The sequence below is a fragment of the Strongylocentrotus purpuratus genome, unplaced genomic scaffold (genome assembly GCF_000002235.5).
Source record: "Strongylocentrotus purpuratus isolate Spur 01 unplaced genomic scaffold, Spur_5.0 spur5_scaffold_20, whole genome shotgun sequence".
NCBI lineage: Eukaryota > Metazoa > Echinodermata > Echinoidea > Camarodonta > Strongylocentrotidae > Strongylocentrotus > Strongylocentrotus purpuratus.
Genome location: NW_022145606.1, coordinates 4463293 through 4528884, shown reverse-complemented (window position 1 = coordinate 4528884; position 65592 = coordinate 4463293). Strand labels below are relative to the sequence as shown.

The following is a 65592-nucleotide window of genomic DNA, read 5'->3' as shown; positions in this document are numbered from 1 at the left end:
TTTAAGACTTGGCAGTTAAGTTGAAAACCAAAATTCATTTGGCACATGGCTTTACTGACAAGACCAAAGTGTTGCCTATTATGATTATTTAACTGAAAATGAGATTTCATATCAATATTCAAGTGAAATAAATATGGGCATTTATGATTTGATTTGAAAGAAAGAATAAGAATGTTAGCCTACAGAATTTTTAAAAATGATCAAGCACAAGGAAACCCAGAATTTATAAATGTATTATGTATAATTATTTGTTTAGATGCCTCAGTTTAATTGCAAGAGTAGTCTACGATATCTTTTTACAATAAAATATCAATCAATTTGTAGATAACATAGACTTGGTGAATACCTGATGAATTAATTTTGCAAGATTTCTTTCTTTTCAATTTTTATTTTGTTTTAGAGAATACCGTAATGCCTTTTTTTAATACATTTATGTATTGTGTGTATGTGATATAACAAATAATCTGCACGTACTGTTAAAAAACACTAACAAAGCCCATGATGTTTTGCTTACAATATATTTTTCGATACTATCTTAAAAGATAGATAAATATAAAACGAAATAAATATATTTTTAAAAAATACAAAAATGAGAGATATAACGCGTGCCGTAAAGTATTTTGGTGACAATAGTCAAATTACTGACTAATCGCCATTAAACCAAAACACAACAACAACATTTGTCGTCGCGAGAGCATCGTCACTTTGTGGTTTGTCTCTTGACAAAATCTTGCCTTGTGAAGCCGAATCTTGACCTTAGTTGTACACGTCGTTTAGGTAAGTTGATTATTCGAGATTTCCTTCTCATTATGCTGCATGGAAAGTCATGTTTGCAGCCACACGTTAGTCAAAACACACCCCTGTACCGCTTACCGTACAGAGCAGACTCAGAGGTTTATAATTGTTGCTGCGGCGTTGTGTATAGGGGCCGGCGCTAGTGTAGTTCCGTGTCCATTTTTTTTAGCAGTTTCATATCCATTCTTAGCAAAGGAAATTTAGCCCAATTTTTTACTAATTTTAATTCATAGCCATAGGTCTAAAAGTTTGATCTAGACCTAGACATAGACTAGTTTGGATCACATCCGACATCAGGAAACCTCCGTTTAAACTTTAAGGCTTCGATGTCGATGTTGTCGCTCAGTACCGTCTCTACGCTAGATCTATAGCTTTGCAACTCAAACTGAAGCTATCAGTCCAAAATTATGCAAACTTCTCGTATGGTTTATGGTATCGTGCATGCGAGAAATGTGCATAATTTTGGACTGATAGATAGCTTCAGTTTGAGGTGCAGAGCTATAGCGTAGAGATGGTACTGAGCAACGACGTCGACATCGAAGCCCTAAACTAAACGGAGGTTTCCCGATGTCGGATGTGATCCAAATTCAGGTGGAAAATGCAATAGGCCCTAGACCTCTATATCATGATTATGATTCAAATTAGTAACAAATTGGGCTAAAATTCCTTTGCTAAGCCTAAGAATGGATTATTAAACTGCTAAAAAAATGGATACGGAACTACTCTAGCGCCGGGAGGCCAATGCCCAAATCTAACTTTTTAATTACTACTTTGTTTATAATAAAACTAAGATTAAAAGAAAGCATTTACTTTCACTAAGACAACTCACCCATCTGCCGACTCCAGAATGTCCATAAAATAGGAGATATCCAGCTCATAATTATACATTTCCTTCTACGCGCGCGCCTGGCCGTCCGTAAGACGAGCCTTGAAACAATCAATTTCAATTACGTTGAGAATTAGACAGGCCCGAGGGAATGGGCGTGTCATCATGGTCATTGCCCGGACAACAAGTTCAAAACTTCGCGCGAAAGTACATTCATTCAGGTACGGTAATTGCATGCAAACCGCAATCGAGCCATGCTAGCCATGGCATGGAGGGTCAAAACATGATAGAGAGAAAGCTCGAAAGCCACTCATTGTAAATTAAGAAAGTAATTGAAATAAATAAATAGATCTAGGCCTAGAGGTCTACCTTAGTTTTGCGATGTATTCCAATTACTATTTCCTCATGAGTAAAGATCTGACACTGCATTATCATCGATCGATAAATCCAACTTGCACTTGTAGCGATCACAATACGGAATCAAACATGACTGCACGCATTGATAGACGTGTACTACTTACGGAGATATTTTCTCTCTCTCTCTCTCTCTCACTAACCATATGATGATATCATACACTAAAACACACACGTTCAAATCATGGCATTCATTACACTTCTCAATTGGAGTATAGACTGCTCACATAGACTTTTTTTTTTTTACTGAAATGTCTTTTGTTACACTTCTCATACATTACTGCACGACACTGGTGTCTAGTGCTGAGAATAAGGTACTATGTGTGAGACTACGTCAAATTTGTTTTGCGCGCGATGAGACCGGAGCTCATACATATTCATATAATGATGTCGCAAGACTTCTATTTGGGGCTGGAACAATGAGGTCTCTGTTCACAGTTTTTCTTCTCAATTTGAGATGGCTCTAGCTATGGGGCTCAAACCGACGCAAGATTGACAAAAACATCGTACTCTATCTACCTTCGAATGTGCAGTTTGTAAAAATCTGCAATTAAAAAGATATAATCTTTTTTCTTTATATTTTCTAGTTGTTAAAAGTGACATTTGTGCACATCTGATATGTTAATCTCTATCAAAAGTTCTTTGATATTAAATTGATTCCATATTTTTAGGCTTTACCTTCAGTCATTGAGAAGGATTTTAGTGAGCTAACCTCATCGCCCTCTAGGACCCTTCTAGTTTCTCTTGTGCGTCCGTTATTTTCGTCTGCTAGCCCAATTAATGGATTAAAATATGTCAAAATCTGGAAGATCGTCAATAAATGGTGAAAGACCGTTACAGATCCGAGATTATAGGTATGTTGTGGAGTGTGTAATTGTGTATTTGTTATACATTTTATTCCATAGATATTTTTTTTCTTTTTTTCCCCTTTTTTTTCTTCTGGTAATTTTCTGACTTGGACGACGAGCGCACAAATCGTAGGCGTAGAAGCCTTACGCCCGGGCATTGGCCTCCCTACTAAGACCTTGCAGGCTTACCAAAAAGTCAATGGGATTCATTGCCTTGATTAAAAATAAAATCCATACAGTGGGTCTAGAGACGAGTCCACATCAGACAGCTGAAATTCCTGGCTTCATTATAAAATCCAAAAGTCAAAACAGGCCTAAATCCAAGGCAAAAGTAAAATAAAAGGGGGGGGGGGGAAATTGCGCCCTAATTTTTTTTTTTTTATATTTTTTTAAAATTCTGTGTGTGTGCCATTACTAATGGCAAAATGCCCATTCTGACCTCTAAAGTATCCTACAAGCATCTCACATCGGCCATTTGGGATGTTCATTGGTTCATTGAACACACCAGTCGTGACAAAATCATGCATATTCAGCCAATGATCCATAACAAATTTTCTTCCTGTTTGTAGGAACTGTAAGAGGCATTGATCCATCATGTCACAGTCCGTGTTTATTTTTAAGAATATAACTTTTGTCAGTAAAATACAACTTTTGGGATTAAAGAATACAGTTTTTGAACTCTTGAGGTTGGCAGTCTGAGTACGTACAGTACATATGTACTACGTACACAGTACATGCAGTCTAGTCATTACGTCACGATCACATCACCATGGTACCAGCACGCACACAGCTAGCTGTGCGCGTTAATTTATTTATCCGGTGCGCGCATGCATGCGCATTGGGTCTATCGTCAGAATTAACGCCTATTGGCCATGCGCAGAAGTCATGACTAAAAGTTAAACACGACTTGCGCAGAACTTAAACAGTTTAGTTAAACACGACTTAGACAGGACTTAAACAGTTGTTTAGTTAGACAAGACTTAGACACTACTTCAGAATACAAAATTTAGTTAAACAGGACTTAGACATGACCTCGCGTTAAAGTCGTGTCTAACTAAACAGTCGTTTAACTTAAGACATGACTAAGGGCGCGTTTATCTAGGCTTGCCATTAGATATGTACATATCGTACCCCACTATCGAACCCCACTATCGAACCCCACTATACGATCGTGATTTGCGGGATGTCGCGTTTTATCTACACTTCACGATTCACAATAAGGCCTTGTCTCTTCGCAGCTGCTCAGCTCCGTTTGACCCGGGAAGCAGACAGTTTCCTCGGAGGTCAACTTCACACGTATGCTTGTACACACACCTGTGTGGTCCTATTTGTATGTGAGGTACAAACAGCTTTGCGTTTATCGATCTCTCAGAAACGTGATTCTGGCTGTATGTCACATACAAAACGCACCTTTTTGCGTCTTTTGATATGCCCATATCTAAAGACGTTTGAAAAAGGCTTTGCGTTTATCTACTTCTAAATTTGCCTGAAAGACGTTTGAGAAACCTGATTCTAGCCAAAAATTTGCTAGATAAACGCAACCTATGTTAGACACAACTTCAGAATACGGGCCGTTGTATTTATGTAATTCAGCATTATGAATGAGGCCTCATTATTTCCATTTGTATTTATTTTTGTGATATGTTCATTTCTGGAATTTTATGCAATGTAATTGTTTTTTTTGTTTTTTTTTCTATTTGTATTTCAGTTTTGACTGTTCTTTAGAGACTTGGTTAGTACCGGTAGTTGATATTAGTTGTTAATAGAGAGTAAGTTGATCTGCTTAAGAAGGCTGAAGTCAAGTAGTTTTTAAATTAAAGCTACGATGGAATGAAACAGATCTGCATAATTGGGAACATAATTGAACGCGGAATAGGAAAGCTATGGCTTAATGAAATTTTCTATATAACATTTTTGACACTTTCGTAAGTATGTAACATCATTTTGTGGACAATTCTCAATACTCTTTCATTGGGTGTTGCCAAAATTTGAAGAGAATCCATGAATTATGTAAGGAGTTGATAAGAAGAACAAGTTTGTTTGTTTTTAAACACCTAGTGCAAATGATAGATGTATTTTGATTTTAGTCCAATGCAATACATATAGTACAGCTGACCTTGCCTTAGTCAAACTTGGATAAGTCAAAATTGCTATGGTTGAAAGTCTACACGTAGCCCAACCTGTTTTGTCCTATTATTTTATGATCGTCCTAAATCAAAATTTGTCTAAGTTAAAGCTATTTTATGGGTCCCAAAAGATTTGAGTTAGGCCATTAATTTTTTTTACATGTTTAGCGTCCCCGCCCGCTTCATTTTGGGGGGGGGGGGGGCCTCCTTTCTTTTCTTTTTTTTCTTCTTTTTTTTAATACAATTTTGATGATGGCTAGGTGGCTTCCAAAAGAATGAATGGAATCTTGATACATATTTGTACTGCCCTCATGCTATCTGAAAGAAACCTATCAGGATGGATAATTAATGTAGGTGACCTTTGGGGAAAAATCAATTGTAGCATGTTAATTTAGCATCAAAAGTACATACGGTAGGTAGTGTTTTGTCAAGTCCAGGACCCTGTGGTATAAAACTATTGTATCTTTACAATTAATGGTATCTCTGCAAACACTGCTTAGCTAATAAAAATCAAGAAATCAATGGTATTTACCATAGTTTGTAGAGATATCATTAATTGTAAAGATACGATAGTTTTATGCAATGGGGCCTTGATGGTTGATATGTATGACATACTGAATTGTTATAATGAGGTTGGACTGTATTATGAAATGTTTGAGTGACATCAAAGTATGCAAATTAGTTGTTACCAAAGTTGAATTTGTGATGCAATCTAACTTGGTTTATTTAATTGTTTGTTTTTATATTTTTGTCATGTTTTACTTGTACTTTTTATTTTTTGTTTTGATGACAGGTGCTTTGGACTTTGACAGGGCTTTGGACTTTGACGGAAGAAAGTTTTTGGAGTGTAGTATACCGAGTGTCTAAAAAATCAAAGTTGAAACTTTTAAATATTCTGCCAAATAAATAAAAAATGTGAAACATTCTCGGGAAATTGTCATATGTATGGATGGGTGAAGCTCTTGTCTATCATATGATGCCAACACATGTGATAATAATTCATACTTGGATGAGCACTGGCCACTTTTGTACAGGGTATGAAAATTAGATTGTGCAAGATTTGGCTGTTCAATTTGGCTGAGCGAGAAGTCCCCAAGCATAACAATTGTTAATGATCTGATGAATTTATGATTAATTACGATGGATATGGGTTTGTGCTGTGTGTGATGTGTCCCACCTCTTGCCCCACCCCACCCAACTTCATTTAAAGGAGAATGAAACCCTGATTGTTATGCCTCCGTTACGAAGTAGCCGGAGGCATTATGTTTTCGGGTTGTCCGTCCGTCTGTATGTACGTACGTACGTCCCGTTTTCGTGATCGCGTTATCTGAAGAACCGATTGATGGATTTGTGCCAAACTTTGGTCATGTATGTATCTTGCAGAGCCGATGAACTGATTAGATTTTGGGATTACGAGGTCAAAGGTCACAGGGCTCATTATGTATGCAAAAACAGCTCGTGATCGCGTTATCTGAAGAACCGATTGATGGATTGCTGCCAAACTTAGGTCATGTATGTTACTTGCAGAGTCGATGAATTGATTAAATTTTGGGGTCACGAGGTCAAAGGTCAAAGGCCACAGCGCACATTATGTATGCAAAAACAGCTTGTGATCGCGTTATCTCAAGAACCAACCGATGGATTCCTGACAAAATTAGGTCATGTATGTTACTTGCAGAGCCAATGAACTGAGTAAATTCTTGGTTCATAAGGTCAAAGGTCATGGGCTCATTATGTATGCAAAAATAGCTTGTAATCACGATATTCTGAGAACCTGTTAATGGATTACAATTGAATTTGAATTCGAAAAATTTCTTCTGTCTTGGTTTGTAAAATTGCTTTATGACGGAGGCATCATTTTCGACTGCACGCAGTCGAATTCCATCTAGTTAAAATATAGATTCGGCCTGGATAGATATCACATAGTCCCATATACATCTTTCTGTGTACAGTGCTTTTAATTTACCAAAACTGGGCAAAATTTTGTATCATTTTGATGATTCCAGAACCTTGCAGTACACACCAATACTTATAGATGATCAAACTTTTCTGATCGATTCCACAACGTTTCTTTTCACAATGCAATTGAATTGCATGACCAGAACTGGTCTATACCTTTAATAATATAATTTTAATTATTATACAAATACGATACAGTGGATTCTAACTAGACATACAATGTTTGTTACAGGTGGATTTGGTGGATGAGGAGGAGGACGCTGTTTCGGTGGACGAGGCGGCGGTGGACGCGGAAGGGGAGAATTCGGCGGAGGAAGGGGACGAGGAGGTATGTCTTGTTTATTTTCACCATCTTTGGAACGGTAGTTACTAAGGACTTTGATGGATGAAAATTATCATCACAATATGATTGATTTCAATCCAAACAGATAAGATCATTCTCGATTTTCATGCCTCCACTACAAAGTAGCCAGAGGCATTACTCTCAAACTGAAATAGCTTGTAATCAAAATATTCTGAGAACCTGATAATGGATTACAATCAAACTTGATAATGGATTACAATCAAACTTGAATATTAAAAATTGCTTCCGATTTGGTTTGTAAAATCGCTCTATAGCGGAGGCATCATTTTCGACTGCACGCAGTCTAAGTTCCATCTAGTTAGTCTTATTGTGTTAATCAAAAGTTAAATAATTATTATTCTGTGTGTGTCGCGTAGTCCCACATACATCTTTCTGTGTACAGTGCTTGTAACTTTACCAAGACTGGGTCAAATCTCATCATTTTGATGATCCAGATCACACCAATACTTATATGCTAGCTGAGCAACCTTTTCTGATCGATTCCACAACGTTTTTTTCACAATGCAATCGCATGACCAAAACTGGTCTTTGCCTTCAAAGGTACTATGTCCCATTTGCAGGCCAACAAAATGAAAAGGTTAAATTTCAACAGCATTTGAAAGATAATACTAATTTAGAACTTCCCTAAAAAAAGGGGGCTTGAAAATGTCTTTAAGTTGGAAAATAACGACTATTAGTTGTCAAATCGACTTAAGAGCTATAGAGCCAGTAAGTAATGGTCTGATTTTCAGACCATTGTACCGAATGGTCGTACATTTTATGCTGCGCAAAGATTCAATCAGTTTAATTTTGGCCATTACAAGCAGAAGTGGGATATTGATGTTGACAAATGCTCATATACCCTTTACAGCTCATTTTATGTACATGTATGTTATTTCCAAAGAAGAAAAAAGCTAGTGAGTCACTCAATAGTGTCTGACAGTGAAGCTAATGTAGCAAGTAAACGGGTTTCTTTGCATAATTTGAATATTAGGACACTGCTAACGTTTAAACTTCACAGATAGGACATACATGACATATTCATAATTTCTATAAAGTTCTACAGAATTTGATTGTGGCTGCAAAAGGGACATAGTATCTTTAAGCATTGAATGAGGGCTCACTATTTGTATTTATTTTTGTAATATAATCATATTGGTATTTTATGAAATGCAATTGTTTTTTTCTTTTCTTTTTTTCTTTCAGGTTATTGACTGTTTTCAAGATTGCTGAGAGTTGCAGAGAGTAAGTTGATCTGCTTAAGAAGGCTAAAGTCAAGTAGTTTTTAAAATAAAGCTACAATGGAATGAAACAGATCTCCATAATTGGGAACATAATTGAACGCGGAATAGGAAAGCTATGGCTTAATGAAATTTTCTATGACACTTCCGTAGGTATGTAACATAATTTTGTGGACAATTCTCAATACTCTTCCATTGGGTGTTGCCAAAATTTGAAGAGAATCCTTGAATTATGTAAGGAGTTGATAAAGAAGAACAAGTTTGTTTGTTTTTAAACACCTAGTGCAAATGATAGATTGTTGGAGAAGTCGAGCAGGCTGTAGAGCCCCAGCGATGCCTGGGCGGTGACCTGTCGATTTCCCGTCGGTGGCCGGTCGATTTTAGGTAAAAACTGGGCGAATTCGCGGAGCTTTTTCGCGCGGTGTCCCGGCAGTGACCGACCGATGACCCTCCGATTGCCGGGCGGTCTCCCACCAGCCACCGGCTGATTTTAAAGAAATTGCCTGGCGGCCGGCCAGTGATCGGCGGGGCTCCAAAATACGCTCGGTGCCTGGCCGTTCGCCGCCCGGGCACCGAAATAATCGAGCGTTCGCCGCCGAGCAATTTAGGTCAAAAATCGAAGGCGCTAGGTCAAAGGCTGCCGACCTATTTTGGACTCGCCGCCAGGTGACCGACTGATCTCCCAGCGGCGACCGGGCGGCGACTGCTCGACAGCCTTTGACCTAGGGGCTTCGATTTTTGACCTAAATCGCTCGACGGTGAACGCTCGATTAGGCCGGCGTCCGGGCGGCGACCGGTCGCCGAGCGATTTTAGGTAAAAACTGGGCGAAATCGCGGAGCTTTTTCGCGCGATGTCCCGGCAGTGACCGACCGGTGACCCTCCGATTGCCGGGCGGTCTCCCACCAGCCACCGGCTGATTTTAAAGAAATTGCCCGGCGGCCGGCCAGTGATCGGCGGAGCTCCAAAATACGCTGGGTGCCTGGCCGTTCGCCGCCCGGGCACCGAACTAATCGAGCGTTCGCCGCCGAGCAATTTAGGTCAAAAATCGAAGGCGCTAGGTCAAAGGCTGCCGACCTATTTGGACTCGCCGCCCAGTGACCGACTCATCTTCCAGCGGCGACCGGGCGGCGACTGCTCGACAGCCTTTGACCTAGGGGCTTCGATTGTTGACCTAAATCGCTCGACGGTGCACGCTCGATTAGGCCGGCGTCCGGGCGGCGACCACCCGGTCGCCGAGCGTAGTCTGGGCGGCGAGTGAAAGTGAGCAGGCGCCGCCCGAATTTTAACTCCGCGCTAAAACTTCAGCAGCGACCGAGCGATGCCTTAAAAACGAGCGGTGACCGGGCAAAATTGGCTAAAAACTCGCCGCTCGGCCGCCGAGCAGGCTAATTTTTGGGTAATGTGACTACCGTATTTGCCGGCGTAAAGGCCGCAGTATTATTGGAAGAGAAAATATCAAAAAGTCGGGGTGCGGCCTATGCGGCGAAAGAGTAATTTTTTTTTTTTTTTTTTTTTTTTTAGTTTCGATTTATGGCGCTATGCCTGGCAATGTCTCCCAGCTCAGTAATCAGTGTGTTGACTCACCACTCGGAAACTACAACAACAACACTAAAATTTGTCTGTCATTTTGGTTTGAAAGTAATCTTTCTAATAGATCTCAATATGTAGTTTATAATAATAATTCCTCAATTTTTTTGTCTATAACAAATGGTGTACCACAAGGTTCTATCCTACGAGCTCCTTGATGATTTCTCAAGAATTGCCCAGACGTGTCTATTGAATTTAATTAATTTTTTTTTCTATTCCTTTCTGTCTTTTGCAGGACCGAGGGTGGTACACTCCAAAGAACTCTCCAAAAAACTCTCCAAAGAACTCTCCAAAGAACTCTCCAAAGAACTCTCCAAAGAACTCTCCAAAGAACTCTCCAAAGAACTGTCCAAAGAACTCTCCAAAGAACTCTCCAAAGAACTCTCCAAAGAACTTGCACTTAAACTTGCACTTGAACTTACACTTGCACTTGAACTTACACTTGCACTTGAACTTACACTTGAACTAGCACTTGCACTTGAACTAGCACTTGAACTTGAACTTGCACTTGAACTATCTTGAACTATCTTGAACTATTTTGAACTATCTTGAACTATTTTGAACTATCTTGAACTCTCCAAAGAACTTGCACTTGAACTTGCTCTTGAACTTACACTTGAACTAGCACTTGAACTTGAACTATCTTGAACCTTGAATCTGAAACATACTGAATGAAACTTGAATCTGGAAATCTTGAATCGAATCAAAACTGGAACAGAATATTTCTAAAGATTGTATTGCCATTTTTAGAAGACATAATTATTGTCAATTATAAAGAAATTATTGGCAGTTTCTAGAAGGAATTAAAAGTAAACTGAAATAAAAAGAAGAACAGTAGAGGGAAAGGAATCTAACTCTAATTCCTGGAACTTGATAAGACCATACTTACAGTTGAAAGCAGTAATATTGTAAATCTTGGGAAAGAAAAAAAGAGGTATACATTTTAAAGAGTAAAGTAGATTGGAAAAGTAGTCGTTCAAGATAAATATTGGAAGTTCGAAGGACTGTATTGCCATTTTAGAAGACATAATTATTGTCAATTACAAAGAAATTATTAGCAGTTTCTAGAAGGAATTAAAAGTAAACTGAAATAATAAAAGAATAATAATAGAGGAACAGGAATTTAATTCTAATTCCTGGAACTTGATAAGACCATAATTACAGTTGAAAGCAGTAATATTGTAAATCTTGGGAAAGAAAAAAAGAGGTATACATTTTAAAGAGTAAAGTAGATTGGAAAGTAGTCGTTGAAGATAATATTGGAAGTTTTAAGGACTGTATTACGATTTTAGAAGACAAAATTGCTGTCAATTAGAAACAAAATCTTGGCAGTTTCTAGAAGGAATTAAAAGCAAAGTGAAATAAAAAGAAGAACAATAGAGAAAAAGCAATCTAATTCTAATTCCTAGAACTTGATAAGACCTCTATTAGAATTCAAAACAGTAGTATTAGTAATCTTGGGAAAGTAAAAAGAGCGTATACACAGCAAAGAATAAAGAAGATTGAACAAAATAGTGTGAAGAAGGCAATATTGCAAGTTTGAAAGACTGTATTGCCATTTTAGAAGACATAATTACTGTAAATTAGAAAGAAATTATTGGCAGTTTCTAAAAGGAATTAAAAGCAAACTGAAATAAAAAGAAGAACAACAGCGAGAAAGCAATTTAATTCTAATTCCTAGAACTTGATAAGACCATAATCACAAAAAATTTGTGTCAATATATAGAGTCCTAGAAAAGTGAGCGTGGTTGATTGTAAAGAGAAAAGGAAAGAAATCCTTCGATATATAGTGTTCAGAATTTTAAAAATAAAAGTAAGCTTGATTGCAGAGAGAGTAAGAAAGAAGATTGGGTCAGGATATATATATAGTTTTAAAAATATAAGTGAGGTTGATTGATTTGAGAGAGAATAAGAAAGATATTTTGGTCAGGATATAAAGTGAACCTGTTTGCAGAGAGAGAGTAACAAAGAAATTAGCAATTTGGGAACTTATATAGGCCTACAATACATTTAGGCTATTAATGACCTACTCATAATTTTAATAAAAAACGCCATCTTGAGACAAAAACATTATAGCTCCTTAACACAGTACAAGCTAGTGTATATAAAGCTAGGCTATTGAAATACCATAGAGTTTAATATCAGTAAGGATTAGTTTTTCATAATTCACAATAGGAATATTTAAATAAAAGACTATTGGAGTAAGGAATATATACAGAACATTATATATCAAAGTTACAGAACCGTTAATTGTAGACTTGTAATTATTAACCAGAACTGTTGCAAGTATATAAGCAAAATTTACCATGATGGATACAATTGAATTTAAGAAAACACTTGATGAAATCATGAATATACTGACTAGTTGTGCATTGGTGACCAACCCAAAGCTTAATGAATGCTGTATCTGTAACAATGAAATCAAAGAAAATGAAAGTGATGCAAGATGTGACTGTTGTAGTAAGCATTTTCATGTGACATGTATGGGATTCCCTTGTGAAGACAGACTGAGTGACCTGACATTGATCTGGATTTGTTCATTTGTGGAAATAACAACATGGCTCATCGCATGTTTGATCAAGTATGCATCCCTTCTCATTTCAATAGATACGAACTTCTTGGTGATCATGATGAACACTGTTACTTGGATTTGAACCAATCAAGGACCCTATCAAGTACGACCAACAAAAGAAAATGTGGCAGATCAAAGAAGAGGTATGGTAAAAAGGGAAAGAAAACCAATCGATTGAGAGGAACACAACATCATATAACTGACAGGAAAACAAATGAGTCTGATAGACATAATCCTTTGGCTATGGAAAATTCATCCCAAATAGAACACGAAGAGATGCAAAATGAAAAATTTGAGGATGACTGGGTAATTGTGAAATCAAGGAAGACGAAATGGGTGGAGAAACTAAAATCAAGAAAATTGTATCCCAAATCAATAGATGATCATCAAACAGACAGGAAAATCAGAAGAAAATCGGTGAATGGCAAAGTCTTAGAACCTGGTGTAACTTACATCGGCAAAGCAATGAAGACATTCTATGAAAGCCATAGCAGAAAAAAAAAGGAAGACCGAAAGAAAGTTGATTGTAAAGAAAAGAAGGTGAAATCCGAGAAAAAAGATATCAGTGTTCAATCTTACACAGAAACTCTTTTAGGTTTATATGCCTACAGTGTGCAGTCCCCACATGCAATGAAGTTGTATAATGACATGTGTGTGCAAAGTGAAACAGCACAAACACGATCCTGGGCAGACATAGCAAGCAATTTGCCAACTCAATCTAGAACAGATACATGTGTTGATATCGATGTATGTACTTGTAATCTTTTTGAACAGATCAAGGATTTGCGAAAGTACAGAGTTCATGCTGGTGGCAAGAAAAAAGAAGCAAAGAACAAGAAAGGTCGAGCAAGGAACAAGAAAGGTCAGTCTTCCAAAGGGAAAAAAGGTACTGATGGAAATCACTCTTCTGATAAATCGGAGATTAGATTTGACAAAGATGAAGGAATAGAATTAGCAGTAAAGAATGAGAAGCAGGATACAAAGATATCGATGAATGCAGGTGACCAAGGACTTGATACAAATACATGTAAAAATGATACACACTCAGACCAGCATATTTGCAATATGAAAGACAACAAAGGTTCAGATGGAGTTGTGCAGGACGATTCAAAGAATAATCTGTTGAAATCAAATTTTGATGAAAATGGGGAAATTGAAACGGACGATGATAGTGGCAGTGATGTTCATATACCAGTGAAACGTTCGTGTGCAAGAAATTGTATAGAATCTGATAGTGATACAGACACAAGTCCTGGATGTGATTTATGCGATAGAAGTGTTTTACCACAACGCAATATGCCTTTGAATGTTTGTGATAGACCAAAAGATATGCCCATAAATGAACCAGTAGACAATGTCTGTGAATCGGTATTGGAAAATGATGATATGATGAAAAATGATTTTTCAGATGTTTCAGATGGTGTACAAGAAGATGCAGTGTATGACAATGACCTGAAGAATAGAAGCTTTGATACAGTAAAAGATGGTACAGACAATGATACTGATATGTCATTTAATGATCATGCTCATTCAAGGAATCCTTTAGAATCTTCTTCAGATTCAAATATCAAAGATGAAGACATTGAAAAGGCAATAGATGCTAATATGTACACATGTACTGATGAAACAGAAACAGAAGTTGAATTTGTAGCAGATCTTGGATTACGTGATAGACCAGATAAAGATTTCAAATTTGTACCCCTCCAGAATAATGACAAACGGAACATTTGTTCAAAACTGAATATCAGATATATAGGCAAAGGCTGTGATTCAAGGTTAGATAGAAATAGCTCTATTGGAGTTCCTTTACAGAGTAAACAAATTACTGGTGATGGCAATTGTTTCTTTCGTGCAATTTCCTATGTAATTTCTGGAACTGAGCGTAATCATGCAATTTTAAGAAATGCCACTGTGAAACATTTATTGCAAACCAAGGACATGTTTAGTAATACATTGAGGCAAGAATATAGAACAGTCAGAGAATATGTTTTGAAATGTAGAATAAAGGAAGACGGAACGTGGGCTACAGACACTGAAATTAGCGCTTTAGCAAATTTAATCGATACTGATATTTATTCATACAATGACCAAGTACCATGTTGGCAATTGTACTCTGCAAAGAAACCTGGAAGAATCAATATTGTTACATCTGATAAGGGAATTTATATACTGTACACAGGAAATGTTCATTTTAATGTTGTTGAATCTGTAGATTTTGTCAATTTCAATTCATTAGAACAGACAAGAACAACTAAAGAAGATAGAACGTCAAAGAGAACTTTGCCATGTCCATCAATTCAGGCTGATGTTAAAGTAAAGCATGTGTTGAAGAAGTGTAGATCCAAGTCGCAGATAGAGGAAGAAATTTATGAAGTAGTGGATAAGTCTCCTGAAACATTTCAAAACCATGTTGATCCAAAGGGAAAAAAACGTAGGCTCACGTTGGAGACTGGTATGATAAATCACGATGAGAGGAAAGGTACTGCAAATCTTTTGGACATGACATATGAACAGTGTGCAAGTAATCAGTCTGAATCAGTCGTTCACAACGAACGTAACACCAAGGACGAAACCCTTGAAAGTGATCACAAAGACAAATGCACGAGAGTCGATACACAAATAACGCTTGTTGCCCAAGGGACATTCAATCAAGGTGATACAAGATTTGGTGACTTAAGTGGAAAGCAGTGTGTTACCAATTCACTTTCTGCACTGTTGTATAGCAAGGTAAAAAATGCCAATGATTGGAAAAGTACAGATCTAGACAGGATTTTGAATAACGGTAATGAATTATATTGTTACATACGGCGATCCACTTCACTCGACAACCAATACTTATTGATATCTGATCTATTTGAATATTTGGATGCGTACAATGAATTGTTTAACATAGTATGCCGTGAACCAGTCACTGGATTGTTAGATGGAGATGAATTGATATTGGCCCAGTCTCTTTCGATGACATTGAAGCAAGCACTCGAAAAAGAACTCTGTACTGATTCTGATGCATGTTTTGTGACATTTGCTAGAAGTACTTTCATTGTATTATCTGGTCAAGATGGTTTCTTTATATTTGATTCACATTCCAGAAGCAGTCGAGGTTTCCTGAGTTGTAACGGACACAGTGTTGTACTTCGTACTCAAAGCTGGCAAGGTGTGTACAAGCATTGCATGAGGTTAGCAAAATCAATGGGATGCCCCCTGCACACCGAATATGAAGTAACTAGTGTATGTGCTAAAGCAACTTCCGGTAAGAATGAAACCTTGAAAGGCTATCCACAGTTACAGGATTTTGTTTGTAATCCAATTCCTTCGTCAAATACGCACAGTGAAAGTCAGTCTGGAAGCTCTGGATGTTCCATACATTGTGAAAGCTTTGATGAAGTTCAAATATTGGATGAGAGTGTTTCCCCACAAAAGATGATTGATAACCCAAATGTATTTCTCTTCCCTGAAGGAGCAAATGAAACAATCATTCATGATGTACATTATAACGGTCAGGAATTGAAACTGAAGAGTGTGACAATTACCTTAACGAAACTAAAAGAACCGCAGCTAAATAATAGTTGTCTTCTGAAAGGAAATGATTTTATAAAAGCAGAATATGAAAATGAACAAAAAGGAGATTCAAAAAATTGTACTAAATGCGGGAATGACTCTGATAGATTGAATTTAGTGAACAAAGTTCAGAATTTCAACTCTATCTTAAGCAGAAAACGAAAATGGAGTAACCTCGAAAGCGATGCAAAAGTTGATGTCGACCTTGGCAAGGAATTTCGAAAAACCAAATCGGTAAAAATGAATGAGAACGACAGCTTAAGAATTGATACAAGCGAATGTGCTGATAGTCATGATGAATTATTAATAATTGGAGAAGTTCATGTTAAAAATGTAGACCATGGACAGAAAAAACGTAGAAACAGACAAAGTTCTAATCAAATTAGGAAGCGCAGTAGACAGCGAATGAGAGAAAAACGAGCCTTGACCAAAGATGAAATCATTAAGAAAAAGGAAAAGTGTATTCACAATGCGCAAATGAATAAAATGAAAAAAGCGATTAAAAAGAAAGATAAATATCAAAATGATTTATCCTACAAAATAGAAAAAATAAATGAAGTAAAACAAAGGCAAAAAGAAATGTATAAAGAGGACTCAAATTTCAGGAACATACAGCTAAATATTATGAAAACCAAATATCATTCTGATTTACGTTATAATAAGAAAATTTTGTATGGAAATAAACAAAAATATTTGAGAAATGAAAGATTCAAAGAAAATGTTAAAACAGCTATGAGGATTAAAATGAAAAATAAATATTGGAAAGATGAACAATTCAAACGAATGCACACAAATAAAATAAGAAGTAAATATTTGAACAAACATTTCAAGGAAAAACACCAAGATACCATGAAAAAACGAATGAAGGAATTATATCGCAAAAATGAACATTTTAAGGAAAAACAAAAAGATATCATGAAAAAACGAATGAAGGAATTATATCGCAACGATGAACAATTTAAACGAACGCACAGAAGCAAAATAAGAAGTAAATACCAGCACGATGAACAATTTAAACGAATGCACAAAAGTAAAATAAGAAGTAAATATTCGAACAATGAACATTTCAATGAAAAACAACGAGATACCATGAAAAAACGAATGAAGGAATTATATCGCAATGATGAACAATTTAAACGAATGCACAAGAGTAGAATTAGAAGTAAATATTCGAACGATCAACAATTCAAACATACAAAAATGGCAAATATGAAAATATTGTCCAAAATTAGATATAAAGGCAAAGAATTTAAGGAGAAGAAATTGATAAGCTTAAAAATAAAATATAAAAGAATTGAAAAATATAGGCAAAATGTAATAAAACAAAATCGAAAAAGGTCTGTACTTCGAACAGTAAAATTGTCCGAGTTTGATATTGTACTTGAAGAGTTTAGAAAAATAATTTCTCATGGCCCAGAATATGTGTGCTGTGTATGCTTAAAACTTCTCTTTGACAACCAAGTATTGAAATGTAAAAAGAGTAATTATAATATTCAGACGTGCATAAGTGAAGAATATTTGCATGTTTGCAATTCAGAATGCCGGTCAAAATGTTTAATAGGCCAGTCAGCCAGATCGACACTTTGGATATGCTTTACCTGTCATAGAAAATTGCAAGCTGGAAAAGTACCTGCAGAAGCAAATATGAACAATTTACAACTACATGAAGTTCCAGAAGAACTTGCCAATCTAAACAATTTAGAACAGCATTTGATTGCATTGAATATCCCTTTCATGAAGTTAATGGCCTTGCCTAAAGGTGGTCAAAATGGAGTCCATGGCCCAGTCGTGTGTGTGCCTTCAAACACTTATGAAACAGTAGATATGTTGCCAAGACCACAGACTGAAGATCAATTGATCCGTGTTAAACTCAAACGAAAATTGTCGTACAAAAGCTATTATGAGTACAAATTTGTAGATAAATCTAACTTGCTTAATGCTCTGCAGTATTTAAAAGCAAATAATAAGTGGTATTTTGATGTTACAGTAAATGATAAATGGGAAAACTCACTTGAACGAAATGAAAAAGATAATGAAACGGAAGAAGCAGTGGAAATTGGTGGTAAAGCTCGTTTAGCAAAATATTGGAAGGAAATGGAAGAACAAATTGATTACATTTTGTCCAAAGACAAAAATGCTAATGAAAACATGCAAGACAACAGTAAACTACAACAAAAAATAGATGACAACACTGAAGACGATATGGAAGAACGCTTACGCGGTATTCAGTTAGACTCGTGTCTCCAGCCAGTAGATATTGGACAGGAAATATTAGATCAGTATTTTGAAGACATAATATGTTGTGCTCCTTGTGAAGGAAGAAGCCCTGTATCAATTCTACAAGATGAAAGCAATGAGGCCAAATGTTTCCCAGTATTATTTCCTAAAGGTCAACCAACATTCCATGATAGAAGAGATGAAAAAATAACATTAGGACGTTATCTGCATAACCGACTGATGCACGTGGACAATAGATTTGCTCAGAATACAGATTACATCTTTTATGCACAATATATTTATGAAATTCAACAGGTTATATCACAAGTTTCTATCGCTTTAAGGCAAAGTCCAAACAAAAAAGATGATTCGTCTTCAATAACTGCCTCAGATTTGAAAGATGCAGAGAAAGTTAAACAAATACTAAAATCAGACAAGGGCTATAAATTTTTAAAGCAAATTCGTGGAACACCTCCATTCTGGCAAAAGACACAAAAAGATGTTCTCGCAATGGTACGACAGCTTGGAAAGCCGACATGGTTTGCTTCTTTCTCATCTGCCGATATGAGATGGCCAGAATTAATGAATACATTGCTTAGACAAAAAGGAGACACCAGGGAATCGAGTGAATTAGACTATACAGAAAAATGTAATCTTTTAAGATCAAATCCAGTAACAGTTGCCAGAATGTTTGACAAAAGATTTCACACTTTTATGAAGAGAGTTATTTTATCTCCCGCTGCACCGATTGGTAAAGTAGTTGATTCATTTTGGAGAGTAGAGTATCAAGCTCGTGGTTCCCCTCACATTCATGCCTTGTTCTGGGTTCAAAATGCTCCACAGTTGGGTATCGATAAAGATGATGATGTCGTACAATTCGTAGATAAATACATTTCTTGCCAAAAACCGGATGAAAAGGAAGATCGAGAACTGCATGAAATAGTAAGCAAGGTCCAACAACACAGTAAAAAACATTCTAAATCTTGCACAAAAACAGGGAAGGCGTGTAGATTTAATTTCCCGAGACCACCATCTGGAAAAACATTCATTGTAACACCTGTTGAAGAGATTCCATCTAAAGATTGTGGGAAAGTGCAAAATAAGGGAAAGGACAATGATCAAGTTAAAGCTTCTGAAAAGACTAAAGATGATGCAGAGAAATTGTTGAAGTCAGTTAAAGATGCATTATCCAATGGAATCGAGTACAACAGTGTAAACCATCTCTTTGAAAAGCTTGACATTACACAAAATCAATTTGAGAATGCACATCATGAATTAGCATCACAACAAAGTATAATCATCAAAAGAGAAATACAAGATGTATGGGTAAATCAGTTTAATCCAAGTCTACTAAGAAGCTGGAATGCCAACATGGATTTGCAGTTCGTAACAAATGTATTTGCATGCGTGGCTTATATTGTATCCTACATGTCAAAAGCTGAACGAGAAATCGGAATGCTATTGAGTCATACACTATCAGAAATGAAAGAGGGAAATGAGAACGCAAAGGAAAGCATGAAAAAACTTGGCCAGGTGTACATGCAAAATCGTGAAGTGTCTGCTCAAGAAAGCGTCTATCGTGTTTGCAGTCTTAGATTGAAAGAATGTTCTAGGAAAGTGGAATTCATTCCTGTTGGACCCGACCCTGTCAGAATGAGTTTACCATTAAGCGTTATAAAAAGCAGACCAGATAACGATAATGATGATGATGAGAATGTTTGGATGCCTAGCAAGCTCGACAGATACAAAGCTCGACCTAGAAACACAGAATTCAGTGATATGTGTCTTGCAACGTTTTGTTCTCAGTACAGAATCTTAACTGCATCCCAAACGCCAAGTACAAGAAGTAAAAATGTCTTTAAATTAGATAACGATCTGGGGTATATTCAGAAGCGTACTCGTACGGGAGATGCAGTTGTAAGATATCCCCGATTCTCACCCATCATCTCACCCGAAAAATATTATTTGAGCATTTTGCAACTCTTTCTGCCATATTTTGAAGATGGACAATTAAAGCCGCCAACATTTGAAACACATGAAGAGTTCTACGAGACAGGTTCTGTGAAAATATGTGGACGTGAATTGGAGAAAGTCTGGACAATTGTCTGTACTAACCGAAAGAAGTTTGAAATGAATGCTGATGCAATTGATCATGCACAGGAGCATCTTGACAAATTTGGTCCACACGAAGATGCATGGGGTCTTTTATGTCCGGAAAAGGAAGTAGAGCGACTTGAACATCCCAAAGAAAATGTAGATGTCGAAGATTGTGATGGAGATCTTGATATCCCTGATTTAAAGAACGAACCGAAAAAAGATGACTATAGCATCGAACTACGTTCTGTAAAAATTTCTAAACAAGATGGACATTCTTTGATGAGGTCTTTGAATGAGAAGCAACAGATTGTTTTTTACAAAATACGACAGTGGTGTTTAGATAGAGTAAATGGAAAATCAGTCGAACCGTTTCATATTTTTCTAACTGGAGGTGCTGGCACCGGAAAGAGTCATTTGATCAAATGTCTTTACTATGAAGCAACACGTATACTAGCTCGAATGTTGCCACATCCTGATGATGTCTCAGTATTGAAAATGGCTCCAACCGGAGTAGCTGCATACAATATCAATGGCCATACTATACATAGTATTTTTTCTATTCCAATCACAGCACAAAAACTGTATCAACCGCTGAGTGATGAGAAAATAAGTGTCCTTCGAAATAAGCTGGCTGAATTGCAAATTTTAATCATAGATGAAGTATCAATGGTAGATCAAAAGTTGATGTCTTACATTCACGGCCGCCTACGACAAATAAAACAATCACGCGATCAAACTGCTTTTGCTGGTGTTTCAGTTATTGCTGTGGGAGACATGTATCAGTTACCTCCAGTCTTAGGAACTCCTTTATATAAAGACACACTCAATGGTGCATTGTGGAATGCTAATTTCAAGAAAGTAGAACTTGAAGACATTATGAGACAAAAAGACGATACCCAATTCGCTTTTCTCTTAAATAGATTACGTGTAAAACAAGGGGAAGAGATTCTCTGTGATGAAGACCTAGCAATGCTCAAGTCCTGTGAGACTGGCGAAGAATGTGAAAATGCTCTGCATATCTATGCATGTAACAATGAAGTAGATGCTTGGAACAAGAAATTATTGCATAAAAAATGTGGAGATGTGATATGCGTAAAAGCACAAGACATGGACAAAGATGTTAAAAAAGGAAATCAAATACGGGAAAAACCTTATACTAAGATGAAAACCCAATTGCCTCCTTATCTGTGGATTGCAGTTAATGCTAGAGTGATGTTGCTCAAAAACATTGATGTTAGTAAAGGCCTGACAAATGGATGTTTCGGAAATGTAACAGAAATAATAACGGATCATACAAATTTGAATCCAGTTTGCATCAAAGTTAATTTTGAGAAGGCCGATATTGGTATTCATTCAATCGAAATATCTCAAGAATCCATTGGTAAGAAATATGTGAGAAAACAATTTCCACTTAAGCTTGCTTATGCTTGCACAATTCATAAAGTACAAGGTTCGACATTAGACAAAGCTGTTGTATCATTAAAAAATGTATTTCAATCTGGACAGGCATATGTTGGGCTTAGTCGCGTTACTTCGTTATCTGGACTTGTGATAGAACATTTCGATCCTAAACGTATATATTGTAATCCAGAAATTAAAGAACGCATTGAGATTATGAAGCCGTTTATCGAGAATGAAACTTCTGAAGATATTCACGATTATAACTTTTCTTTGGTAATGCAAAATGTACAAGGATTAAAACAGCATTTTACTGATTTCAAATCCCAGTGCCAATTTGTGAATGTAGATTGTATTTGCTTGACCGAAACATGGATTAATGATGATGATCTCTGTGACGTTATTTTAGATAACTTTCGATTTTATCATCAGCCACGACATCTGTCATACTGTAATTCTGGAGTTGGAAATGTACTCAAAGAACAATCGCACGGAGGTGTTGCAATGTATATCAAGAATACATATTCAAGTAGATTAAACATATCTGTCGACAACTTAGAGTTTATCGCAATTCTTGTCACCAAACCAGTTTCTGTTGTGATTTCAGTTGTTTATCGACCTCCATCATATAGTATCAAATCATTCTGTGAATCATTAGACAATTTGCTAGATGCATTACACAAAAGAAGCATTAGGTGTGTTGTGATGGGAGATTTTAATGAGGATTTGTTTAAAGGTTCTTCACAGGTAAACAAGCTAATGTGTAATAAAGGTTACAAACAGCATGTTGTTAATGCTACTACTGAGAAGGGAACATTGATAGATCATGTGTACAGCAAGGGACTAGATTTATTGGAAACAGAGGTCATCCCTACATATTATAGTTACCATGAAGCTGTTAAGATTGCTTTTTAATATTAGTAGTAAAATGAGAAAAATAAACGAGTAAATTTCTTAATTTTGTTGATGAATAAACATTTTCATTTATCATGTCTTTATTCTTGCAAAAATGAATGTGAATATTATTCCTTCTTAAAAAGGTTGTCAATATTTTGTTGGCTTACCGTACACTTATCAATGATATCATCTGCCATGGACATCACATTGAAAGCAGGTAGTAAAGTTGGTAAAAACCCTTTTCTTAAGGTGATGAGTTGAAGGATTTATGTGTTGTCACTCCTTGCCTTTCAAACCTTTAAACATCACTCACGTCATGACATGTACATGTATTTTCGAACTTATAGATAATATTTTAGAAATCTAAAACAATGGTACACATTTAGAATACTGAGTTGATAGGTAGATGGATAACAAGATCATACATCCATTCTTTTTCTTTCCAGGTTAAGGATTGTCGACCTGATCCGTATATTGAAGTTGGAACATTCCATTAACCTTGCAAAGTGCTCATTTTTTTACTGGATTGGAGTAGGAGACAATTGGTACGTGGAAACCATCACTCTCAAAAAGATCGACACTCAAATCAGAGATCAAGCTTGAACGTGACAATGAGACATGCAAGTATTTAAGTAAAGAAGAGGTTGATATCATGGTTATGGAATATCAAAATGGGAAGGTAAATGATAATGAATGAATACTAATATCGGGACGCAATGCTGGAATGTTATTCGCTGAAAGATGATTTGTTTGGTAGTGATAATGAGTTTTAGTTGAGTAGTTTATTCACTATAATGTAAGTTGTTTGAGTTAATGAAAATTGGAGGGTTATACAGAGATGCCAACCAGTACGATTAAATCGTATTTAGTACGATAATAAGAGTGAAATACAATCTTAAAATCATACAATACGATTTTTCATATTTTGTTTCCAAAACAAAAAAACAACAGCGGAATCGCATAGAAACATGTACAAGTAAACCCCCGCATCCCCAACAAAAACTGCTTTACAATTTTCTCATTAAATTTTAATGAAAGAGCAAATATTTTTCTGAAATTTTACTGGCCCTCGGCAGTCCCAGAAGGGAGGGGGGGGGGGGGGGGGGCTGTCGATATTTGAAAATGCAAAGGTCAATTTGCATAAATTTTGAATATGCAAATTTCATCATTTTATTTTCTTTAATATGTGTTATATTGTTTTTTATTTCTTATTATATCTCGAGGGCTTAAAACCAGAACTGTCTATGTTCATTTTTTGTGAAATTGAGTTTCCACCAAAGTACTGTATATTCATTTCAGTTTGTGTCTATTCAGAACTGTCTATTCCCATGTATGTCCATTAGCCATTTTACTTTCATGTTCAGACTGTTTCAAGTACTTTCACGCATTCATCAAGAATTGCGCAATACTTGCAGTTTTCTACTAATTAAGCAGATAAGATTCCCTATGCAGCTATTTCACTGATTGTGGCCAAGCAACACCATATCATTACCCGGAAAAACCATGATGATAAATAAAAAAGACCAATGTGCAACATGTACGAAGTATGACCAGTTGTCGGGAGAACAGAAGAAGAATTTCAAGGAAGCCCATCTCGTACGAAAAACAGAGGCTCAAGATGCCAAAGCAGTCCCTTGCATCGTGTAAGACAGGAAATCGTTGTGAATAAGATGGAGCGCAATAGAGGACAAGCTTACAACAAGAAATATGCAGATGAATTTGACTTTATTGCATCATCAGGAAAGAGCAAACATGCAACTTGCTAGATATGTCGGCGAGATTTGTCAATTTTGCATGGCAGTTGTAATGACATTATTGTTCATTGCAAATCATAGCAACACATCACTGCTTTCCAGCTTGAATCGTCAGCACGAGAAATAACATCATGGATGTCAACCTCCAAGGATTTTAATATAACTAGAGCTGAGTGCTTATTTACATCATTTTATTTGGAGCACAATATTCCTCTATCAGCTGCAAGTCACATGGGACCATTGTTGAGGAAAGCCTTTCCTAATTCTGAGGAGGTTAAGAAGTTTTCCAGTGCAAGGACCAAACATCTTGTCGTGTGCGTGAAATGGCCAAAGATAAACAAGGACAGATCGTTTCAGCCATGAAAGCACGGCCATTTGCAATATCAACTGATGGGAGTAATGTCAGTGACAGTAAACTATACCCAATTGTCATCAACTACCATGATGGTAAGCAAATTTCTTGCACTCTGCTTTCCCTCCCAACCTTAGAAATGGCAGGAACTGGTGAAAATATTGCACATCATTGGGATCAGACAATACATCAGCCATGACTGGTGTACACAAGGGAATTGGGGCATGCCTCGGAATTTGTCAGCCAAACCTCATTGTGCTTAGTTGCCCCAATCAACTAATTGATCTTGCTGCCAAAGCTGCGTCATCTGCATTACCATATTCAATTGACTCGCTCCTTATTGATGTACTATCTGGAAGCCAGCGTGAACAGGAAATTGAATCTCAAGAAGTTCCAGATGCTCATTGGGAACGAAGTGCACGCAATTCTGAAACATGCTAGTACGAGATGGCTGCATGAGCTTGGGCCAATGCTTGCCAAGATTTATCCAGCAATAGCAAGCTCTAGTCCTTTTTCTTGAAGGAGAAGTGTCAGCCCAGCAGAAGACGCCTACTCAACAGACAAAGCAGAAGAAGCCTACTCAACAGACCAAGGCTACCAAGAATAGTGCCCAGACTTCACTTGTTCCAAAGAAGCCAGCTCCATGCAGCTGTGAAAAATTAACCTGCTCAAGGATCTCAACTGAAGGTAAGGCTAGAAAATGTATTACTACAAGGCATCTACTCCTTTTCATTCCATTTAAATATGTATGGCCATCATTAAAATTACCAGATTTGAATAGATTATCCCTAGCAGTAGAGAGCTTTCCTAATGTTTGAATTAATCAGCTTTTACTCCTCAAATTGGCAAAAGTTATTATCTTTTTACACTCTAAAATAGTTTGAACAAAATAAAAATGGATATTACATAAACCAGAATGGTAATTGCAAAATTTAATTTAATGTGTAATTAAATGTCTTGCTTATAAATAAGTCATTATCAATAGTGTTGCAGGCATCGCATGAAGTTTTTAAACTTGTCTTGTCCTGCAGAAAAAGGCTGCTCACCAAACCAAGATGACTGCACAACTCCAAGTATTCCGCATTTCCAAGAAGGTGTCTGCAGATCCACCACATGTGAGCAAGCCTGCCCAGTCTCAGACCCAAGTGAGTACAAAAGTTGATCATATATACAGGGTGACAGTTAAATATGTACCTTTACATCATTAATTCTAATTCTTCTTATTTTACTTGTTAGCTCTTTCTCTTCCAATCATCTTCACTCCGCTGTTCAGTTTACAGATATAAACATTTATTCAATAATGCTAGTCATCCGCCAAGATTTCAAATGTAGTGTATATTTTAAATTGTAAACAGTGTCAGTAGTCTTGTTTCTTTCTCATATGGTAATTAATAATTTCTCTTCCTCCCAGGTTCAACTTCAAGCACCACAGCCACAACACAGTAGACCATCTTCGAGCTGTACTACTCGGGGAAAAAACGACAAGTGAGGGACACTTCAGATACACCTAGCAGAAGCAGAAGACTGGAAATGTTGTTGGCAAGGCAACAGGCTCAACAGTGCTCAAGGCTGGAACTTCCAGTCATCCCAGTACGATTCTAGTAAAATTACTGGAAATGAAAAAACAAGATGTGGAGGAAAAAAAGAAACAAGACAGACAGTAAAGGATGAAACAAGACAGAAAAGAATTCTGAAGTCATTGCACATTTTCTCAGCATCATTGCGTTTGACAAGAAAAGTGTCATCCTCCAGACGAGAATTCCTCCGATACACAAGCTGAAAGGAATACTAGAAAGTCTACTGCGTGTCTTGTACAGCCAATTTGTAGCTCCACAAGCAATCATTGCAGCTACAGACTTGACTCTTCTGGACTACAATAACAAGGAGAATCTTTTCGAAGAATCTGAAATGGTCATACTCATAGGAAGCGCAACAAGAGAGATTGTGAACACTTTAGATGAGTCCGATTGCCATATTAGTTCTATGCAGCAGTGCGTTCATATTACACCTAGGCATGTGACTACCTTGTAAGTAAGTTTGCATTCTGCTATCGAAACAGAAAAAAAGAACATCAATGTCTTCACAAGGGATGACTGGGTAAAACATCTTCCACAAAGCAAGACGTCGGCTTCCATACAAGGTCATAAACATGTGCCATGGAGACTTTAATGATCTGAAGAATCTCTCAAAGCAGATCATGAAGAACAAACGTTGAGACGAAGGTGGACACGTCTTCAACTGGCTACATGTAAAGAGCTTCCAATACAGAAAGGAAGAGCAAGGCATCATCTGCTACAAGTATAACTACTCGGATGAATACAAGAAGATAGATCATCAATTCCACTTAATCTCGACCTTGTCTACCAAGAGAAGCATTGAAAAAAAGCCTAAACCTTAAGAAGAAGGATCTCACCAAGTTGTGCAATAGCCTAGCCATTCCTGAAGAGTTCCATGGATGGTATTTGGCACTCCCATTTTGTAAGTTTCTGACATTGACAGGGTCAAAAGGTCATGGCCTCCATGTATGTTGTTTGACCAAGTATTATTCATAAGTTAATGGCATTGAACATAACTACTTCACATTGTCAGATTTTATGCTTGCAATCAAACTTTTAAATGTATTTTACTCAAAATGGCATATTTGGACATAGACAGTTGTGGTTTTAAGCCCTCGATCTATTGTTTTATTTCTAATGTATTTTTTTGTTCTGGAATACATCAATTTACTTTGGGAAACGTATCAAAGCAATTTGATATCAATTCATATCTTCCACTTATACATCTATTTACCTGTATTCACGATATATATGCAATTGTAGCACTTTACGCCCCCCCCCCCCCCAGTACAGTAAGGAGTAAATGACATTAGCCATATAATTATACATATGCATTTTTTAAGATGCTTACATATACATGTAAAGTGTTAAAGGGGAAGTCCACCCCGAAAATAAGTTGGTCTTCATAAAAGCAGAAAAATGAGAGAAACAAATCAATGAAATTTTGAGAAAAAATCAAAAAGAAAGTTATGAATTTTTTGGAGTTGTAATCAGTGAAGCACAAGTTGGAAACTGTGACATCACATGCGAGCTCATATCTCATGTGCTTTGTACAAAAAATGTTTTAAAAAAATTGATTTCTTCCGTCGTTGATTAATTGAATACGATTAGTAATAACATCTATCTGAAAGATAAACTAGGGTAATGCTTTTCACCTACTAACAGTAATACTGGTGAAGGTGATAGCAGCAGTAAAGGTAAAGGAGACACTGATAATATTTGATATTAGCGGTGACAATGGAAATGTTTGATTTATATGACTTTTTTTTTTATCACTACGTGTAGGTATTGAATATCTTCAAAATTTCTACCATTTCAGAAAACTTAGTGAAAACTGGGTCTTGGCGAGTGTCTTTGATATGTTAAGGGAATTAAGGACAAATGATGTAATACCGGAGTTGAAAGATGAGTATGAATATGACATAGTGCACTGTGAGAAGTTGGTGAAGTCATGGGAGTTAGCCCAGGAAGCCTTGAAAAGTGCTGCGGGAAAATACAAGAAGTATTAGGATAGGAATGCTAGAAACAGGAAATTGAATATCGGATACCAGGCATTGATCTTGCTTCCCACTGATCAGAACAAGTTGTTGCTGAAATGGAAGGGTCCATTCCCTGTGCTAGGGTGAAGTATGACTATGACTACATTGTCGGTGGTGTTCATATCACATTAATCTTCTCAACAAATAATATCCCAGGCAGAAGGTTAACTTGTCAGTGGCTGGCTGCTTTGATTTGTGTACAGAGAATAGGAAAGTGTGTCGGGATTCTGCGGAAGATGTCGAGGACCAGTGTTTTGTATTGAAGGTAAATGTGGGTGCTGGGCTTATGCAGTAGCATTCAGGAGAAGAATTCCTGATTGTTTATGCGAGTAACAAGTCATTACCACGGGAAGAAAATTACACAACAATACAAAAAAAGTGCTTAGCAATAGTACGACCCTTACCGAAAAGGCAGGCCTGCTTCTAGCCTGCATCAAGCCTGCATAGCTGCTAAAAAGCAGGCTAATTCCTTAGCAAGCACTGACCTGCAAAAACGCCGAAATATGCAAATTAGGCAGGCTTAATTTTAGCCTGTACATTTTAAAAGCAGGCTTATTTTAGCCTGCAAAATCATTTTAACCTGCTCAATTAGCCTGCAAAATTGCCCTGCTTTTTTAGTATGCAAATTAACCTGCTTTGTTAGCCTGCAAAAACGCTGAAATATGTAAGTTATGCAGGTTAATTTTAGCATGCTAATCTAAAATGCAGGCTAACAAAAATGAAGATATTCGATTGCCATCACTATCAGTACAAGACTTCTATTGGTATATCGACTCGGTAGAGGAACGAGGGATAAATTGATACATCATAATCAATATTTGCAAGTGTCCACCACTAGGAATATTCTAATCTCAATTGCATTAGACTAACTCCATCACAAAGATCATTTGAAGTTAATACAAGATTGACTTTTGTAAAAGTACAGGCTCATACACCTATATATAGAAAACATACATGCTATTTCTAATTGGTTAGTAATCGTATAATCAATATATCTATTGCTAAAACGTGAATGTAAGTGTGATCAGACAAATAATCTATTGGTCAATAATTTCCAAAGAAAAATACAATCACAAAATTGATATGTGCATTAATTGTCATAATTTGCTTAACAATTAATCATGATAAATGTATTTTTCTGTGAGACGTGTAAAGTAATAATGAATATTCATGAGATACGTATTGCAGGTTAATTTTAGCATGCTAATCGAAAAGGCAGGCTAACATAAATGAAGGTTTCTATTGGTTTCTATTGTTCCCATTGGGTTGAATTAGTCTTATTGGTTTATATTGGTCCTATTGTTCCTATTGGTAGATCTATTGGTCTTATTGGTTTATATTGGACCAATTGGCCCCATTTTACTCTAATCGGGATTTCAATTGGTTTCAATTGGACCAATTGGCCCCATTAGACTTAAATGGGACTTCAATTGGACCAATCAGCCCCATAGACTGTAAGGTTTTCAATTGGTTTCAAATATATCTTTTCTTCATATAAGTTGCAATTTAATCCAATTAAGATATTTAATAAACACAAGACTATATCAATGTTATAACTATGACCTAAAAGCATTGCTCTCTCTTTAGGCTCCATCATATTTCTTCCTTTATTTGACTTAGTCTTATGTATTATTCTGTTTGTTTGTATAAATGCATCCCCCCAAAAAAATGATTACAAAAAATGTAACATGCCATATATAATGAAACATGTAAAATATGAAAATAAACTGAAATTGAAACTGAATTGGACCAATTGAAGTCCAAAATAGGGCCAATTGGTCCAATTGAAACCAATTGAGTTCCCATTAAAGTCTAATGGGGCCTAGGCCAATTGGTCCAATAGGGCCAATCTGGACCAATTGAAACCAACTGAAGTCCTATTAAAGTCCCAATGAGACTAATTAAAACCAACTAAAAAAATTAAAATTAAATTGGTGTTCAATTGAATTTTTGTCTTGGGATGCCTCCCCAAGCGCTCGAAACCTCGCTTGCTCGGCTTTGAACCTATTTTTGTTTAAACTCTTGAATCACCCCTGATATGTAACATTAAACGTGCATGTGAAAAATAACCTGCAGGCTACAGTACATGTAAAAAGCAATAACAGGTTAAATTTGTGTTCTAAACCTGCTCAGAGGACATTTCTTCAGATTGCAGGTTTAACAAATTATGATAGAAATTTACATGCTAAAGGTTAAACTGCATCTCATCTGGCATGCTAAAGATATAACCTGCTAAAACTGTAATTTGCAAAACGCATGCTAATTTTAAACTGCAGGCTGAGATTTAGCCTGCTTAAACTGTAAGACTGTGTTTTGCAAAATGCATGCTAATAACAGGCTTAAATTTAACCTGCTAAAACTTGTAAGACTGATTTTGCAAAATGCAGGCTAAAATTTATCCTGCTAAAAAATGTAAGACTGATTTTGCAAAATACAGGCTAAAATTTAACATGCAATAGAATAATTAGCATGTATTTAAGATTGCAGGCCAGACGCAGGTTCAAAGCAGGTTAAATAAGCCTGCGTTTTCGGTAAGGGGAGCAATCAAAAAGTTCAAATATTATTTGTATCGAAGTACACACAGACCACAAACCTTTCGTCTATATTCAAGCGAAGAGGTTTGACAAGAGAATCATGAGATGGAGCATGCTCCAAGATTACAGGTTTAGGCTTGTATCGGTGAAGGTTCAGTATAATGTTACAGCAGATTATATGAGCACAATGTAAAATGCAATACACATGGATTTCTTTTGTCAGTTTACCATTGTAAATTGTTGGATGTGTATCACGGTTTAACATATTTTGTTATTGTCATTTGTTGAATACATATTGCATTTACCAGGATTATGTAATATTGAGATTTATTTTATATTGATCTTACCAGCCACTAATGTATACACATCAAACTTCTATGATAGCACATACAAATTTATTATCCTGATCATACGTTTCGTAGAAATGCATGAAATCCACTACTGAAGTTTGATATGAAAAAGAAAATATTACAGCAGTATATATGCATTGTAGTTTAGGCAAGTGCAGGAATATTACTCACTACATTTTGAACAGAAAAAACAAAAAGAGATGAAAATTAGACAGCCATCTTATGTATCTAAATATATCAGAGAGGGCTTAATGATGCTGAACACAGAGCGTGTTTGTGTCTTATCATGTACTAATCAAGAATAGTAAAATTTATGATGTATATCGTTAATTTTAATTTATGTCTAATTAATGATGCAAATATGCAAATTTTCCCAACGAATTCTCATTTTGTCCAGTTTCCCCCCTATTTATGGAAAAAATGCAATTAAATTTGGCATGTTTGTAGCTTGACACATAATTTAAAAGATAGGGTAGTCAAATTAATGACATGTATGGAAATTCCATATTTATAATTGTAATTAAATATTAAAATATGTTATGTATTTCTTTGTTTTTAAATCTTTTGTTTTTCATTGTTTTGTTAACTAGAATAATTCATGATGGCCAAAAGGGATGTTATCTGAAGAAAAACAGAAAATAACGTTCTTCTAACAACACTTCTTGTAAAACCCGTACATTGTACACACAAGATCATTGGAAACCATTTTTGGAGCCATTTTTGTGTGACATTGGTCACAAATATGTGCTACATCTCCGATACCATACCCCCGATTTTCGCAAATAGGGTCTTAAAATGTGCGGGAGATGTCAAAGAAAAAAGTCATAATATTTCAGCGCCAGATTTTATTGCGTTAAAAAGTTATCGCAAAAAATGTATGGGGGGGGGGGGGTTCTAAAGCACCCACCCCCCCCCCCCCCCCCCCGGGGGCTATATAGGGTTAACGTATAGCCATGTTATAGGTTTTTCAACTTTGTGCAGAATATGTCATACATATTTATACATGGATTGTTTTTATGTTTATTATCCCACAGCATGATATTGTTGTGCTATGTTGGCATTGTTTTTAGCAAAGGTTTTATTCAAAGGTGTTTGTAGACTTATAACCATGCTCAAGCTTTTCCATGATATTAACGTTCTGAGGTACAGGTGCTATATACTATCATTTAAAAAAGAAAACTCAGATTATTGGAAACATGTTATAGTTATTGCATTTAGAATTGCATGTGCAGATTTCAACTCATATACAAGGGAAATTTGATGTATCTAAGCCTCATGACTTGAAAGTAAGAATGCCATATTATTTATTCTACAATATACAATTTGGTTGATTAACCCATAGGTTGAGAACTGAGATTCCTGAATATACAACTACATGTATATATATTGACTAGGATTGGTATTTAGTGATATGAGCTAAATTGTGTCATGATCTTCTGATATCATGTAATGGTTGATTAGATGAAAAAAATTATGTTTGACTTGAGTTTTGCCTTGAGAAAGCTTAAATGATAATTTATGTGCAGTAAAAATAAAAACAGTTTGTTCCAAACATTTTTATGAGATACGTAGTAACCAGTGATTTTTGTATGTGTTACTGTTTCATAAGTATTTATCTAGGAATGTGAGAAGGAAGTTCAGTACCTAGGAATTATTTTTGAAAAGAATATTTTTGTTTTTGGTAAAAGTTGTCATGATGACTTTAAATAAGAAGAATATGTTTTATCGACAAAAATTAAGGAACATCCGAAGACATAAAAGAGGAAGAACGAGAGCCAGAGGCTGAAAAGGGCGAGACAGAGCAAGAGAAAAAGAGGGAGGCAGAGCAAGAGAGGGAGAGGGTGAACAAGTAGAAAGAGAGATACAGAGACAGAGAAGGAAAAGGGGAAGTACAAGAGAGGGGAAGGGAAACAAAGCAAGCGAGAGGAGAAAGAGAGCGAGATGTGAATAGATAGATATATAGAAAGAGAAAAAAAAACAATTTTTCGTCCGTGGGAGAGACGTAAACATTGCGTATACATGGGCTGAATAACTGAAAATAACTCATCGTAGATAAAATTGTCATTTTATGTATTAATGCTTTTATAATTAACACAGTCATGACAGGGCCCTAACATGGAAATTGTGAGTAATTTGAGAGTTGTTCTAAAGAATAAAACTGATTTTCTTTGCAACGAGAATATATTTTTGACGAGCCGAAGGCGTACAATCGCTGGGTTAGAGTTATATGGTATGGTTAGGGTTAGCATTGGGTGTTTATAAAAGCATAATTAATACATAAAATGACAATTTTATCTGAGATGAGGGATTTTAGATCATGAAATCATGAGGACAAAAAAAGTTGGTCGAGCTGTCCCCCGAGGCACCCCACCCTGGACAACTCGATCGACCTGGTCGAGTTGTCCAGGGCTTAATTTGGGTCGGGTTGTGTAGAATTCCAAAATACTCCACATAGACATTACACTTAAACAAAAAATAGGATTCTCAAATCACATCTTGTCGTTAGAATATCGCCATGATCCCAACATCTGATTTAAACAAAGTTGTGACCTTAAGTGTAGAGAATTTTCTCAACGACAACATATTCGAAGCTGGCAAAAAATCGAGAAAAAATATTCAAGATATTGCTCAAACAAGACTGGAATGTAGAATGCAGATTTCAGAAAAAGTCACCTCCCATAGGCATAACTCACAAATTAAGAAAATTCTGACATGTCGCATCTAGTCAAAATTTTCACTATGATGACGTCATAAAAATGAAAAATGGTGAGATTTTGAGAAGGAGAGAGGGAGACGGGTAATTGTAGTCATGTAAAAATACATGAGCTGGACGGGGGATGAAAGAGGAATCAAAGAATGCATACACTTGAAAGGAGAGAGGATAGTGGAAACGGTAGGGGTGAAATAAAAAATACAAAGGGCAAAAGAAAGAGCTAGAGGAAATGAACGAACATCCTATAAGCAGGGCTCCCACTTAGCCGTGTTGGAGCCTCGAGTTGTGGCGAGCTGGCGCGAGCTTATATGGCAAGCCGTTTTAGCATTAAAACATATTTCTTGATTTCAAGAATTCAATTCTTGATATCAAGAAATAATTTTGCGTTGTAAAGCAATGGTAATTCTTGATATCAAGAATTTGATTTCGTGATATCAAGAATTGACTAAATCTTGCATATATCAAGAAATATGTTTTAATGATAAAACGGCTTGTCATAGGCTCGCGCCAGCTCGCCACAACTCGAGGCTCCAACACGGCTAAGTGGGAGCCCTGCTTAAGACATACAAAAGGGAGCCAAAGGCGGGAAAAGGAGAGGGTGAGAGCTAGAGTAGAGAAAGAGAGAGGCAGAGACAGAGGGAGACATGCAGAGCATGCAGAAGGAATTAGAGGGAGGCAGCTATATAAAGCAAGAGAGGGAGAGGGTGAAATAGTAGAGAGAGAGAGCTAGAGAGAGAAGTAGTAGTCGAAGAAGATGATACAATCAAATAAGAAACGTAAGCAAATTTTAAAAAAATTGATCCACCATGCAGGAATCGAACCTGGGTCACCGGAATGGAAGTCGAGTGCCTTTAACCAATATACCAAAATATGTCCCATGGAATACATGCAAAGCTGACAAACGGCCTTGGCGTAGTCGCTATTTCAACTTTCAATTGAAAATTTCGACATGATTTCAACATCTGATCAAATAACAAAAGGCTCACTCACGATAGTTCATAGTATCAGCTACAACATACTCAAAGCTCAGCGTAAACACAGATAACACGACGGAGATATTGCTCGCGTAAGACGAGAATATAGAATCCAGTTTTGAGAAAAAGTCATATACCATAGAGAATACACGCAAAATGTAAAAAATTGACATGCCTCCTTTAATCGCAAAAATACGCCATGATGCTTTTGTCAAAATGAAATATCGTGGTGACTGCATTTGTAGAGAATATTCTCAGGTAGAACATATCAAAATTTAAAAGAAAATTGATTAATATTTACAGAGATAAAATCAATTTTCCAAAAATCTGCTGACGTCATAATATGCAAATTGAAATTTTGAGTTCGGAGGCCATTATGATGACGTCATGAGTTAATTGAGGGTCAAATTACACATGAAATCATATCTCCAACTCATGCTTTTTCCAACCATGATATAAAAGTTGGGGTCATTGGACTATCTGAAGAGCTATTTTGATTTTTAAAATGGCATGTTTTTGATCAAATTTGCATTATATTGCCCATAGCAGCACGCGCGGATTTTGAACTTTGACGCGCGCTCACGGCCTTATGAAAGGTCAAGGGTGACTGAAATTAATGTAAATTGTCATTTACGGTAAGAGGAATCTAAATCATGTAAACAAAATTGAATTTGACCTTTTCCGCGCGTTGTGAGCGCGCGCAACGCGCGCGGGGACACGTACGGACGAAAAATTTTGAAATGCTTAAAATTACCTGATTCGTACTCTCATTTAATAGTTAAGTGATTTTGAGCATTTTAAAATTTTGACGCACGCGTACGCGCACGTCATGACCTTTATGTGACCTTTGATGACATGACCTGTTGACCCTTAACCTGAAGTATATGTGATATGAATATGAATGACCTTTGCTTATGCATCTTGAAGATATGATGGATAACGTGATTTCACAAAATGGCGTCTGGATGACGTCACGATAACCTAATGACCTTGAAAATGTTCCTGTCACGTCTCATGACAATGACCTATGACTGTGCCAAAATTAAAAGAAATTGATTCAACTGATCTTCAGTTATCCTCTGAACAAAAAAGGGGGAGAAATAAAAATAAAGAATAAATAAATAATAATAAAGAAGAAAGAAAATTCTGACGAAAACAATAGGTGATCTGTTTTCAACAGACCACCTAATAAACTAGAAATTTAATTCGTCATGGGGACGAATTAGGTGGTCTGTCTTCAAGTCTTATGATAGATTATAATATTTACTATAATGAGAAAGGGAAAAGTTATATAGACATGTAAACAATGATGATCATGATGATGATCATGATGATGATGATCTTGGTAGTAATGGTGATGACGATGATGATGATGATGATGATCATGATGATGTTGATGATTATCATCAACAGAATACGATGACAGACTGAAAAAAATGAGAGAACATTCAGATAGTATATAGTCTCAGCTACAACATACTCAAAAATCAACAAAAATCAAGCCGAAATAACGGCGATATTGCTCGCAAAAGACAAGAATGTAGAATCAAGATTTGAGAAAAAGTCATCTTCCATAAGGATTACACGCAAAAAGTAATGGATGTAGTGATAATAGGGTAATAATAAAGTAAATATGGTTGTTTATTACATTATTTGCGATTGTACTTGTTTTAATATTCAAAGGAGATGGTAGAGTGAAAGGTCAAAAAGAAAAAAAAGTGAAGAAAAAAAATTGTTGGAGACGCCCGGACTCGAACCAGGGACCTCGAGGTCGGAAGTCAAGTGCGTTACCGATATACCAAAACATTTCCCTTAGAGATTACACGTAAACGGAAAATGGAATTATCAAATCCCACTTTGTTAAGTGAAATATAAGCATGATCCCGGCATCTGATCGAAAAATAAAGGGCACACTTGTGATAGCTTATTTTCTCAGCTACAACATACTCAAAGCTCAGCGTAAACAAAGATAAAACGACGGAGATATGGGTCTGATTGTGACGTCACAATAGAGTTCGTGTATGGTGCGCATTTTGTTAAACGCGTAATATACATTGTCATTGTCACCAGCAGCTGGTGCGCGATGTTATTTACAACTGGCTCGATTATTTCTCACGAGTTTGACACGCAAAAAATTGTGGGGTCAACTTGCATCCTAATGAGCTATAATTAGGTGATACGTACGTAGACGTATCACCTTTTGATTTCGTCAAGATTTTTATTATTTATTTATTTATTTATTTATTTATTATTATTCTTCCTCGAATTTGTTCGCAGGATATCTCAAGACTGAATAAAGCCATTATCATGAAACTTGCTATGATGATAGATCTTAGTCTAACTTAGAACTGCATGACTTTTTAGAGAGTCAAAATTATCGTGACGTCATCCAGGCGCCATTTTGTGAAAATCAACTAATGATCATATCTGCATGACGGAAAAGTATTTCTCATTCATAATTATCACGATTAAGATAAATATCCGTCCGGTCAAGTTGAGGTCAATAAAAGTGCGCAAATGCGCGCGTGCGCGTTCGTCCGCGCGTTTACGCGCGCGCAAAAATTTAAAATGCTCTAAATCATCCCAAATTTTTTTTGCATACGTTTCAGGCCATATGGAGCATTTGATAAAAAAATTACGCACACGCGCATGCGCGCGCGTTTTCGCGCGTACTGGCATTTTGCAACATAGAATCGCCGATTTTTTTCTGTCATCATATTCGGTACATTTTTCCAAGCATTTTGATAATTTGTTCACCTTTTATTTACGCAACGAGCGTCCGTCAAAGTTGACAGCACGCGCGGATTTACGTTATCTTTATCCACAATACATGGGCAAAAACATGCCTACATAAAATTCATTGTAACTCTTTAGAATAGATAGAAACTCCTAATATTTTTTCATATTTGGATAGATTATGAGTCGGAGATATGATTTCATGTCTCATTTTATCCTCAATTAACTCATGACGTCATCATAATGGCCTCCAAACTCAAAAATTCAATTTGCATATTATGACGTCAGCATATTTTTGGAAAATTGATTGTATCTCTGTAAATGTGGATCAATTTTCTTTTTAATTTTGATATGTTCTAGCTGAGACAATTTTCTACAAATGTAATATTCACAATTTTTATTTTTGACAAAAGTATCAGGGTGTATTTTTGCGATTGAAGGAGGCATGTCAATTTTTCGCATTTTGCGTGTATTCTCTATGGGACATGACTTTTTCTCAAAACTGGATCCTACACTCCTGTCTTTCGCGAGCAAAATCTCCGTTGTTTTAGCTTTGTTTTCGCTGAGCTTTGGATATGTTGTAGCTGAGACAATGAGCTATCAAAAGTGTGCCTTTTATTTTTCGATTAGATGCCAGGATCAAGCTCATATTTCACTTGCAAAGTAGGATTTCTGAATTCCATTTCCCGTTTACGTGTAATCGCTATGGGAGATGTTTTGGTATATCGGTAACGCACTTGACTTCCAACCTCGAGATCCCTGGTTCGAGTCCGGGTGTCTCCAACACTTTTTTTTCCTCACTTTTTTTTCCTTTTGACCTTCACTGTACCATCTCCTTTGATTATTTAAACACGTAGATTCGCAAATAATGTCATAAATAACCCTTTTTACTTTATTATTACCCTATTTTCACTTAATCCATTACTTTTTGCGTGTAATCCCTATGGGAGATGACTTTTTCTAAAATCTGGAGTCTACATTCCTGTCTTTTGCGAGCAATATCGCCGTTATTTCGGCTTGGATTTTGTTGATTTTTTAGTATGTTGTAGCTGAGACTATATGCTATCTAAATCAACCCTCATTTTTTCAATAAGCTGTCATGATCGCGCTCATGATCATGATCATGATCATCATGATCATCATTATCATAATGATGATAATCATTTATCAATTACATTTTCATTTCTTTGAATAAGATAAAAATCGTCAAAAGGTGTTCTTCATGATGTAAATTAGAGTCAAATGTGTAACTGGTTACTGCACAGGGTCGAAGGTCATATATTGTTTCAATCTATCTTCCCTAGATCCATGATGATCAAGGAGACACAATTTAATCTTGACATATGAATAGATCATAATGGGAGAAGCATATGAATGGGAGAAGCAGTTTACAAAATAATATATCGTGTAATGCATTATTCGTTATGTAGACCATTATCATACGTATCACCTAATTCGTCTAAGTGACGAATTAAAGTCTAGTATTTATATTGTGTCTGTATAGAAGAAATTATTATTATTCTTCCTCAATTTTGTTCGCAGGATATCTCAAGGATGGCTAAAGCCATTATCATGAAACTTGCCAAGATGATAGATCTTAGTCTAACTTAGAACTGCATGACTTTTCGAAGACTCAAAATTATCGTGACGTCATCTAGGCGCCATTTTGTAAAAATCAACTTATGATCATATCTTCATAACGAAAAGTAATTTTTCATTCATATTTATCATGATTAAGATCAATATCCGTCCGGTCAATTTTAGGTCAATAAACGTGCGTAAACGCGCGCGTACGCGTTCGTGCGCGCGTTAATGCGCGCACAAAAATTAAAAATGCTCTTAATCGTCTTAAATTTTTTTGGCATACGTTTCAGGCCATTTGAAGCATTTCGCAAAAAAATCGCGCACACGCGCATGCGTGCACGTTTCCGCGCGTACTGGCATTTTGCAACATAGAATCGCCGAATTTTCTCTGTCATCATATTTGGCACATTTTTCCAAGCATTTTGATAATTTTTTCACCTTTTAATAACGCAATGAGCGTCCGTCAAAGTTGACAGCACGCGCGGATTTGGGTTATCTTTATCCACAATACATGGGCAAAAACATGCCTATATAAAATTCATTGTAACTCTTTAGAATAGATAGAAAATCCTAATATTTGTTCATATGTAGATAGATTATGAGTCGGAGATATGATTTCATGTCTCATTTGATCCCCAATTAACTCATGACGTCATCATAATGGCCTCCAAACTCAAAATTTCAATTTGCATATTATGACGTTTGCATATTTTTGGGAAATTGATTGTATTTCTGTAAATTTAATTTGTTTTGCTCCAATATTTCGATATGTTTTAGCTGAGATAATTTTCTACAAATGCATTGTCCACCTCTTTCCAGTTTGACAAAGGTATCATGGCGTATTTTTGCGATTAAAGGAGGCATGTCAGTTTTTCACATTTTGCGTGTATTGTCTATGGGACATGACTATTTCTCAAAACTGGATTCTACATTTCCGTCTTTCGTGAGCAATATCTCTGTTGTTTTATCTTTGTTTACGCTGAGCTTCGAGTATGTTGTAGCTGAGACAATAAGCTATCACAAGTGTGCCCTTTATTTTTCGATCAGATGCCGGGATCATGCTCATATTTCAATTACAAAGTGGGATTTGTGCATCCCATTTTCCGTTTACGTGTAATCTCTATTGGAAATGTTTTGGTATATCGGTAACGCACTTGACTTCCGACCTCGAGGTCCCTGGTTCGAGTCCGGGCGTCACAAACAATTTTTTTTCTTTACTTTTTTTTCTTTTTGACCATTCACTCTACCATCTCCTTTGAATATTAAAACACGTACAATCGCAAATATTGTAATAAACCATATTTACTTTATTATTACCCTATTATCACTAGATCCATTACTTTTTGCGTGTAATCCTTATGGGAAATGACTTTTTCTCAAATCAGGATTCTACATTCTTGTCTTTTGCGAGCAATATCGCCGTTAATTCGGCTTGATTTTTGTTGATTTTTGAGTATGTTGTAGCTGAGACTATATACTATCTAAATGTTATCTCATTTTTTTCAGTCTGATGTCATCGTGGTCTGTTGATGATAATCATCAACATCATCATGATCATCATCATCATCGTCATCGTCATCACCATTACTATCAAGATCATCATCATCATCATCATCATGATGATCATCATTGTTTACATGTCTATATAACTTCTCCCTTTCTCAATATAGTAAATATTATAATCTATCATAAGACTTGAAGACAGACCACCTAATTCGTCCCCATGACGAATTAAATGTCTAGTTATTTATTATTCTTCCTCGAATTTGTTCGCAGGATATCTCAAGACTGAATAAAGCCATTATCATGAAACTTGCCATGATGATAGATCTTAGTCTAACTTAGAACTGCGTGACTTTTTAGAGGGTCAAAATTATCGTGACGTCATCCAGGCGCCATTTTGTGAAAATCAACTTATGATCATATCTTCATAACGGAAAGAAATTTCTCATTCATATTCATCATGATTAAGATCAATATCTGTCCGGTCAATTTCAGGTCAAAAGATGTGCAAAAATGCGCGCGTACGCGTTTGTGCGCGCGTTAACGCGCTCGTAAAATTTAAAATTGCTCAAAATCGTCTTAATTTTTGTTTGCATACGTTTCAGACCATTTAGAGCATTTGACAAAAAATCATGCATACGCGCATGCGCGCGCGTTTTCTGCGCGTACTAGCATTTTGCAACATAGAATCGCCGAATTTTCTCCGTTTTCATATTTGGCACATTTTTCAAAGCATTTTGATAACTTGTTCACCTTTTAATAACGCAATGAGCGTCCGTCAAGGTTGACAGCGCGCGCGGACCTGCGTTATCTTTATCCACAATACATGAGCAAAAACATGCCTATACAAAATACTTTGTAACTCTTCCGAATAGACAGGAACTCCCAATATTTTTTCATACTTAGATAGATTATGAGTTGGAAATATGATTTCATGTCTCATTTGACCCTCGATTAACTCATGACGTCATCATAATGGCCTCCAAACTCAAAATTTTAATTTGCATATTATGACGTCAGCCTATTTTTGGAAAATTGATTGTATGTCTGTAGATATTGATCTTTCATCTTCCAAATTTTGATATGTTCTAGCTGAGACAATTTCCTACAAACGCAGCGACCATAATTGTTCATTTAGACAAAAGCATCATGACGTATTTTTACGATTAAAGGAGGCATGTCAATTTTTCACATTTTACGTGTATTCTCTATGGGACATGACTTTTTCTCAAAACTGGATTCTACACTCCTGTCTTTCGCGAGCAAAATCTCCGTTGTTTTAGCTTCGTTTTCGCTGAGCTTCGGATATGTTGTAGCTGAGACAATGAGCTATCACAATTGTGCCCTTTATTTTTCGATTAGATGCCGGGATCATGCTCATATTTCACTTGCAAAGTAGGATTTGGGAATTCCATTTCCCGTTTACAAGGGGACACAATTTAAACTTGACATATAGAAAGATCATAATGGGAGAAGCATTTTATGAAATAATATAACGTGTAATACATTATTCGTTATGTAAACCATTATCATACGTATCACCTAATTCGTCAAAGTGACGAATTAAAGTCTAGTGTATTTTGTATAGGCATGTTTTTGACCATATATGCTATGTATTACAAGAGCTCGCACGCACAGACATTTACCTTAAACGGACGCTCATTTCGTTATTAATGGTCATAAAGAGATAAACATGGTATCAAATTGTTCGGAAAAAAATGGGCAATACTATGATAGACAAAAAATGGCGATTCTAGGTTGCGTTCGACCATTACGAACAAAAACGCGCGCGCAAATTTATGCGCGCAGAAAGGTGTGCGCACGCAAAATTTTCAAAATGCTTGAAATGGCCTAAAACGTACTCTAATTTGATCAAAAAGTGATTATGAGCATTTTTTGTTTTTGCGCGCACCGACGCGCGGACGGACGCGTACGCGCGCGTTTATTGACCTAAGTTGACCGGACGGATATTGACCATAATCGCTATAAATATGAAGGAGAAATGATTTGCGGTTATGAAGTTATGATCATGAGTTCATTCTCAGAGCACTTCACAAAATGGCGCCTAGATGACGTCATGATATTTTGATGAACTTGAAAATCTTCCTGTCACGTCTTAAGATGATGACCTATAACTGTGTTAAATTTGAAAGAAATTGGACGGTTCAATTTTGAGTAATCGTGCACACAAAAAAGTGGTCACAAATTTATTTTAATTGAATTGTGTTTTTGTACAAATTCAATTAAAATACTAGAATTTAATTCGTCACGAAGACGAATAAGGTGGTCTGTCTAAGTCTTATGATAGATTTGAGAATGGGACAAGTTATATAGACATGTAAACAATGATGATCATGATGAACATGGTGATGATCATGATAGTAAAGGTGATGATGATAATGATAATGTTATATGACGATAAAAACGATAATGTTAATGATGATGATGACCATAAGCATAATCCTGACAACTGATTAAAAAAAATGAGGAAATATTAGATAGCAAATAGTCTCAGCTACAACATACTAAAATTTGTGAGAAAACTGTTGAATAACAACCGAGATACTGGTCAAAGCACCTTGTCATGCAGATTCATGTTTTGAAAAAAGTGACCTCCCATAGACATAACACGCAAATATGACAAATTATGCATTGTCGCCTTTAATGGAATATTTAACTATGATGACGTCATCGAAATGAAAAATGAATGGCATATTATTGATAGAGAATTATCTCAGCTACAACATATTAAATTCTGGGAGAAAATCGATCACCGATAAGTGAGATAATCTCAATTAAACAAAGACAAAAATAACGTCATCAACAAAAAACATTTGTTTGAGTTTAGATGCCAATATGATGACTTTGTTTCACTTTGTACGAGTCAGGGTGGTATTAAATCATATCTACAACTCATGCTTTCTCCAACCATGATATAAAAATTGGGGGTCAACGGACTATCTGAAGAGCTATTTCGATTTTTAAAATGGCATGTTTTTGATCAAATTTGCATTATATCGCCCATAGCAGTACGCGCGGATTTTGAACTTTGACGCACGCTCACGGCCTTATGTAATATGAAGAGTGACTGAAATTAATGTAAATTGTCAATTACGTTAAGAGGAATCCAAACCATGTAAACATTTTGAATTTGACTTTTTGCGCGCGTCATGAGCGCGCGGAACGCGCGCGGGGACATGTACGGACGGAAAATTTTGAAATGCTTAAAATGACCTGATTCGTACTCTCCTTTAGTAGTTAAGTGATTTTGAGCTTTTTAAAATTTTGACGCACACGTACGCGCGCGTCATGACCTTTATGTGACCTTTGATGACATGACCTGTTGACCCTTGACCTGAAGTATATGTGATATGAATATGAATGACCTTTGCTAATGCATCATGGAGATATGATGGATAACGTGATTTCACAAAATGGCGCCTGGATGACGTCACGATAACCTGATGACCTTGAAAATGTTCCTGTAACGTCTCATGACAAAGACCTATGACTGTGTCAAAATTGAAAGAAATTAACACAACCGATCTTGAGTTAAACGATAAACAAAAAACGGGAAGAAATAAAAATAAAGAATAATAAATAAAGAAAATTCTGACGAAAACAATAGGTGATCTGTCGTTGACAGACCACCTAACTAGAAATTTAATTCGTCATGGGGACGAATTAGGTGGTCTGTCTTCAAGTCTTATGAGAGATTATAATATTTACTATATTGAGAAAGGGAGAAGTTATATAGACATGTAAACAATGATGATCATCATGATGATCTTGATAGTAATGGTAATGACGATGATGATGATGATGATGATGATGTTGATGATTATCATCAACAGACCACGATGACATTAGACTGAACAAAATTAGAAAACATTTAGATAGCGTATAGTCTCAGCTACAACATACTCAAAAATCAACAAAAACCAAGCCGAAATAACGGCGATATTGCTCGCAAAAGACAAGAATGTAGAATCCAGATTTGAGAAAAAGTCATCTCCCATAAGGATTACACGCCAAAAGTAATGGATCTAGTGATAATAGGGTAATAATAAAGTAAATATGGTTGTTTATTACATTATTTGCGATTGTACGTGTTTTAATATTCAAAGGAGATGGTAGAGTGAAAGGTCAAAAAGAAAAAAAAGTGAAGAAAAAAAATTGTTGGAGACGCCCGGACTCGAACCCGGGACCTCGAGGTCGGAAGTCAAGTGCGTTACCGATATACCAAAACATTTCCCATAGAGATTACACGTAAACGGAAAATGGAATTATCAAATCCCACTTTGTAAGTGAAATATGAGCATGATCCCGGCATCTGATCGAAAAATAAAGGGCACACTTGTGATAGCTTATTGTCTCAGCTACAACATACTCAAAGCTCAGCGTAAACAAAGGTAAAACGGCGGAGATATTGCTCGCGAAAGACGAGAATGTAGATCCAGTTTTGAGAAAAAGTCATGTCCCGTAGAGAATACACGCAAAATGTGAAAAATTGACATGCCTCCTTTAATCGCAAAAATACGCCATAATACCATTGTCAAAATGAAATATCATGTATACTGCATTTGTAGAGAATATACTGAGGTAGAACATATCAAAATTTGAAAGAAAATTGATCAATATTTACAGAGATACAATCAATTTTACAAAAATATGCTGACGTCATAATATGTAAATTGAAATTTTGAGTTTGGAGGCCATTATGATGACGTCATGAGTTAATTGAGGGTCAAATGACACATGAAATCATATCTCCGACTCATGCTTTTTCCAACCATGATATAAAAGTTGGGGTCAATTGACTATCTGAAGAGCTATTTTGATTTTTTAAATGGGATGTTTTTGATCAAATTTGCATTATATTGCCCATAGCAGCCCGCGCGGATTTTGAACTTTGACGCGCGCTCACGGCCTTATGAAAGGTCAAGAGTGACTGAAATTAATGTAAATTGTCATTTACGGTAAGAGGAATCTAAATCATGTAAAAAAAAATGAATTTGACCTTTTCCGCGCGTTGTGAGCGCGCGCAACGCGCGCGTTGACACGTAGGGAGGGAAAATTTTGAAATGCTTAAAATGACCTGATTCGTACTCTCCTTTAATAGTTAAGTAATTTTGAGCATTTTTAAATTTTGACGCACGCGTACGCGCGCGTCATGACCTTTATGTAACCTTTGATGACATGACCTGTTGACCCTTGACCTGAAGTATATGTGATATGAATATGAATGACCTTTGCTAATGCATCATGGAGATATGATGGATAACGTGATTTTACAAAATGGCGCCTGGATGACGTCACGATAACCTGATGACCTTGAAAATGTTCCTGTCACGTCTCATGACAAAGACCTATGACTGTGTCAAAATTGAAAGAAATTAACACAACCGATCTTGAGTTAAACGATAAACAAAAAACGGGAAGAAATAAAAATAAAGAATAAACTAGAAATTTAATTCGTCATGGGGACGAATTAGGTGGTCTGTCTTCAATTCTTATGATCATGCTCATCTTCAATTTAATTGCCCCATGAAATTTTGTTAATGTAAAGTGATGTATTTATAGTATTAAGATATGAATTGATGAATGAAGTACTGATAAACTGATGAACTGATAAATTGAACTGATGTAAAATAAACTGAATTGATGAGCTAAACGGATGAAATGATGAACTGAACTAAACTGATGAGCTGAACTGATGAACGAAATATTGAGCAATTATCATGATGATGCATAATTAAGTAATATTGACTGCCTTCTGGGCAATACGACGTATATCGCCCGAACCTAAGGTGAGGATGATATATGGCAAGTCGTATTGCCCTGAATTAGGCAGTAAATATTACTATTATTAACCACATCAGACATCTAGAGCAAACAAGAAACTCTTACTATCTTATACTATCTTATCAATTATAAATTACTATCTTATAAATTATGTAAATTAGGTAAATATGCCTACACTCCACAGGATTTCCTAGCATTAGAAGTTGCAAAAACATCGTCAAACAAGCACTGTGCATCCAGTGCTTGACGAATTTTCGATACACTGCAAACAGTGTGCCAAGGGTCTGATTGTGACGTCACAATAGAGTTCGTGCATGGTGCGCATTTTGTTATACGCGTAATATACATTGTCATTGTCACCAGCAGCTGGTGCGCGATGTTATTTACAACTGGCTCGATTATTTCTCACGAGTTTGACACGCAAAAAATTGTGGGGTCAACTTGCATCCTAAAGAGCTATAATTTATTCCGTATAGGCATGTTTTGACCATATATGCTATGTATTACAAGAGCTCGCACGCACAGACATTTACCTTAAACGGACGCTCATTTCGTTATTAATGGTCATAAAGAGATAAACATGGTATCAAATTGTTCGGAAAAAAATGGGCAATACTATGATAGACAAAAAATGACGATTTTAATTTGCGTTCGATCATTACGAACAAAAACGTGCGCGCAAATTTATACGCGCGCAAAGCTGTGCGCACGCAAAATTTTCGAAATGCTTGAAATGGCCTAAAACGTACTCTAATTGGATTAAAAAGTGATTATGAGCATTTTTTATTTTTACGCGCACCAACGTACGAACGTACGCGTACGCGCGCGTTTATTGACCTCAAGTTAACCGGACGGATATTGACCTTAATCGTTATAAATATGAATGAGAAATGATTTACGGTTATGAAGATATGATCATGAGTTGATTTTCAGAGTACTTCACAAAATGGCGCCTGGATGACGTCACGATATTTTGATGAACTTGAAAATGTTCCTGTCACGTCTTATTAAGATGACCTCTGACTGTGTCAAATTTGAAAGAAATTGGACGGTTCAATTTTGAGTAATCGTGCACACAAAATAGTGGTCACAAATTTATTTTAATTGAATTGTGTTTTTGTACAAATTCAATTAAAATACTAGAAATTTAATTCGTCACAAAGACGAATAAGGTGGTCTGTCTAAGTCTTATGATAGAATTGAGAATGGGAGAAGTTATATAGACATGTAAACAATGATGATCATGATGACCATGATGATGATCATGATAGTAAAGGTGATGATGATGATAATGATAATGTTATATGATGATAAAAACGATAATGTTAATGATGATGATGAGCACAAGCATGATCCTGACATCTGATTGAAAAAATAAGGAAAAATTTAAATAGCAAATAGTCTCTGCTACAACATACTAAAATTTGGGAGAAAACTGTTGAATAACAACCGAGATACTGGTCAAAACACCTTGTCATGCAGATTCATGTTTTGAAAAAAGTGACCTCCCATAGACACAACACGCAAATATGACAAATTATGCCTTGTCGCCTTTAATGGAATATTTAGCTATGATGACGTCATCGAAATGAAAAATGAATGGTATATTTCTGATAGAGAAGTATCTCAGCTACAACATACCGAAATCTGGGAGAAAATCGATTACTGATAAGCGAGATAATCTCAATTAAACAAAGACAAAAATGACGTCATCAACAAAATACATTTTCTTTAGTTTAGATGCCAATATAATGACTTTGTTTCACTTTGTACGAGTCAGGGTGGTATGAAATCATATCTCCAACTCATGCTCTTTCCAACCATGATATAAAAATTGGGGGTCGATGGACTATCTGAAGAGCTATTTCGATTTTTAAAGTAGCATGTTTTTGATCAAATTTACATTATATTGCCCATAGCAGCACGCGCGGAATTTGAACTTTGACGCGCGCTCACGGCCTTATGAAAGGTCAAGAGTGACTGAAATTAATGTAAATTGTCATTTACGGTAAGAGGAATCTAAATCATGTAAACAAATTGAATTTGACCTTTTCCGCGCGTTGTGAGCGCGCGCACCGCGCGCGGGGACAAGTACGGACGGAAATTTTTGAAATGCTTAAAATGACCTGATTCGTACTCTCGTTTAATAGTTAAGTGATTTTGAGCAATTTTAAATTTTGACGCGCACATACGCGCGCGTCATGACCTTTATGTGACCTTTGATGACATGACCTGTTGACCCTTGACCTGAAGTATATGTGATATGAATATGAATGACCTTTGCTTATGCATCATGACCATATGATGGATAACGTGATTTCACGAAATGGCGCCTGGATGACGTCACGATAACCTGATGACCTTGAAAATGTTCCTGTCACGTCTCATGACAATGACCTATTACTGTCTTAAAATTGAAAGAAATTAACACAACCGATCTTGAGTTAACCGATAAACAAAAAACGGGAAGAAATAAATAAAAATAAAGAATAAATAATAATAATAATAAAGAAAATTCTGACGAAATCAATAGGTGGTCTGTTGACAACAGACCACCTAATAAAGAAAGAAAATTCTGACGAAAACAATAGGTGATCTGTCGTTGACAGACCACCTAATAAATAAAGAAAGAAAATTCTGACGAAAACAATAGGTGATCTGTCGAAAACGACAGACCACCTAACTAGAAATTTAATTCGTCATGGGGACGAATTAGGTGGTCTGTCTTCAAGTCTTATGATAGATTATAATATTTACTATATTGAGAAAGGGAGAAGTTATATAGACATGTAAACAATGATGATCATCATGATGATCATGATGATGATGATCTTGATAGTAATGGTGATGACGACTATGATGATGACGATGATCATGATGATGTTGATGATTATCATCAACAGACCACGATGACATTAGACTGAAAAAAATGAGAGAACATTTAGATAGTATATAGTCTCAGCTACAACATACTCAAAAATCAACAAAAATCAAGCCGAAATAACGGCGATATTGCTCGCAAAAGACAAGAATGTAGAATCCAGGTTTGAGAAAAAGTCATCTCCCATAAGGATTACACGCAAAAAGTAATGGATCTAGTGATAATAGGGTAATAATAAAGTAAATATGGTTGTTTATTACATTATTTGCGATTGTACGTGTTTTAATATTCAAAGGAGATGGTAGAGTGAAAGGTCAAAAAGAAAAAAAAGTGAAGAAAAAAATTGTTGGAGACGCCCGGACTCGAACCAGGGACCTTGAGGTCTGAAGTCAAGTGCGTTACCGATATACCAAAACATTTCCCATAGAGATTACACGTAAACGGAAAATGGAATTATCAAATCCCACTTTGTAAGTGAAATATGAGCATGATCCCGGCATCTGATCGAAAAATAAAGGGCACAGTTGTGATAGCTTATTTTCTCAGCTACAACATACTCAAAGCTCAGCGTAAACAAAGATAAAACGACGGAGATATTGCTCACGAAAGACGAGAATGTAGAATCCAGTTTTGAGAAAAAGTCATGTCCCATAGAGAATACACGCAAAATGTGAAAAAATGACATGCCTCCTTTAATCGCAAAAAAAACGCCATGATACCTTTGTCAAAATGAAATTTTGTGGTGACTGTATTTGTAGAGAATATTCTCAGGTAGAACATATCCCAATTCGAAAGAAAATTGATCAATATTTACAGAGATACAATCAATTTTCCAAAAATCTGCTGACGTCATAATATGCAAATTAAAATTATGAGTTCGGAGGCCATTATGATGACGTCATGAGTTAATTGAGGGTCAAATGACACATGAAATCATATCTCCAACTCATGCTTTTTCTAACCATGATATAAAAGTTGGGGTCAATTGACTATCTGAAGAGCTATTTCGATTTTTAAAATGGGATGTTTTTGATCAAATTTGCATTATATTGCCCATAGCAGCACGCGCAGATTTGAACTTTGACGCGCACTCACGGCCTTATGAAAGGTCAAGAGTGACTGAAATTAATGTAAATTGTCATTTACGGTAAGAGGAATCTAAATCATGTAACAAAATTGAATTTGACCTTTTCCGCGCGTTATGAGCGCGCGCAACGCGCGCGGTGACACGTACGGACGGAAAATTTTAAAATGCTTAAAATGACCTGATTCGTACTCTCCTTTAATAGTTAAGTGATTTTGAGCATTTTAAAATTTTGACGCGCGCGTACGTGCGGGTCATGACCTTTATGTGACCTTTGATGACATGACTTGTTGACCCTTGACCTGAAGTATATGTGATATGAATATGAATGACCTTTGCTCATGCATCATGAAGATATGATGGATAACGTGATTTAACAAAATGGCGCCTGGATGACGTCACGATGACCTGATGACCTTGAAAAGGTTACTGTCACGTCTCATGACAATGACCTATGACTGTGTCAAAATTGAAAGAAATTAACACAACCGATCTTGAGTTAACCGATGAACAAAAAACGGGGAGAAATAAAAATAAATAATAATAATAAACTAGAAATTTAATTCGTCATGGGGACGAATTAGGTGGTCTGTCTTCAAGTCTTATGATAGATTATAATATTTACTATATTGAGAAAGGGAGAAGTTATATAGACATGTAAAGAATGATGATCATGATGATGATCTTGATAGTAATGGTGATGACGATGATGATGATCATGGTGATGTTGATGATCATCAACAGACCATGATGACATCTGATTAAGAAATGAGGGGACGTTGAGATAGCGTATAGTCTCAGCTACAACATACTCAAAAATCAACAAAAATCAAGCCGAAATAACTGCGATATTGCTCGCAAAAGACAAGAATGTAGAATCCAGATTTGAGAAAAAGTCATCCCCCATAAGGATTACACGCAAACAGTAATGGATCAAGTGATAATAGGGTAATAATAAAGTAAATATGGTTGTTTATTACCTTATTTGCGATTGTACGTGTTTTAATATTCAAAGGAGATGGTACAGTGAAAGGTCAAAAAGAAAAAAAGTGAAGAAAAAAAATTGTTGGAAACGCCCGGACTCGAACCAGAGACCTCGAGGTCGGAAGTCAAGTGCGTCACCGATACACCATACATTTCCCATAGAGATTACACGTAAACTGAAAATTGAATTCTCAAATCCCACTTTGTAAGTGAAATATGAGAATGATCCCGGCATCTGATCGAAAAATAAAGGGCACACTTATGATAGCTTATTGTCTCAGCTACAACATACTAAAAGCTCAGCGTAAACAAAGATAGAACAAAGGAGATATTGCTCGCGAAAGACGAGAATGTAGATCCAGTTATGAGAAAAAGTCATGTCCCATAGAGAATACACGCAAAATGTGAAAAATTGACATGCCTCCTTTAATCGCAAAAAATACGCCATGATGCCATTGTAAAAATAAAATATCGTGGAACTGCATTTGTAGAGAATATTCTCAGGTAGAACATATCAAAATTTGAAAGAAAATTGATCAATATTTACAGAGATACAATCAATTTTACCAAAATATGCTGACGTCATAATATGCAAATTGAAATTTTGAGTTCGGAGGCCATTATGATGACGTCATGAGTTAATCGAGGGTCAAATGACACATGAAATCATATCTCCGAATCAATCGTTTTCCAACCATGATATAAAAGTTGGGGTCATTGGACTATCTGAAGAGCTATTTTGATTTTTAAAATGGGATGTTTTTGATCAAATTTGCATTATATTGCCCATAGCAGCACGCGCGGATATTGAAATTTGACGCGCGCTCACGGCCTTATGAAAGGTCAAGAGTGACTGTAATTGATGTAAATTGTCTTTTACGGTATGAGGAATCTAAATCATGTAAAAAAAAATGAATTTGACCTTTTCCGCGCGTTGTGAGCGCGCGCAACGCGCGCGTTGACACGTACGGACGGAAAATTTTGAAATACTTAAAATGACCTGATTCGTACTCTCGTTTAATAGTTAAGTGATTTTGAGCATTTTAAAATTTTGACGCGCGCGTCATTACCTTTATGTGACCTTTGATGACATGACTTGTTGACCTTTGACCTGAAGTATATATGATATTAATATGAATGACCTTTGATAATGCATCATGAAGATATGATGGATAATGTGATTTCACAAAATGGCGCCTGGATGACGTCACGATAACTTGACCTTGAAAATGTTCCTGTCACGTCTCATGACAATGACCTATCACTGTGTCAAAATTGAAAGAAATTAACACAACCAATCTTGAGTTATCCTATGAACAAAAAAGTGTAGGAAATAAATAAAAATAAAGAATAACTAGAATTTAATTCGTCACGAAGACGAATAAGGTGGTCTGTCTAAGTCTTATGATAGATTTGAGAATGGGAGAAGTTATATAGACATGTAAACAATGATGATCATGATGAACATGGTGATGATCATGATAGTAAAGGTGATGATGATGATGATAATGATAATGTTATATGACGATAAAAACGATAATGTTAATGATGACGATGAGCATAAGCATGATCCTGACAACTGATTGAAAAAATGAGGAAATATTGAGATAGCAAATAGTCTCAGCTACAACATACTAAAATTTGTGAGAAAACTGTTGAATAACAACCGAGATACTGGTCAAAACACCTTGTCATGCAGATTCATGTTTTGAAAAAAGTGACCTCCCTTAGACATAACACGCAAATATAACAAATTATGCATTTGTCGTCTTTAATCGAATATTTAGGTATGATGACGTCATCAAAATGAAAAATAAATGACATATTGGTGATAGAGAATTATCTCAGCTACAACATATCGAAATCTGGGAGAAAATCGATTACTGATAATCGAGATAATCTCAATTAAACAATGACAAAAATGACGTCATCAACAAAATACATTTTCTTTAGTTTAGATGCAAATATGAAGATTTTGTTTCACTTTGAACGAGTCAGGGTGGTATGAAATCATATCTCCAACTCATGCTCTTTCCAACCATGATATAAAAATTGGGGGTCGACGGACTATCTGAAGAGCTATTTCGATTTATAAAGTAGCATGTTTTTGATCAAATTTACATTATATTGCCCATAGCAGCACGCGCGGAATATGAACTTTGACGCGCGCTCACGGCCTTATGAAAGGTCAAGAGTGACTGAAATTAATGTAAATTGTCAATTACGGTAAGAGGAATCCAAATCATGTAAACATTTTGAATTTGACCCTTTCCGCGCGATGTGAGCGCGCACAACGCGCGCGGGGACACGTACGGACCGAAAATTTTGAAATGCTTAAAATGACCTGATTCGTACTCTCCTTTAGTAGTTAAGTGATTTTGAGCAATTTTAAATTTTGACGCGCACATACGCGCACGTCATGACCTTTATGTGACCTTTGATGACATGACTTGTTGACCCTTGACCTGAAGTATATGTGATATGAATATGAATGAACCTTGAGTACGCATCATGAAGATATGATGGATAATGTGATTTCACAAAATGGCGCCTGGATGACGTCACGATGACCTGATGACCTTGAAAAGGTTACTGTCACGTCTCATGACAATGACCTATAACTGTGTCAAAATTGAAAGAAATTAACACAACCGATCTTGAGTTAACCGATGAACAAAAAACGGGGAGAAATAAAAATAAATAATAATAATAATAAAGAAAGAAAATTCTGACGAAAACAATAGGTGATCTGTCGTTGACAGACCACCTAATAAATAAAGAAAGAAAATTCTGACGAAAACAATAGGTGATCTGTCGAAAACGACAGACCACCTAATAAAGAAAGAAAATTCTGACGAAAACAATAGGTGATCTGTTTTCAACAGACCACCTAATAATAAATAAATAAATAAAGAAAGAAAATTCTGACGAAAACAATAGGTGATCTGTTTTCAACAGACCACCTAACTAGAAATTTAATTCGTCACGAAGACGATTAAGGTGGTCTGTCTTCAAGTCTTATAAAAGATTATAATATTTACTATATTGAAAAAGGGAGAAGTTATATAGACATGTAAACATTGATGATTATGATGATGATGATCTGGATGGTAATGATTATGATGATCATGATCATGATGATGTTGATGAGGATGATTATCATCATGATAATGATGATGATCATGATCATGAGCGTGATTCTGACAACTTATCGGAAAAATGAGGGTTGATTTAGATAACATATAGTCTCAGCGACAACATACTAAAATTTGGGAGAAAACTGTTGAATAAAAACCGAGATACTGGTCAAAACACAATGTCATGCAGATTCATGTTTTGAAAAAAAAAGTGACCTCCCATAGACATAACACGCAAATATGACAAATTATGCATTGTCGCCTTTAATCGAATATTTAACTATGATGACGTCATCGAAATGAAAAATGAATGGCATATTATTGATAGAGAATTATCTCAGCTACAACATATCAAAATCTGAGAGAAAAGTGATCACAGAAAAGTGAGATAATCTCAATTGAACAAAGACAAAAATGACGTCATCAACAAAATACATTTGTTTGAGTTTAGATGCCAATATGATGACTTTGTTTCACTTTGTACGAGTCAGGGTGGTATGAAATCATATCTCCAACTCATGCTTTCTCCAACCATGATATAAAAATTGGGGGTCAATGGACTATCTGAAGAGCTATTTCGATTTTTAAAATGGCATGTTTTTGATCAAATTTGCATTATATTGCCCATAGCAGTACGCGCGGATTTTGAACTTTGACGCACGCTCACGGCCTTATAAAATATAAAGAGTGACTGAAATTAATGTAAATTGTCAATTACGTTAAGAGGAACCCAAATCATGTAAACATTTTGAATTTGACCTTTTCCGCGCGCTGTGAGCGCGCACAACGCGCGCGGGGACACGTACGGACGGAAAATTTTGAAATGCCTAAAATGACCTAATTCGTACTCTCCTTTAGTAGTTAAGTGATTTTGAGCTTTTTAAAATTTTGACGCACACGTACGTGCGCGTCATGACCTTTATGTGACCTTTGATGACATGACTTGTTGACCCTTGACCTGAAATATATGTGATATGAATATGAGTGACCTTTGCTTATGCATCATGAAGATATGATGGATAATGTGATTTCACAAAATGGCGCCTGCATGACGTCACGATGACTTGATGACCTTGAAAATGTCACTGGAACGTCTTATGGCAATGACTTATGACTGTGTCAAAATTGAAGGAAATTGACTAAACTGATCTTGAGTTATCCTGTTCATAAAAAAGTGAAGGAAATAAAAATAAAGAATAAATAAATAAATAAATAAATAAGAAAGAAAATTCTGACGAAAACAATAGGTGATCTGTTTTCAACAGACCACCTAATAAATAAACTAGATTTGTAATACTTGTTTGGAACAAGTATAGGTGGGCTGGTCCAACTAAAATTTTAGACAAAATGAAAGGTACATTTGAGAAAGCAAATTGTCTCAGCTACATCATACTCAAAGTTCAGCGTAAACGAAGCTAAAAACGACGGAGATATTGCTCGCGAAAGACGGGAATGTAGAATCCAGTTTTGAGACAAAGCCATGTCCCTTAGAGAATACACACAAAAAGTGAAAAATGACATGCCTCCTTTAATCACAAAAATACGCCATGATGCTTTTGTCAAAATTAACAATTGTGATGACATCATTTGTAGAAAATTGTCTCAGCTAAAACATTTCAAAATTTGGAAGAAAATCAATCCTTATTTACAGAGATACAATTAATTTTCCATAAATATGCTGATGTCATAATATGCAAACTAAAATTTTGAGTTCGGAGGCCATTATGATGACGTCAGGAGTTAATTGAGGGTCAAATGAGACATTAAATCATATCTCCAATTCATACTCTATTTTAATATTTCTAAAAAATCGGGGTCACCTTGCATCCTAAAGAGCTACAATGGATTTTGCATAGCCATGTTTTTGCCCATATATGCTATGTATTACAAGAGCTCACGCGCACGGAAATTTATGTTTAACGGTCGATCATTCCGTCATTAATAGTCATAAAGAGATAAACATGGTATCAATTTTTTTTAAAAAATATGTGGAATATTATGAAAGAAAAAAAATGGCGATTCTATGTTGTGCAATAGTTTTACGCGCGAAAACGCGCACGCATGCGCGTGTGCGCGATTTGTTATAAAATGCTTAGAATCGCCTAAAACGTATGCAAAATGATTTTGAGACAATTTTGAGCATTTCAAAATTTTGCGAGCGCATTGACACGCGGACGTACGCGTACGCGTGCGTTATTTGACCTGAAATTGACCGGACGGAAATTGACCTTAAACCATTTAATTGAGCCATTTTCAAGTAATCGTGCTTACAAAAAAAGTGGTTAGAAATAAGAAAAAGATATAAATAAATAAAGGCAATTCTAACGAAATTATAAGGTGGTCTGTACGTTATACAGCCCACCTGATAAATAAAGGCAATTCTAACGAAATTATAAGGTGGTCTGTACGTTATACAGCCCACCTGATAAATAAAGGCAATTTTAACGAAATTATAACGTGGTCTGTACGTTATACAGCCCACCTGATAATAAATAAATAAATAAAGGCAATTCTAACGAAATTATAAGGTGGTCTGTACGTTATACAGCCCACCTGATAAAGGCAATTTTAACAAAAATATAAGGTGGTCTGTATTAGATACAGCCCACCTGATGATAATAATAATGAACGTTACTTGTATAGCACATATCACTCACACAAAGAAAGTCCCTATGCACTTGTCCCTATACAATAACAAATTGAAATTGTCATTAATTTGATATTTTGAATGTCTTTGCTATTTTTTTTTTATAATGAATATCACAAAAAGATAAGCCCATTAATAATTAGGGGGGGGGGGTAAGAGCACTTTTTGTTTTGTTTGGTGTCCCAAAATTTAAAAAATTGGCCGATCGGTATTGGTGGGAGGGGTAAGGTCCGCTCTTTTGGGTCCATATGAACACATTTTGGGCATCTGCTCACGCGGTCTCGCTCCGCAGTCTACAACACGTGAAATCGTCTTTGAAAATGCGCTAAGTGTGCAAAGAAATGCTCCTACGAGGTAAACAAACTTTGATTACACACCATCTCGGGTGGAAATCACATATTCAAATACCCAAGACGAAAATCCAATTGAATCCCCATTGAATGTCCCCATTGAATCCCAATTGGCAATTTGGAGTAAATGGAAAGTGAAACAATGGGTACTCATTGAAACCAATTGGCAATTGGTTACAATGGGGACCCATTGTTTCACTTTCCATGTACTCCAAATTGCCAATTGGTATTGAATTGGGATTCAATGGGGGCATTCAATGGGGATTAATTGGTAAATCGATCCAGTTAGAAGAACCAGTGATAGATTACTGATACTTCATAATCGATATTGGCAACTGTCCACCAATCCACTAATTAGGTATATCCCAATCTCATTTGCATTAACTTCATCACATAGATCATTTGAAGTGAATTCAAGAGTTACATTTACAGTGACACAGGCTCGTACACATATATACATACTAAATATGCATGTTGTTTCTTGGTTAGTAATTATATAATCAATATATCTATTGCTAAAACGTGAATGTAATTGTAACATGATCAGACAAAATAATCTATTGGTTGATAATTGCCGAAGGAAAATAGAAATCACAAAATTGATGTGCATTGTCATAATTTGCTTAACAAATCATGATACATTTATTTTTCTGTGACACGTCGTGTAAAGTGATAATGAATATTCATGAGATGCCTAGATGTCTTGATTTCTATTGGTTTCAGTTGGACCAATTGAAGTCCAAATTAAGGCCAATTGGTCCAATTGGGGACCCATTAAAGTCTAATGGGGCCGATGGGTCCAATTTGTCCAATGGGGCCAATCTGGACCAATTGAAACCAATTGGAGACCCATTAAAGTCTAATGGGGCCAATTTGTCCAATGGGGCCAATCTGGACCAATTGAAACCAATTGGGGACCCATTAAAGTCTAATGGGGCCTAGGCCAATGGGGGCCAATCTGGACCAATTGAAACCATCTGAAGTCCTATTAAAGTCCCATTGAAACCTGTTAAAACCTATTGAGACCAATTGGAGCCAATTGAAACCAATTGAAACCAATTGAAATTTCAATTGGTGTTCAATTGGTTTCAATTGGATTTTCGTCTTGGGATATATTGTTCTTTCCACTGATACCAATTTCGAACTGATTTGAATACCGGAAAATAGGGCCTTTTCGTCTTCAAAAATGGACAACAATCATTCAATTTGTGATTTCTCTATGGAGGTCACAGGAAAATTCGTCTTTTTCACTGGGATTGTGTACTTCACGGAGTTAATGCTCGCAACTGCGACTTGTTATTGGGCCATCTCGGGCGCCAAATCATAGGGTATATAATCCCATGTCGTCTGATGTAACACATAATTTGATTGGTTGTCGAGAAATTAGGGCCAATTTCAATCCAATAAAAAGAAGCTTTCAGAAATGTACGCATCGACCTCCGTAATTTATGCATTGTGCGTAAGCGAGGTTTTTACACAGCGGACAATGAGGCTTACACACCGTGCTCGCAGCCGTGCGTATTTCGACCATCAGATTTGACTCGGCTCCGCGGCGATGGAAAAGACACATTTTATGTTGATTTCAGCAATTTACTAAAGGGAATTTAGATATTATTGACGATGTTTACAACAAAGATGTGTAGGGATTAGATTATATCTCTCACGAGACACTGAATTCTTTAGTTTTCCTGAAATTTAGCAAATTAGTGGCACTCTGAACTCGCTTTATGAGCAGATCTAAATATTCATGGTCGATCTGCTAGTGAAGGAATCGCGTATTTATATTGCAGGGTGATCCCGCCCATCTTAGACGGAGGGATGACAATGGATCTGCATTGTGATGTGCATCTGCATCTACTAGACTAACATATATAATTTCCTGCTTTGTTTTCTTTTTTTCGGGAGAAGAAGAGGGAAGAAAGAGAGATAGAGAGAGAGAGTTGACAAGTCACGCTCGCACAGCGGTGTTGACATTCACGCTCTCACCAGTTTTCTACGATAAACCCCTATTTCATAAATATCGACGAGTCCGGTACCTTGGTGTTACGCTCTAGCGCACTCGATTGTTCGTCGTCTGTGTGGGAGGTACACAAAATGCCTTATTTATCTTTAGGCCGAATGTGGGTCTAATTTTTTCATATGACCAATTATCACAATTTTTTTATTTTTTTTAAATATTTTTGTATTATTATTATTAAATACAAATAATAATGAAAACAAGAGGGGGGGGGGGGGTTCATCCAAAACGTACACATTGCAATTATTAAAGGGGAAGGGGGGTCAACCCCTAACCCCCCCTCCGCCCTCTTAATTTAATGAGTTAATGCATTCAGTTAAGTGTGTCACTATAGTGTCAAAGTTCTTTTCCCTGTTTAAGTAAGATTACACACATATGTGTACGCAGGACAAAAGCGAAGAAATATTCACATAAATGCACAATATAAAATACACAAATGCCTCAGAATGTACATTAGAGCAACTTAATTAAATTTCCACATTTTCCTGGCCCCTTTAGCGCCGGGGCACATACCCTACGCCATGAAGGCTCCGCGCTAGACGCTCGCAATGTCGTACATGTTATCCTGGATCCGCCCCTTAGTTTCACTGGTGTTGGACAAAGTAGAGCAACGTTGTGGTTTCCGAGCGTTTGCAAAAATGGTGCATTTGTTCTAAAAATAGATTTGCTTCGTTAACCTCCATATGCTTTACACAGTGCGCAGTTGCTCGTGTATATTTGCAACATACGTACATTTCACGTGTACGCAGACCGCAACTTCATGTGTACGTACAGGTGCGTGTGCGCAAAGATATCAATGACCTGGCCCGACGATAGTCTCGTATTTCCCCCTTTTTTCTTGGAATTCGGGGGTGATTTGACCAAACTCTACTGAACAGCCTGATGAAGGTCACCTTTGTTGTAAGTATTGACGATGACCAGTACCTATTATCATAAAGTATGGTTCGATTGAATGATGGTGTTGCTGCTTTGCTTTTGGCTGTCATTTTGTCATAAATTGTATGCACGTTCTAGTCATTTATTTAGTTGTATCAAAAGAAAGAAGATTTACAAGTTTGATACATTCTCATTTTGGCTGAGTTGAAAAACAGCAACAGTTATTTAGCAAGGTAGATTGAATGCAAAAGAAGTCCAATTTGCTTCTGCGCATATTTTTGTTTAGGTACGTTATGGGGACCAGCAGTGACGTAATTGGAGGGGGTGGGTGCAGAGAGGGGCGAGTTTCCCCCTCCCTCCTCCGCGAAGCGCGGAAGCTTTGACATTTCAATACATTATTAGAGAAAGAAGACAATTCGTTGTACTGTTCCCAAATATAATCCTCGTCTGAATTATGTTTCCCCCTCTCCCGCGCGAAGAAGACGATTCGTTGTACCGTTCTCGACTCTTAGTCCTTGTCTAAATTCGTAGCGCGGAAGGTTCGACGTTTCATTAAATTATTAGAGAAAGAAGGCGATTCGTTGTACCGCTCTCGAAAATAATCCTAGTCTGAATATATTTTTCCCCTCCTGCGCGAAGCGCGGAAGCTTTTACGTTTCATTAAATCATTAGCGAAAGAAGACGATTCGTTGTACCGTTCTCGACTCTTAATCCTTGTCTAAATTAAGGCCCCCCTCCCCCCCCCCCCTCTCGAAGCGCGGAAACTTTAACGTTTCATTAAATCATTTGAGAAAGAAGACGATTTGTTGTATGGTTCTCGACTCTTAATCCTTGTCTAACTTCAGTTCCCCCTCCCGCGCGAAGCATGGAAGCTTTTATGTTTCATTAAATCATTTGAGATAGATGACGATTCGTTGTACCGTTGTCGACCCTAATCCTTGTCTAATTTCAGTTCCCCTCCCGCGCGAAGCGCGGAAGCTTCCACGTTTCATTAAGTTATTAGCGAAAGAAGACAATTCGTTGTACCGTTATGACTTTTACTCGTCATCTAAATTAGGTTTCCCCCGAACGGAAGCTTTTACGTTTCATTAAATCATTAGAGAAAGAAGACGTTTCGTATACTGCTGTCGAAAATAATCCTAGTCTGAATTTAGTCTCCCCCACCCGGAAGCTTTTACGTTTCATTAAATCATTAGCGAAAGAAGACAATTCGTTGTACAGTTATGACTTTTAATCCTCGTCTAAATTCAGTTTCCCCTCTCCCGCGCGAAGCGCGGAAGCTTTTACGTTTCATCAAATCATTAGAGAAAGAAGACGATTCGTTGTACCGTTCTCGATTCTTAATCCTTGTCTGAATTCAGTTCTCCCCCCCCCCCTCCCGCGATAAGCGCGGAAAATTTTACGTTTTATTAAATCATTAGAGAAAGAAGACGATTCGTTGTATCGTTTTCGACTCTTAATCCTTGTCTAACTTCAGTTCCCCCCCCCCCTCCCGTGCGAAGCGCGGAAGCTTCGACGTATTATTTAATTATTATAAAAAGAAGACAATTCGTTGTACCGCTCTCGAGAATATTCTTTGTCTGAATTCAGTTTTCCCCCTCCCGCGCGAAGCATGGAAGTTTCGACGTTTCATTAAATTATTAGCGAAAGAAGACAATTCGTTGTACCGTTATGACTTTTAATCCTCACCTAAATTATGTTTCCCCCGAACGGAAGCTGATACGTTTCATTAAATCATTAGAGAAAGAAGACGATTTGTTGTTCTGCTGTCGAAAATAATCCTAGTCTGAATTTAGTCTCCCCCACCCGCGCGAAGCGCGGAAGCTTTTACGTTTTATTAAATCATTAATGAAAGAAGACAATTCGTTGTACCGTTATGACTTTTAATCCTCGTCTAAATTCAGTATCTGTTCTTGACATCGGTTTATCTCTCTTATCATTATTTCTTGCGCAATGTGTAAAACGATGTATAGAGCTCTTAATTTGCGCATAAACTGTCAAATAGGCGCAAATAGATCCATTTTAAGCGTGTTTTTTAGTGTGTAATCACATTTGCAAATATCTTTCTTAAAAAGAAAGCCATGGACTTCTAAGAGGTATCATTATGTTGTGCTTGAGCTTCTCTATCTGTTCTTGACATCGGTATATCTCTCTCATCTTTATTTCTTGCGCAATGTTTAAAATATATCCTGCGAACGTTTCATTAAATCATTAGAGAAAAGAAGACGATTCGTTGTACCGTTCTCGACTCTTAATCCTTGTCTGAATTCAGTTCCACTCCCCCCCCCCCCCCCGTCGTTCGCGAAGCGCGGAAGCCTTGACGTTTTATTGAATTATTAGAGAAAGCAGACGATTCGTACTGTTCTCGACTCTTAATCTTTGTCTGAATTTCAAAAATGTTCTTTGTCTACTCCCTTTTCTTCGTACGTCCTTTTTCTTTTCACTCCTCTCTTTTTTGGCCGGCGTTTTTTGGGGGACCACCCCGCAGTCCCCCTGGCTACGCGCCTGCGGTCAGATGAACATATGTTGATACCTTGTCTGCCCCCGGAAGCTGAGGGGTTTAAGGCAATAATTTACGGTCAAATTAGCATTCAGGGGTCCGCCTTTGGGCCCCAAGGCGGGGTCCAGGGGGCAGAGCCCCGGAAGTTCAGGGGTTTCAGCATTTAATAACGGTCAGATGAGCATTGTTTTGATACCTAATTGTGACACTGGCAGGTCACTAATTGGCGTGGGGTTCAGGGAGCAGAGCCCCCGGAAGCTGAAAGGTTTTAGGCACTCAATTACGGTCAGATGAGTATCAAGGGGCCCGTCTTAGGGCTCTTGGTTGGGGTCAGGGGGCAGAGCTCCCGGAAGCTAAGGGGTTTTAGGCGTTTAATTACTGTCATATGAGCATCTAAGGGACCGCCTTAGGGCCCTAGGTGCAATCCAGGATGCAGAGCCCTCGTGGTTTTAGGCATTTATTTTAATCATGGTCAGATGAGCATATTTTGATACCTCATTATAATGTGACACTGACAGTTAACTATTTTTTCTTTCCTGTTCTCTTTCTTTCTATTTATTTTTAATATATTTTTTTTTTTAAAGTGGGGGGGGGGGGGGGGGGGGGGCTCGAGGATCCCGATCCTCGCCGTTCCGCAGGCCCTGACATGTAGGCATCTCAAGAAGCATTTTCTTGCCTGGCTGTAAATTTAGGAATTTGTCATTTTCCAACAAACACATAAAAAGGTACAATTTACTTAAAAGTGAGGAAAAATCTCGGAAAATTATGTCATTTCAGCATTATTTGTAAACCACCGTTATGGAATTAGAAATAAACCACGTTTTAATTTTATTTCCCCAAAGCCCCCCCCCCCCCCCTGATTTACACCTTGTTGAGGAAAAAAATTAAAACTGATATCCTTTACCTTTCTTCATTCTCTTTTTGTTCTTTCCCTTTCTCTCCTCTTTCCCTTTCCCTTCCCTTCCTTCTCTCTCTTTTAGGTTTGCTGGGGGGGGGGGGGGGGGTCATTTTGGTCCCCACTCCGCTCCACACATTGTTGGCGGGAAAATTGCATCTGATATCCCCCTTCTTTTCTTTTCTTCTTCCTCTTTTTTCCTTCCCTTTATCTCCTCTTTTCCTTTTTCTTTCCCTTTCCTCCCTTCTCTTTTATTTTTTAATTAGGGGAGGGGGGAGGGCGGGAGGCAACAGCCTAGGAGGCAGGTCCTTTTGCCCCCCCCCCCGATCTCCTTCTTCCCTCTTTTCTTTTCTTTTTCCTCTTTTTCCCTTTCTCTCCTCTTTCCCTTTCCTTTCTTTTCCTTTTCTCTCTCTCCTTTTTTGCGGGGGGGGGGGGGGGGGGGGGGGGGGCAAGGCCCGCTCCCCCCCTGGATCCGCGCCTGTATGCACATGCTTATGCTCTGAAGTCTGAACATCATGGAGTTACTTTATGGTTGGATGTTTGGCAAGAAATACAGTGAACCATTCAATGAAATATCTTGTGTGTAACTCTACGAATACTAAATATCTGAATGTTAACATCGGATTTTCTATCTGCATTTTCTCTTTGATTGCAGATTGAATAAAACACTTATCCAATACAAAGTGGCGTCCGTTCTTTTTTATGAAGTGATCCATAAGTTAAAGATAAAGTTGAGTTCTAGTTATGCGATTGCATTGTGAAAGAAACAATGTGCAATCGGTCAAAAAAGGTTGATCATCTAGCGTATAAGTATTGGTGTGTACTGCAAGGTTTTGGAGTCACCAACATGATAATAAATCTGGCCCAGTCTTTGTAATAGTAACAAGCACTGTACACAGAAAGATGTTTATGGGACTGCACAAACATGTGTCATAACAAATCGGGACTCATTTTTAAGCTATTGTCATATTTTATATGAAGGCTTTTGAAGAGCCATATTTTTCAGGGAACCAATGTTCCCAATGTTCTTCCACACTTGCATAATAACAATGATGACGCTCACAAATTATTGTTCACCTCTCCCCAGAACTCAACCTTCTCTTTAAGCTCATGTTCAAGAGGGCAAAACAATAGGTATTCGTGAAGCACAGCCATGTCTTTGACAGTGATCATTCTAACATGCCGAAGAGTGGGACGTGTCCATGTCCACAAGATTTGGAGATGTTTGGGGTCATTTGTACAATGTGCTAATCAATAACTAGTCTATGGTCGAGGAAGAGGGATCACGCCTCGTGCAACTCCCTCCCCCCACTTGTCCTACTTCTATCTGAAATACACGTCTCTGATTTCAGAAGGTCAAAGAGCAATTGTATCTCTTATCTGCCACTTCGAGTTGGGTACATTTGTTTAACTACTTTTATTAATACAAAGTCTGTATACTG

At 36.7% G+C, this 65592-nt stretch overlaps 1 protein-coding gene across 9 annotated transcripts; it reads left to right on the top strand.

Moving 5' to 3' along the window:
• Positions 1-10694: 10694 nt before the first annotated feature.
• Positions 10695-28950, top strand: LOC105442333. 9 transcript variants are annotated; one of them, XR_004065471.1, is made up of 7 exons: positions 10700-12855; positions 13487-13574; positions 15802-15866; positions 23326-23511; positions 24332-25672; positions 26017-26130; positions 26397-28950. XR_004065471.1 is itself a non-coding variant. In XM_030992642.1 (4 exons), the coding sequence occupies exon 4, from the start codon at positions 15884-15886 to the stop codon at positions 22895-22897; it is 7014 nt and encodes a 2337-aa protein (XP_030848502.1). In that variant the 5' UTR covers positions 10695-12855; positions 13487-13574; positions 14121-14198; positions 15802-15883; the 3' UTR covers positions 22898-23319. The 9 variants fall into 9 exon arrangements, 6 of the variants coding, with proteins under 6 accessions (XP_030848502.1, XP_030848504.1, XP_030848501.1 ...); XR_004065470.1 differs by having other exon boundaries at positions 24314-25672; XR_004065472.1 differs by having other exon boundaries at positions 13487-13598; positions 24314-25672.
• Positions 28951-65592: the final 36642 nt, after the last annotated feature.

Bases quoted from the DNA above. Each gene is read 5' to 3' on its own strand.
- LOC105442333 (XM_030992641.1), top strand. From the start codon at position 15,884: ATGAGGTTAGCAAAATCAATGGGATGCCCCCTGCACACCGAATATGAA.